Source organism: Pyrgilauda ruficollis, unplaced genomic scaffold, assembly GCF_017590135.1.
Source record: "Pyrgilauda ruficollis isolate IOZ18807 unplaced genomic scaffold, ASM1759013v1 scaffold16, whole genome shotgun sequence".
In the NCBI taxonomy this organism is placed as follows: Eukaryota; Metazoa; Chordata; class Aves; order Passeriformes; family Passeridae; genus Pyrgilauda; species Pyrgilauda ruficollis.
Window position 1 is genome coordinate 1527655 of NW_024514764.1, and position 55664 is coordinate 1583318.

The following is a 55664-nucleotide window of genomic DNA, read 5'->3' on the forward strand; positions in this document are numbered from 1 at the left end:
GTGAAGCCCGGGGTCCTTCCCAACACTTACCTGTGCCTCCCAACAGCCCCAGGATTTGTTCATGCCCTAAAGGTCAAGCAAACTTTAGAGGAACTGAATTAACCACAGAATGGTTTGGGTTGGAAGGAATCCCAAAGATCATCTCATTCCCAAGGGCAGGGGCACCTTCCACTGTCCCAGGCTGCTCCAAGCCCTGTCCAACCTGGCCTTGAACACATCTTCACAGTCCACCCATTTTTCAGCCTTGTTGGTTTTAACCAGCCATAGTTTGGCCTTGGAGCTGTGAACCTGCAGATCCTGGTCCTGGAGCAGCTCAGGAATGGGTAGGGAGAAGCATTTGTCCAAAAACCTCACGTGTCACCTCACAGCTTCATTCTAAAATAAAACTGAGGAGCACAAAGGTGTGTTAGAACACCAAACACCAAAGCTACACTGGAGCAAGCCCAGGCTGGATCAGTCCTGGATGAGAAAACCCTTTCACCTTCAGGAATGGCCACAGCAGAGCCCATCCTGCACAAAGGACTTGCTGCAGCCTCCTCTCCTCGCCAGCTGTGGCCAAGAGGAGGCTGCATGTGCCAAGGGGTGGATCTGCTGCAGCCTCCCGTCCACTCCCTGCCCGCCTTGCCTCACTGGGAACATGTCTTTCCAGGTGAGCATGGCAAGGTGTTTCCTGTGCAGCCACTAACCAGTGGTTGAGCAAGCGTTGCTGGCTTGGAGGCAGGTTCTCCTCCTTCCCCAGCCCTTTCCCTGCTCTGGGTTCATCTGTAGGGAACGTTCTCTCTGAGCTGCCGAGGTTCCCCAGCTCCTCAGCCTTGGCCACGGCAGGAATGGAGGTGTGGTGGTCTCCTCTGGGCTCCTGCAGCAGAAGAGGGTGGTGAGGGCTGGCTCCAAAGAGGTGAGACCTTCCTCCACCAGTGCTTGGGAGGTGGGAGCAAGAGGAGAGCTCCAGGAGCCATCTCAGGAGCTGAGTGTGGGATGGGATGGGATGGGATGGGATGGGATGGGATGGGATGGGATGGGATGGGCCAGCCTATGCAGCTGCTCCAGCCTTGTTTCACCTCCCACTGAGGTCCAGAAGGCTCCTTGATTGCCAGGACGAGTCATTTGGAGGTTCAAAGCAGTGATCTACAGCAGTCCAGCTCTGCTGGAAGTGTTCTAGAGGCTCAGGGGATGAAGCAGCCATCTCCCTTGGGACCTGGAAGGGTTAGGTGGAAATCTGGGAGTTTTTCTCCATGCCTGGGCTCCTCATCTGCCCCCAGCAGTGAAGGGAAGAGTGGATGTGGTGGCCTGGGGGTCACCTCAGTGCTTGAAGGGACTCAGGGTGCTTTCCTGGTCTAGCTCAGGGTGCAGCAATGTGCTCCAGCCCCAAGCAGGGCTTTTCTTCCCAGCTGGGCAGCAGGGCCAGAGCAGGAGTCTGTTTTTGTAGGAACTGTTTCTGCAAAGGGATTTCCTTGCTCTGTCCTTCCCCCTCTCACCACAGGCTTTTCCATGGCTGTTCCTGGGGGCTGTTGCTGGGCTGTCTCTGACAGGGCTCCCTGCACCTTTGGACACTGACAGGGATTTTTTTCTCCGTGTATGGACAGCTCATTTTGTGTCCCTGTAACCTGCAGGGCAGGTTGTCCTGGGGCTGGTGGCTCTCTGGGGATGCCACCCCCTGTGTCTGTGCCAGCGAGGTGCTCACGGTGTCTGGGGTTCAAGGGGTGCTGCCATGGGGATCTGACTCTGGGTGGGACCCAGAGGCTGCGTTCCATCTCCAGGACACCGTGCTCCGTTCTCCCTTCTCCATCCTGTTTAAACTTCCATCAGCCAATCAGCTCCTGCAACAGAGCAAACATCGCCTGGTAATTAATCTGCACAGATGGGCTTTGTTTGAGCAAGCTGCTGTGCACTGGCCTCAGAGGAGGGTGCAGCAGGGGGCTGGGCTGGGGGCACCTCGCCACACCCTGCTCCAGGCTCTCCCCGTGTCCAGCAGATTCCTGGGATCACCAGACCTTTTGTCCAGTGCTTGGAGCTGGAGGTGGTCCAGGACATTTGGTTTTGTCAAGGGAGAGAGATGTGAGAAAATAGGTTTTGTGGTTGTGAAACCCTGATGGAGCCAGAGAAGGAGGGAGGGAGGAGACCCCCACTCCTCTCTCAGGTGCTTCTTGCCTCCTCTTGAGCTGCTCCATGTCCTGTGATCAGAGCAGCTGGGTTTGGACATGGGAAAGGTTAAAATGGAAAGTGTTAAAATGCTGCCAAAGATCTCACCTGGAAAACCTCAAAGTAAATGGGAATCTGCATCTCCCAAGGGGGGGAAAAAAAGCCTTTTGGAAGCCCTCAAGTGCTTCAATACCCTTGAATTATTTTTGCTCCCCTGGTAATTATCGCCTCAGTTTGTGCTGCATTGGCAAAGTGCTCCTGTCGCCCCAGAACCTCATTTTTCAGGTGAATCACTGTTAGCTGATGGTTTTAGCTGCAGTGTGGCCACAGGGGCTCACAGCACCATGGCCACAGCTCAGGGAAGAGGAGGCAACTTCCCAACCCCATGAGCACCAAGTCCAGTTCACTGGGCACTCAGGGCCCTGCCTGCCCCTGCCCTGTTCAAGGAGTGCATTTTTGGGGACAAACTGGAAACACGGAGCTGTGTCCTGAGCCTTTTAGTGATTGGACCCAGGGAGGGACACATCTCCCCACCTACAGGTGCTGGCTGCAGGTGACAGATGCCACGGGCAGCTCCATAAACCACGGGAGAGCAGAGCAGCACTTCCAGCCTTGGAGGCTTCCCCTCCCTGGCAGCCAGACCCCAACCCGAGCTGCCCTCCTCCCTGGCCTCCATTCTGTGTCACTGCCGGCAGCTGGGGCTGCTCTTGTTTTTAATGGAGCATTTCTAGATTACAGCAAGTGACAGCAGAGTGATTTGTGATGGCTCAGGTTTCCTGCCCTTTCTCTTATAGCCCTGGCTTATAAAAATATACTCCCTCTGGGATTGCTTCAGGTCCATCTTTGTTGGCTGGTTCAAATCCCTCTCTTTTATTTGTGTTAGGAGGGCTTGGGAAAGCTTGATGCCTCCTGGTACCAGTGCCCAGCAAAGCCCAGCCCTTGCCAGGGCTGCAGGATGGGGAAGGCTGGTTTCCATCTCTGTGGAGATGAAGGGAGGTGCCCTGGGATCCCGAGGCAGGGAAGGATTCACCCTGACACCCCTTGGCCATCTCACGGGCCAGTTTCACAAAGACTCACCTCGTGTGCCCTGTGTGTGGTCCTGCTCTCACTGCCTTCATAAAAATCCCCGGCTCAAGAGGGAATCTGTTGGTTTTGGTGTGTGCACGAGGGTTGAGGAGGCCAGGAGCTCCTGCAGATCCTAGAGACATCAAATGAACAATTAACTGAGGCTGATTAAAGGATCTGGGGCAAGAGTTTGATGCAGGAAGCAGCACAGATCACATCTATGGTTCCCCACCACCCCACTGTGCCCCACTCTGCCTCCCTATGGCTTCTCCCTGCTTTGGGAGGTCTCAAAGGCCCTCACAACCACCACTAAATGGAGATTTTTTCTGGGCAGTCAAGGCTGTCCCTGCTTCCCAGACAGGGAAATGGGATGGGATGAGATGAAGCTGTTCACCCAAGCCCATGCAAAGCCTCAGCAGCAGATCTGAGTCCCAGCCTCCAGCATGGCTGCAAATCCTCCTGCTAATCTCTGCTTTGCTGAAGAGCTCCAGGGGATTTTTAGTGGTCCCACTGAGATTACTGTCATTTTTCTCTCCTTACTTCCACTCCACCTTGGCAGAATCTATTTCCTTTACTTGCTTTAGGCTTTCACTGTGGCAACAAAGCTGTGAGAAGATCCCTTTCTTCTGCAGGACCCCTCTTAAAAAACCTAGGAATCCTCCTTAGCACTTAGGAGTGGGTGCAGCTCTGTTTCCCAGTGCTAGAGGCACCAGTTCTTCCCTCTGAGAGCACTTCAAGCACTTCCACTCCAGCTTGTAAAAGTACAGCACAGATCCCACCGGGAGCAGAACATTTCCAGGACCTTCAGGAGGACAGAAGCACGGCAGGACAGGCAGAGGAGACCACCAGGGACACACAGGGGAAGGAGAAGGCACCTTGCAGGAGGAGGTGGCTGGGCTGAGCCAGTGCTGCGTCCATCCCAAGCAGGTTGGATGTGCTGGCTGCATCCCTGTGCCGTGCTGGGGCTGGGCTGCCGAGCTGGAAGGAGCCCAGGGAGAGAGAATTGGCTGGCAGAGGATCCAGTGAGCAGCACAGAGCTTGTTGCTCAGGCAGGAAATTGCTGTGTCCCAGAGCCTCTGCTGCAAGTCCTCCTTGTCTGGGGATGGTGTGGGCAGAGCTGTGGTGCCCAGGACCTGCAGACCCACAGCTAAAAACCAGCTGGGAGTCGTGGAAATGCAAGGGCTGGCTGTTGTCACCTGCAAGGGGACTGTGCTGCAGTGTCCCAGCACGGCACAGTCCTGAGCTCAGCTGCTGCTGCTGCCTCTGCCCGGGCTCCAGGGCAGGGAATCATCCTCTCTTGCAGCACTTTGGGTGGCTGAGACATTTCTGCAAGAGCAGTAACTGGCTTTGAGTCTGATTCTGACCCGACAGAGCCCTGCTAATGCAGCTCCTGGATCAGAGCCAGCAAAGCCAGGGTGGAATTTCACCTTTCTCCACAGAGGGAGGTGCTCAGACTTGGATATGTGCAGGTAACATCTCTCTCCTGCTCAGACATCGCTCCCACTCCACGCCAGCAGTGGTGGGAGCTGCTCTCTGGGGTGGGATTGGCTTGTGGCACAAACATGGGCTCAGCCTCCCAAAATCTCTCAGGAGTGCAAATCTTTGCATGCTGCAGGCGTGGCATGGATGGATATGATGAGTTGTTAGCTGGGGTGGAGGAAATGTCTAAGCCATGGCAGGGTGGGCAGGCAGAGGAAAATGTTCAGGGTCTGGTTTGAGAGCCAGCTGTAAGCAGCCTCCCCTCTCCCCCTGAGCTGTTCCCAGCCCTGTGAGCATCTGCTGCCAAAGACAGGTAGGGAAACCTCCACTGCCTTTGGAGGATTTTATAGAGAAATGGGGAAACTGAGACAGGGAGATGTGCTGAAACTCATGCCAGGAATTAATCTGAAGTGCTTGGGCTCCCTTGGCTTACATGTCCCTCTGTCTGGGCCCTCCTTCTCTGGACTAAAAGGGTCAGGGAAAAGGTACAGTCCCATCTTCATGAGGAAAATTGAGAGCTCCACATCCACAGCCTGGATATGCAGCAAAAACATTTGCAAGATGGGAAGGGTCTGGAGAGGCTGGTATTCAGGAGGGGCTCTTGGATGCTGAAAAACCCAGAAATGCAAAAAAACCCAACGGCTGTAGCAAATCTAGAGATCCAGAAGGTTTGAAGATGCAGAGGTGAACCCTTTTCCAAAGGGAGGGAAGGGAATTTGGGGTCTGGGAAATCTCCCTGGCAGTTATGCCCTCCCTTTAGGAAACAGGGTGCCAGTCTGAAAGAAGGGACCCCAAACCACTTCCACCCCCTGGATTAAGCGCAGTTATGCCCTCCCTTTAGGAAACAGGGTGCCAGTCTGAAAGAAGGGGCCCCACTTCCACCCCCTGGATTAAGAAGGAGGAGACAATAATATAAGCACAGTGTCCCGACAAATATAATTAACAGGTAAAAAAGGAGAGATTTTTCAAAGTTTGGGTCCTCAGCAGCGATGTTTTATTCATGGCCCGGCAGGGAAGTGCTGGCGGTGCCATTAATTATGGGAGCTGCGCCTGCTCCGGGAGCTGGGCTTGGCTTTATCATCCTGACACCTGGAACAGGGAACTGGGGCAGCTGGGCAGCCTGTGGGTCCACCACGCTCAGGGACATGAGCCTTGCTTCTCCTCCCTGCAGCCATCCCTGCTGCTGGATGTCCTCAGCCTTCCGGAGGGTCCTGCCACCCCTGCCGTGCTTGGAGCACCACATTCCCAAAAAAACAGAGGGTGGACAAGGAGCCACAGGGATCACCACCCTCCCTATGGCTGGGAAGATCTTGGCAGTGCCACTGAAGCAGCACAAGTCATGGCTTGGTCAAAGAACCTAATCAAAAGGGATAATGATGATGATATAAAAAAGCACAGTCAAAGCACAATTGAAGAGCTGGTTGGAACCATCCCCGGGCTTGGTGCACCCCCCAGGAGCAGCTCACAGCTCTGTTAATTTCCTATTCTGGGAAATCTCCCCAGTAACTTTCCAGAGAGGTAATAAATAAAATATTTAGTGTTCAGCAAACTAAAGCAGGTGCAAGAACAACACAAGTGGGAGAAGGGACCTGGGAAGGGTCCCTGTGGGAGTTGGCTGCAGCTTCCAGAGATGTGAAGGAGAGGGACCAGCACAAATGGGGCCAGTCTGGGAGAAAGGTGACCTTGCAGCAGGACATCCCTGTGCATCACATTTATACCCCTGGAAGTGTCCATGACCTCGCTGGATGGGGCTTGGAGCACCCTGGGATAGTGTCCTGGGAAGCACCTGGGAAGGTGTCCCTGCCCATGGCAGGGGTTGGAACTAGGGGAGCTTTAAGGTCCCTTCCAACCCAAACCATTCTGGGATTCTATGAAAACATTGCCCTGAAAGAAACTTCTCCAAAGATCTCTTTGAAATACAAAAGTGGCGAAACAAAGCTGGAAACTGGGACAACAACCTGGGGGTAGGAGAAGAGGGTGACCAGTGGCATTGTTAGATCCAGGCCAGGGCTGTACCCAGGGGTGCTGGTGCACCTGGTTGGTGGCACTGCACAAAGGACAGGGCCTTTTGTGTCTGCAGTGCCTGAAAAGGCAGGGGACAAACCAGGAGAAGCTTTGAAACTGCAGGAGCATCCTCAGAGGAGCAGATGCTGGATTAATGAGTGGAACAACCTCTGGCTGCCTGGCAAGCAGGGATGATCCCTGGGAGTGCTGGATGGCAGGTGGGACCCGCCAGGCTCCTGCTGTCACCTGTGATTGCAGGAGCTGATGGTGGGGGACAGTCCTGCCTGGCTCTCCTGGGAGGCTGCTGGGACCCAGTGCTGCATTCACCCATCTCTTTTAATCAAGGTAATGCTCAGTTGTGCCCGGGCCCGGGCGGTGTCACCGGAGGATTGATGGCCTGGCACACCCAACCCCGGTGTCAGCCCCGCTCATCTGCACTTCCAAATGCAAACTGCATTTCATTTCTGCAGGAGAGGCAGGAAGGGAAGGGGCTGTCTGAGCACTCCTGCCTGCATTCTCAGCCCCAAATCTCTCCTGGCTCTGCTACCCCATGGGCAAGGCTCCACCAACCCCAAATCTCTGCTGCTCCATGGAGGGATGAGCTCTATTCCCGACCTTATGTGGTGCTGGTTGGATTCAGTGGAGCTCCACCAACCCCAAATCTCTGCTGCTCCATGGAGGGATGAGCTCTATTCCCGACCTTGTGGTGCTGGTTGGATTCAGTGTTTTTTTTAGGAGCAAATAATGTGTCTAAAGAGTTTCACCTGGGGGTTTCCATCCTACACTCAAGGGGCTCATATCCCCCAAAACAGAGGGACCCAGAACCTCTGGGCTGTGTGATCAGGGAACCAGCATCAGCTACTCAGGGGGATGCAATTAGCTTAACTGCTGTGAGTATTAGAGGGAAGATGGTGTACTCTCACCCAGCTCAACCTAATGAGAGGAGAGGCATCCTCCTCCCCAGCCTGCTGGGTATAAATAGGAGCAAACGAGCGGGATGGGCTGGATGCTGGGCAAGGCTTGCCTGGTGTGGGGTCTGGTGGTGGTGGGATGAGCTGTGCCTGTGCTCAGCCCCTCGCTGCCTCCCCCAATTCCCGCAAGGGGGTCTCAGTGCAGCATCTTCGGGGGAGGTGGCGTGGGACAGTCTGTCACTGCAGCAGGGCTGGGCTGGCTCCCAGGCATGGCAGCTCCATCTGCTCCTGCAGAAAGCCCTCCTGTTCCGCCCCCACAGCCAGCCAAAGGTACCTGGTAACCCTTGCTCGGAGCTGGCTCCGCGCAAAGCCGTGTGCTCTATAAAAAGCCAGGCTCCCTGGGAAGAGCCCCCCCTCTATTAGGATTATTTTAGAGACACCCGATGATGAGCAAATGTCCCCTACAGTCTGGAGTGGATGCTCTTGAAAAGCAGATCTGGGAAGAAAGGATTTGTGAGGAGAAAAGGACACGTCCGTGGGGGCAGAGGGGCAGGGACCTGCTCCTCATGGACTGAGCTGCTCAGGGGTAATCAGCAGCAGCACTTGCCTTATCCCTGAGCCCTTCATCTTGCTCTGAACGTGTCAGTCCCTGAAACTTTAATGCTTTTACACTGATGCTTTAATTATTAAATGTGGAGGTAATGGAGAAGCCAAGCTGGAAGAGGTGGCTGCTATGCAGGGGTGCAATCCTGCATCCCGGGTGTGCAGGAGGCTGCAGCATGGATCTGAGCATCTCAGGGCTGCTGCGCTGAGCAGCACAGATCAGACACTGCTCTGTCTTCATTTTTAGTGCTTTTTGGAATTTCCCACATTATATTCCTGCCCTGCAGGGACCACAGAGGGTCTTGGTATCTCCTGCTTTCTGCCCGTGGCGTGTTTGTCTGGTTAAGTTTGCCAGAGGGGATGGATGTTCTCAAAGGACTGACAGAGGAGATGTTTGCGATCCCTCTGAATGAATGTCTGTGCCTTGGTTGTCTGTAATTTGGGAGAGAAACTATGAGCTGTGTGGCTGCGTCCAAGGTTCTTTCCCAAAGGGAGCTGTGTCAGATTGAAGTGGAGAGGAATGAGCTCGTCTGCAGCCACGATCGGAGCCTGATGGTGCTGGGGAAGAGCCTCCCTCTAGCTACAAAACTGCACCGTGCTTGCCAAAAAATGTAAAGCTCTTGTGCTAACAGGGTAATTAATTAATTACAGCTCATTAGAAGAATTACAATCCCATTAGTTCCTTTGGATCATGATGGGGGGGAGCTGATCCTCAGAGGATGAGGCTGAGGGCACTCCAGGCTGCTGAGAGCTGCACTGGGGAAACTGGGGGTGCTCTGAGGCTGATTTGTGGGGATGGGGTCCTGCTCAGACCGCCTCCAAATGATGGCCCTCTGCTTCCAGGAAAGCAGACGTTGAAATTTCTCCTGCCTTCCCAAAACAGGAATGCCAGCACTGCTGTGTCCCAGTCTGCTCCCAGGAGCTCGTCCTGGCTGTCAAACTCTGCTCTGTCCCGCCGTGCTCTGCCTACATCCCCATTTAGAGACTGCCTGAGGAGGGATGGATCAGGATAAGTACCTGATCCCATGTGGGACAGGTCATGGGGTCCTGGCACCAGAGCTCTCTGCTCTCTCTGGAGCAAATCCTCCCTCCTGCCCTCTTTCTCCCCTTGAAATCCCATTAACGCTTCCTTTATTCTTTGCTTCACGCTGCTGTCACTCGCCCGCTCGGTTCTTTGATCCCTTTAATTTATTACTTTTATTTCACAGAATCTTTTATTATAAATTTTTTTTGGTATATCTATAAGAAAAAGGCTCTATCATCCAGGCTGGGTGAGTGGGGACCTCTCTGATTAAATATAGCAACAAGACGTGCTGCTCACTGCGTGCCAGCCCTGGGGTGTAGTGCTTGTCCTCCCAGAACTTGGGCTGTTTCCCTCCTCCTCCTCCTCCCTGCTGGGACATGGAGGAGTTCTAGGGCCTGCCAGGAGTCCAGACAAATTGCTCCAGTCCTTAAGCCCTGACTGGAGCAAACACCAAGTTTCCTCAATTTCCGTTCCCCGAGCCTGATGCTCAGAATCTGGGTGTTTCCATAATGCAGTAACACACCTCATGAATAAAGATTAAGTTGATTAAAAAGGAATACCCAGAGCAAGGCTGAATAAAAGTGATTTGCAGAGATTAGATGCTCTAGCACATCAGGAGTTCCCTAAAGGGCTGAGCTAACATGTTCAAACATAAGAGCTTTAAGCCCTCTTCCCTGTTTTGTAACTAATGCCTTTGGGTTGGGAAGACTGACTCTCCCACTTGATAATTGTCCCTGTGGGACAGACTGAAGTTTTATGCACTGCTCCAGAGGCCAGCATCCCCTGTAACCTGTTCCCTGTTTCCCACGGGATGTGCTTTGGGCAGTAGTTGCACAAACAATTCCCTTCCCAGTGGCCAGATGTGGGGGAATGGAGCAAAGAAGGGGGATGAGCCTTGCACCCCAGCAGCCACAGCTTCTTCCATGCTCCTGGGTCCCCAAACTGGGGATAACTCCTGTGTGACTGAGTCTAAGGAAGAGAAATAGTGAAAATCAAAGTTTCCTTCTTATTTCCTTCAAAGTTTCCTTCTTATGAAAGTGAGACTGAATATGAAGTGTGTCCATGTGATGCCCCAGCAGACAGTGTCGTGTTTGAAGTACCTGGAGCAGCCAAGGAAAAACACCCACCCCCTTTTGCTGTGCATCAAATCCAATGGGCTGCTGCTGTCACACCCTGAGCTTTCCCTCTGCCACATAAAAATAAAGGTACATCCTCTCTGGAAAATAGGGAAAATGGGGGTTAAAAAGCCCCACAGTCTTTTCTTTCTCCAGAGAATCTCCTTCCCTGGATAGCCCTGGGCCCCAAAGCTTTGAACCTGCCTCTGGCATGCCTGGGGTGATGCTCTGGGAAAGGGGCACTGTGTGTTCTTTAATGGGACAGCAGGGAAAGGAATGTGCATACGTAATCTGGAAAATCTTTTGTCTGGGATTTGCAGGAGTAGATATACAGGCAGAATCCAACTCGCTCCATTTTAATGATGCAACCTCTGTCTTCATCAGAATTTCCCATTTGTGCTCAGGGCTGCAGCAACGTTGCTGCTCTGGGCCAGGGCAGTGTCTTGCAAAGCCCTGTTTGAGTGAGTGAGACCATTCCTGTAACTGGGAGATCATGATGTAATTGGCCTTTTTAATTCTGACCTGAAAATGTGAGGTTTTCCACGCCACATATCCCACTCCCCTGTCCCCATTTCTTTTCCTCTCTGGAGATGCTGTCACTGAGGTGATGCTGGTTGTGCCTGACTGGGAACCAGCCCCAAGGTGAGGCTTTGTGTGTCCCAACACGTGGGGAAGCCCACCCTGAGGTGAGCACACCTGGAGCGGAGCATCCTCAGGAGGCAGCTCCAGAGCAGGCTGCCAGCAGCAGCCAGGGGTAGAAAATGCAGCTAATTTAAAGATTTCTGAATCTTTCTGAATCAGCCATGACAGATTTCTGAACTTGATTATGCAGCATGGTAGCTAGTGATGGCAGGGTCTGAACTTGGCAGTTCAGGGTCCTCCTCCTTGTCCCTGCACGACCCAGGAGCTGCGATTCCTGCCGGAGTATTATTTTTTGTGTGTGAGTCGAATTCCATCACGGGTAATTACTCTCAGTCTCTTCGAGCTCCTTGGGGAGCACGGGGGCATTTGCTGGTGCTGTGCCTGCCGAGGGAGTCTCAGGTGTCGGCGAGCTGCAGCCTGGAGGTGGCTGCATTGCAGGCGCTCGCGCCGCCGCGGCTGCTTCATTCTCTGACTTCTTACCAAAATAAAACGCCTGTCTTCCTCCGAGCTCCCCAACAGCAACGGGAGGGGGGAGGCTCGAAGGGTGTATTCATGTGCTGCCCGTGCAGTTGGGACAGTTGTGCTCCGGTGCTGAGGGATGCTGCCTTGGGAAGGTGGGAAGAGCTTTGAATCCAACTGGAAATGCAGCTGGTGGAGCAGCAACTCCCCCCTGCTCCTCTCCCTTCTCCCTGCAGTCAGAGCCATTCATCCCATGCAGTTGTATCCAGCGCTGTGCTTCAGCAGGAATTGCTTCCCCATCAATCCAGCTGCTATTTCTTTCCCCCTCGAGGCTTCCAAAGGCTGCAAGTCCGCAGCAATGTGCAAATATTGGAGAGCTGCGTGTGGGGGATTAGTGACTTGGCAATTAAAATATTTGACCTACATCTTGTTGAGTACCAGCAAGGTCAGATGGAGCCGTGCTTCTTCCCAAAACTTCTTCCCAAAGGAATTTTAGTGTTGCAGTTACTTTTGTTGGAACAGGCTGCTACTGAATATAAAGGGAAGGGCTCAGGGTCTGGATCCGTGGGGCTGTGCGAGGGCTGGACCCCTCAGCAGGGATTTTGGGGGTGCTGGGAGATTCTGGGGGTGGGTTGGAGATCATCTCTACAGCACAAACACCCCATAATATTTACAGGACTCTTCCCACAAACACGGCAGAGAACAAGCATCTCCTTTTGTTCCTGAGATTGTACGTGCTGAGAATCCCTGTCCAAACAAATGAGTGGGTTTTTCCTTCCAGCAAACATCACAGATCTCGCCTTTCTTTTTTTTTTTTTTTTTTTTTTTTTTTTTTTTTTTTTTTTTTCTTTCTTTTTTTCCTTTTCACGTGTTGTTCGCTCTGTTCTGCAAACAATGTTCTTTTTAAGCCAGGGCAGAAAACTCTGTGTGTGTCCAGAGCACGATGTGACGGCAGGAGCCGGCGATGGCCGCTTGGCAGGGAGATTAAGAGGAAGTCTCTTATAAAGCTCCTCTCATCCCAAAGCAAGGGGAGGGGGAGCAAAAACAAAGCCCCCCCAGTAGTGCTGGATTTGGATGCTTTGCTCACAGCTGGGGCTACAGGGACAGCAGTCAGAGGGTTCCTGGACACCCTCAGGCTGAGGTCAGGCACAAACCCTCCTTGGGTTTGGATGGTGATGAGTGGCTGTAGCAGGGCTGGAGGAAAACTGGGAATGCACTGCTTTGGACTGTGGGCTGTTGATTGTTTCTCCAAAATCCACGTGTATAGCTGCCATTCCCCAACAACCTGGGGAGGATGTTTTGGACTGTAGTTTGAGTTGTAACAGGGATGCCTTGTTGTTACTGGGTCCAGAAACTCTGTGTGTTACTCCTGCCCTTGGAAAAGTGTCTGCTCAGAGCCTACCTGCTCCAGGCAGGGCTGCTAAGACACCAACTTGCTGCCAGTCTAAGGGAGCTTGGAGTTCCTGCCTCCTGAAGCTGAGCAGAGGAGGCTGTTGGCATATGCTGAATAAGCCTTGCAGCCCCTTGGGTGTGATCAAGGGAAGGGCTGTGCAAAATCCCTGTGGCTGCTCTGGGAGTTGCTGCTGGCTCTAACACTGGGAAATCCCAATGCTCCTTCCCCTGCCTGCCAAGCAGGTGCTCCAGGGTGCTGAATCAGACAGGAGAAGCCCAGGCCGTTGTTGGTCCCAGCTGATGCTCAAACCAGAGCCCAAAAACCGGGTGGATCCTCAACCCCCAGTGAAACCCTGACCCTGAGGTTTTACCTGTTGGACCCAGGAGTGGGAACCTTTACCAAGAGACTCAAGTAACAGGTTTATCCAACAGGAGCAATGCCAGATTTTGGCAGAAGAACAGCTAGAAAATTGAAACCAATAGGTTTGCAGAAGCTTCCATGGTCTGTCATTCTGTATGGAAGTCACTCACCCATTTTTTCCATGCTGAGGGGTGCCCCATCCTTTCTTTTTCTTCAGTGGGGTGATGCTCCTCAAGAGGTGTGGGGCTGGGGTGAGAAATTCCCAATTGTTGCTGGGGATTCACCTTAGTGAAGGTCATTGATGCTGTTTGCAGTTACACTGCCTGCCCTGGTCCTGCCTGGCTTCCCTTGCCTCCCCAGGATCACTCCAGGTGGGATTTGATAGCTTGTCTTTATTGAGTTGTGCTGTCCTTGGAGTCTGATAGCAAGAATTTCTTGCACAGCCATAAATGTCTTCAGGGCTACCAGTCTGTGAGCCAGCAGGGAGCAGGGAATTGCTGAGTTTGGGTAAACTTGTCATTAGAGAGAAAATAGTTCTTCAGGTTCCTCCCTGAGCAATACACGACTTAAAATAAACCCTCAAAACAACAACAACAAAAAAACAAAAAAGAAAAAAAACCCACAAAAAAACCAACGTCTTCAACAACATTCACCTCAGCATGGCTCAAAAGAAAAAGAACATTTTTTTTCATTCAACAAATTTTTCTGCAACCTCTCCCTGATTTTCTTTGGGAAATGAACTTCTGGCTAAACCTATTCAATCTCACAAAACATTTCAATTTTGACAAGAGTGCATATTCTGAAGGAACGTGGTTTCATCAGAGTTTCTCCAGCCAGCTCTAATCCCAAATGCCTCGCTGTGACTAAACCTCATTTCTATGTTAAGTACTTGAGCTTGCCTGTAAGGACCAGGTAAAAACTCAATCAGTCGAGTAGCCTCCCTGCAGCTGCCTTGTTAAACAGTGGGCTTTTAAAACTTTTCTCCTTTTTATCTTAATGGAGAAGAAGTGGAAGATCCCCTGGGGAGAGGCACAGTTTGATCCCTGATAAACCAACCCAAAAATTTACACTGGAACCTTGCTGACATCCAGGGAGATTGGGGGTCGCTGGGGACTGGGCTCTGGGAAGGTTTTGCTGCTTTGTCTTTTATCATCCAGCATCCAGAATGGAGGGGAAGAGAGGAAGAAAAAAAAGGAATTCTTAAGAAGCATCTTTGTTGGGAAGCACAAAGTGCTGGCCTGGTAGGCAGTGCCCTCCTGCTGGCTGCAGTCCTTAGGGAAGGACATAAATAATTTCTGCCCTGCCATGGGCATTTACAGCTGGTGACAGCCAATTTCCATCCCAGGGGCACTGGGTTTGAGGCATGGGCTGCTGTAGCAGCAGGAGGAGTTTCCTGCCCTCCCAGAGACCTGGATCACACCTTCCCTGGGTGTTCCAGAGACCTCACCTCGCGAGGTGCATGTGCCACCTCAGCATTGCAGAGGGGCGAGCTCCCTTCTGAAAAGGAGGGGTCTAGGAGGTTCCACAGCTGTTGTATTGCACTAAATAGTTATTTATTTATTTGCACGGGGTGTTTGCTAACAGCTCCATGTGGGACTCAGCCCTTCTGTGTCATCTCTGTAAGAGCTGCGCTGGAGCATCCCAGAGCAGCAGGTTCCACCTGACGGGATCTGCTGTGCCACCCCTGCCTCCCAGATGGAATTGATCCCTGGCTCACCCCACAGGGATAAACACCCCAGAAAAAGGGAAAGGATATTTCCTCAGCCCTTTAGGAGCTCCCTGCCCTGGGCTTTGCTGGGTGCTGGGCTCTGGCAGCTGTGTGTGCTCGGCACTGGCACTGCAGAGCCTGGCACCCATCCCAAGCTCATGCAGAGCTCAGGAATTACATGTGATTGCACAAAATGGGGGAGAAAACAACTGGGAAGACTACCGTGCTTTACCTTGGCTTTTTGGAAATGTGAAGTTTTCAGGAACAGTCAGAATGCTCTGTTTGGAGATTAATTAATTTTTTTTTCAATTGCCTCTTCTGCTTTGTAAAATGTATTTTAAACGATCTGGAAGAGAACTGTGATTTACAAATGAGTGCAACAACCTGGTGGGGAGTTGGTGCCTTTTGGATTGAGCAAACTGCTTTGAGGTTCATGATAAAAAACCTTTATAATTCAGCCTTTCACTTAAAAATAATTTGTTTTCATATGAATGTACAGTTTTATTTTGCTCCACAACCCAAAGAATAGCTCAGCCTTTCATCTACCTGGCCCTGGGCACTACTGAACCTCTGTTTTCTAGGACTCCACCCTCCAGAAACCCATCACAGGCAGGTGATCCCAAAATGCAGCTCTGTTTCAGACTGGCCTCTTGGCTTCCCTGGCACAGTCCTGGTGTTTGGTGCTCGAGGCTTTGGGCAGAGGGTGCAAACTGGGGGGTTTGTGCCAGTTTGGAGTGTTTCTTCACTCTATAAATTCCAAGCACTTGGCTCTGGCACCTGCAGCTGCCCAGTGTCACTTAGTGCTGCGTGCTTGGGGACAGGACTTGAGCAATCCTTAAGGTTTTACCTTTATTGCCATACCCAGATCCGAGGGCTGCCACAGGCAGCTGCTGCCTGCACCCCTCTGCCCTTTCCCAAACCCTGAGAGCTGCCAGCAACAGGCAAAGAGGCCTTGCCAAGACCAGGAGAGCACAAATATTTGGCATATGTTCCCCTCTACCAGCTACAGAGACCCAAATTTTCTGTCTGCCTCCCTTTTCCTCTCCAGCCCGGGGCTGCTGGTGGCACGGCAGGCTCAGCCTGGAGCTCCAGTGCTGATGGAGAAGCTGCTGGTGCTGATTCTGCAGGGATGAATTTAACCTTGCTCCGTGGCCAGGACCGCCCCGGGAGGCGCAGCAGCGCTGGGGCTGCTTTATTTAGCAGCGGGGCCGGGTGTGAAATGCCTCTTGTGAGAGACAGGGAGGGTTTTCAGTGGCTGCGATGTCAGAGAGGAGCAGGAGGCTGGGGCAGGTTGGGTCCTGTCTGCTCCCTCGGCCTCCCGCTGTCTGTGCCTCCGAGCATCCTCCAGCTGATGTCTGAACCCACCGAGCTCGGGTGTGACCTGGTTTGGCACATGAGGGGATGTCCCATGCATGGGCCAGTCCCCCAAGGCTGGTGCTGACAGGTAAAGGCAAAATCCCACTCATTTGGGATTTTCTTTGGCCAAAACCACTGTGGGTGTATCCTTTGAAGATATGAGCCCGGAGAGAGGGATCAAATAGTATCTGCCAGCACAGCCTTTACTGTAGTTTTCACCTCACTGAGCAGCCTGGAAGATGCTTTGGTGCTGAAAATGCTCACAGGTTATCCATCCTCTGCATCCTGCCAATGCCCCAGCCCAGCTGGTTTTACCCCAGCTGTGTCCATCCATGGGCTCTCTCCAGCCTCCCAACTCCACTTGTCTCCAGAAGGCTGCTCAGGACAAAGAGGAATATCCCTCTCTCTCTCTCACTCTCTGGCAGTGCTGAGAAATTTGGGGACTAACCTGCCCCAGGGGAGACTGAGATGAGAAATTTCCCCCATGGTGGGAGCTGAGCACTGGCAGAGTCTTCTGGCTTGCTGTGATGTCTCCATCACTGCAGGGATTTATGGTCCAGCCAGCTGTGGCTGGGCTGGAAGTGCTGGCCTTGTGGAAGGGCTGTTGGGCTCTTCCCAGCTCTGCACTCAGCTACCAAATCCTGGAGGACAAACAGCTTGGGAGCAGAAGTGATTTGTCATTTTGACCCCTTCTGGTGTTTTTTTTTTTTGCCTCTGGGGATAGGCAATTCTCCTCCACACACCAGAGTTTTCCCTGGAGCCTGCTCTGGCCCAGCTGAGATGGGTCACACCCAGGGAGTCTGACAGATCCATGCTGGGAAAAACCCCTTCAGACCCCCCAGGCCTCCTCTGTGCCTCTGTCCCGGAGGGAATGGCTGTGTGGCATGGCTGAGCTGGCTCCAGCCAGGCCGGGGGTGCTTACATAAGATATTTACTGTGTCCCCAGGAGTGCCCTGGGAGGAAGCCAGCGTGCTGATTAGGTGACGTCTGCCCGCGCCGGGTGGATTTGCCCTCGGAGCATCTGCTGCCTGTGCTGGTGGTCCCGGAGGCTCTGCCCTCAGCTCCTTTATGTAAGAAGCCAGTTGGGCTCTCTGGCTGCAGCCAAACCTCTGGGTTGTGTGAGGTGCCTGTCTGACCGCCGGGGTGTCCAGCCTGGGCTCTGCTGTCAGCAATTCATCACTGCTGCTTTTTCCTCCTCCCGTCCTGAAATAATTCATTCACCCTTTGGATGAGGGGAAGGGCAGCTGGGCATTGGTTGTGGAGTGAGGAGAGCTGAAAGGGCTCCATGGTTTCTCCTGGGTGTTGTGAGCCCCCAGGGGAGCTGCTCTTTGCTGTTCTTTTGGAGCGCCCCGTGGTAAAAAGCCAAAGCTGTGCTCATCACAACTGGCCCGGGCCACGGAGCTGGCACTGGGATTGTGCACAAAGTCTAGGAATTCCCATCTGCTGCCCCAAATCCTCCCCCCAAACACTGCAGGCCATGACAGCAGCAGATAAGCTTCTTTCCTCCTGCTTTATCATGTTTTTTCCAGTCAGGATCCCAAAGTGATGGAGTCTCTGGCCTGATCTTGGAGCGGTGGCATGCTGAGGGTGCACAGTTTTCCTAAACTGGCTCTGGTTTTGCTCTTCAGTTGTGGATAAGGAGCAGGCTCCCACCTCTGGCCATGATGAAATGCACTGGCCAAGGTCTCCTCAAGTGTTTGTCCGTGGGCTGGACCTCTCTGTACAGCAGGGTGGGGTCAGCACCTTTCAACTCCTAAAAAATATATCATGACCAGCTGGGAAATCCTCTGGGACTGTGCAGGGAGGGGTATATTTTATGGAGAATGTGGTTGTTTGGACCAGCACTGCTCATGGTGAGCAAGGCTGAGCCATCCTGAGGTGAGCTGTGTGCACACAGAGAAGAGAAGCAGAGGAAGAGTCAGAGGAGGATGCTGGGGAGTGACATTCCCCCGGGACCCTGCTGAAACAAGCTCTAATGGGTGAAATTAAGCTGAGTAGAATGGGAAAATTTCCTAAGATATGTTAGAGCCTCCCAAGGGACACGGTGCCATCCTAGCAGCACGGTCCCCAGGGCAAACACAGGGGAGCAAACGTGGCAGTGGGATCTGTGTCCCTGCCGTGGGGCAGGGCTTGGCTTTGCAGGGAGCCTGAGCCCGAGCTGTGGCACCGGTGCTGGGATGCGACGGGGGATGCTGCCAGTGTCCGTGTTGTGGCTGGGGCTGGGATCCAGCTGGAAGCTGCATGGAGCAGTCCTTCATTAGCAAAATCTGCAGAGTTTCACTGGCTACAAGTGGCATTTCATTTTGTCAACTGGCAGAAATACAAATGTCTTTTTTTTTCCCCCCCTGTGCTAGCCATTCTGGGGAGAAATGGCTCACCTGCTCCATAGCTTTTCATGGAGCAGATTATTGCTCCTGGCTGATGGTTCCTCAGGCCCAATCCTGCTTTTGCTGTTCTTTCCTGGGTGAGTGGATACAAAGGTGCTGAGCCAAGAGAGCAAGACCTGCTGGGCATGGTGCAACCAACCTATGGAGAGCTGCTCCACATCCCTGCATGGCAATGGCCAATTCTTGTCCCCATCAGCAGTTTCTGGTCCCCAAGACCTCACTCATAGTGCCAAAAATGCACCACAATCAACAGACCTCATCTGCTCTGCTCCTCCTGCCACCAGCTGGGCTCCTTCCCTGCCCTCCCTCCCTCCTGGTCTCGCTGAAGCACAGCCAGAAACCAGAGGTGCACAGGGATGTGCATTCCTCTATTTCCAGATAAATCCATGGCAGTGCCACATCTCACTGCTCCTCATGCCCTGGGCTCAACCTCCCTGAGCTCTTTTGGTCGTGTTCCCTCTGTGCCAGCACAGCCCTCAAGATGCTCTGGATGTGGAGGACAGGTCTGAGCATCCCCTTCTCCATCATCCAACTGCTCCTGGACATCCTTGCCTGCTCTCCCAGGCTGAGCTCCCCTGGTAACACAAACACCTTTTATTCTGCTCTGGGCTATCACCCCTGCTTTCTCCCCTGCCACAACCTCCGTGCGCGCTCTGAGAGCGGTGCCCACAAACCCGTGCCATGCTCCCCTCCCTCTGCCGCATCCCCTGGCACCCCGCTGTCCTCCCAAATCCCACCAGCACTTGGCCCTCTGCTTCCCTTTGCTGGCCAACAGCGTGGCCTGGCAGAGCGGGCATCCCGTGCTGGCGAGCAGATGGCAGAGCCGGCCGGACCCCTGCCCAGGGCTGGGAGCTCGGGGGGCTGGCTGGGCAGGGGAGAGGGGAGCCAGCTCAGATGGGGCTGGAGCGTCAGGGCGAGGCGTGGCCGTGGCAAAGCTCACGGCTATTTTTAACCTGGATGGATGAGGGTTTATTTCCTGAGCTGGCACGTGTGGCTCTCACTGCCCAGTGGATGGGGGGACATGTTTTGGGTCGTCAGATGGCAACTCTGAGGCTGAAAATGGCCTTTTCTAGGAGCAGAACTGGGAAGGGAGTGGGGTGCCAGGAGAAAGGAGCTGGTATTCCTTAGGGATGTCCTGCAGTGGTGTCGTGGTCTGGTATGGATTGGGTTCTGCATGCTTTGCTGGGCTCTGGGGTGGGTGCTGCATCCATCAGCCTTGGGGCTTTCTCAGCTTGTATTTTCAAGTCCCAGCCTTCGATGGGGCTCCAATCCTCTTTCCCCCAGCACCACACCTTCCTCCTGCTGCAAAACCCATTGGAGCAAGTGGGTGAGATGCCCATGGGAGCACACCCCTGCCCTGCAGGATTTGTGAACAACCCTGCACCCTTTGGGGCTCAGCAAACCCAGTTTGCTTGCAATCCAGCTGCTAGGTTTTCAGAAGGGCTGGAGGACAGTGGGCTGTGTCCCCAGGGTGTGCAGGACGGGTGGGTGGCAGCTGATCTGAGTGGCCCGGTGCCACCAGGAGGATGGGTGACTTAGCACGTTTCCCCATCCCCGCCTCCCCCTCGGCCTTTTCCTCTGGGAGCCCTGACATTAATGCAGCGGGAGTGGGGGATTTATGGACGGCAGCCCTCCAATCGGGCCATCCGTCTTGATTAAATTAGCCCTAATGGCTCGGAGCTGACTCGCGCACGGCCCCGCGCAGCCGCGCTGCGGGCGCTCGACCCCGCCGGCTGCACCCCTCCTTTCAGCCCCTCGTCCTCCTTCCCTCACTTGGACAATTCCTAAAAGAGTGGGTGGTTTGGGGCAGGGGGAGGTTGGATTCTGGCTGGAGCTGTTCCCTGGCTGGGAGCCCACGGGACACCGGGGTCCCCAGGGCTGTGGCCCTGCGCTGACAGAAGGGGACAATGAGCTTCTCCCCAGCCCTGGTGGGAAAACATGAGGAACTTCTCCCCAAAAGCAGAGGGAATCTGGGGCTTACTGGGATGGAACTCCCAGGCTATTCATTTGCATTTCCTGTAGCAAACATGGGAGAGAGGGACAAGCCACCAGCATGGGCAGGTGATGGGAGCACCAGCCTGGCCAGCTGTGGCTGCCCAGCTCCACCCAGCCCTCCCAGCCAGCCCCAGTTTTGGACTGGGGACCTTGAAGCTGCTCCCCTCACCCCAGTGGGTGCTCCTGGCTCATGGCCAGTCTCCCAGCCCAGCTCTGCAGCCAATCTTTTAATCTATTTTTGAAGGGAGTGTCAGGAAGTTTGGTCTGGCACCTCTGGCTGTGCATTGGGGCAGGGAGGTATTTGGGAACCTTTCCATGAGCATGGTGGGGTGACAGGAGAGGAGGAGCAAGCTGGCATGTGAGGGACTGCCTGACAGACAGAAAGGAGCAGTGTTTTGGGGCCAGGATGTCCCTGGGTGGTCTTGCACAAGACCACCATGCCCAGTGTGTGAGCTGGTGGTCCCTCTGACCCGCAAATCCCAAATCCCTGCTGTTAACTGAATATCCACCAGGGCTGGGGCAAGGCCCTGCAGTGCTTTTCATCCTGGGATTTTGGTGTTGGTTAAAACTCAGTGTTTCTGAGGTTTGTGGAATGAGGAGAGAAGGGACAAGCCAAGGTGGAGAGGGGAGTGGAGGCAGCACTGGGAGCATTGCCCTGAGGTGCTCTGGGGTGCTTGGGAGCAGTGAGGGAACAATGCTCCATCTCAGGAGAGGATGGGAGCCGGGCACCAGGAGAGTCACTGCTCCAGGATGCTGTCGAAGGGGAGAAGGAGGAATTGCTGGTCCCAAACTTGTGGTGGGAGCCACGGAAAAGTGAGGGAGAGGCTGCCAAAGGGCAGGAGGGGAGGCAGCCTCTTCACGCACCGTGTTCTGTGGGGTTTCATGTTTTCTCTGTGACCTACCAGCTCGTGACAGCCACGCTGAGCAGCGCCGAGCATCGCTGGCGAGGCTGGAGGTCTCCTGGCTGTGATTTTTTTTTTTTTTTTGAACAAAGCCTGTGAATCCCCAAAAAAGGAGCAGGCAGCAGCCCTGGGATCTCGCGGGTGACCGAGTGTGGAGGAAGTGTAGCAAAAATTACAGACGGTGGCTGGTTTGCATCTCCTTCTGGCTGGGAGCCAGCCGAGGTTGTGAGCCCACTGCAGCATCCCTGTGCCTCCCGCTCCCCTCCGCGGGGGAACGACACTGCCGGAGCAAGGTTTTGCTTTGACCCTCTCCAAAAAGGCCTCGCTATTATAAGGATAGTGTGACCTGGAGACACCCAAAGCCTCCCAAACGGCTTAAAATAATGCTCACCACCAAAGAAACAAACTTGGACTCCAGTCAACCTTTCAAAAATAATAATAATAATCCCCGCCTGCAATAAAAAGAAGCGGCTCCAATTCTCAGCCCTCCCTCTGCCCCCATCTCCCCTCCACACACGCAGCCCCCTGCCCCTTAAACCAGCCCACAGTGAAGCCTTCAGGGACGCTGTCCCACCATTGATTTTTCATGGAAGGTGTCCAGGAAGGACGATGATGGACTGTGGGGCCGCTGCCCCCCAAGAGGAGCTGCTGGCGCGGGGAAGCTGAGATGGATCCATCAGGAAAGGGCTGTTGCTTCCCTGTTCTGTGCCTGCCGGAGCCTGGCTAGAAAATCAAGCGGAAGCCATCAAGGTAGAGGAGAGGAAGCGAGGAAGAAGAAAAAGAAGAAGCAGAAGGGCCGAAGGGCTGGGGCGAAGCAGCCATTAGGAAAGTGCTGATGCAGAGGTTCCCTCGTGTCTACGGGCAGAGTTGGAGGAGTTGCTGTTCGCGGACAAAGGCAGCAGGAGGGAGTGGAGCTTTGTAGAAGCCGGAGCCTGTCTCACTGGGTGTCTGTGTTTCATTCCCTGTCAAAAGCCTGGGAGCTGGGGGGGGAAAAGCAGGGAAGCGGCGAGCTGCAGCGCTCGCTCAGGATCAGATAGCAAGGAAACCAATAGCGGCGAGAAAAAAAAAAAAGAAAACAAAAACGGGGGGAAAAAAAAAAAAAAAAAAAAAAAAAAAAAAAAAAGAAAACCAACCCACATCAACCAACCAACCCACCCACCCTCCACGCTGAGGCTGGAACAGGCAGGTCCCTGCCAACTCCACAGCACGCAGCAAGCAGGGAAGAAGGGAAGAAGTCCACCCTCCCCGGGCAGGAGCGGAGTTGAGCCCGAAGGATATTTGATGACACTTTGGCAACGATGGGTCCCCCAGCATCTTCCAGAGCCCATTTGAGGGTGAAGGCTCCGAAAGCGCAGAGGGAGTTTGAAGCTAAATTCACCTGAGTCTGGATCTCTTGGTCGCTGGGATTTATCTATTTTTCTTTTTTTCTCCACGGGGAAACCAAACCAAGAAAAAAAACCGTGTTTGCTTTTTTTTTTTTTTTTTTTTTAATTCTTTTTTTCTTTTCTTTTGGAAGAAGATTTTTTTTTTTTTTCCTCCCTGTGGTCGGAATGGAGGGGTTGGGTCTGTGCCTAAGAAGCAGCAGCCGAACGTCGGTCCTGGGAGAAACCCGAGTGGATGTGGGGTCCCCTGCCAGCTAACTCTCCAGGAGCTGCAGCCCCACGGCCGGAGGGGCTGGATGCAGTGAGAGGTAAGTGCCGGCTCCGGTGCCTGCCGACGACAGCTCCTCCAGCTCCGTCTTAATCCCAAGTCAGAGGCAAAAACAGCAGTCTCATAGTGAGTCAATCACTTCCACCTATTGCAGCCCTAATGGAGAAATAAGACGGGGAACTTTCACAGCGGCGGCTCCACGGGGAAAGTTCCCCCTCACCCCTGTGCCATAAATGCCAGGTTTTGGGGGGGAGATGTTTTGCCAAGCGGCGTCACCGTGCCAGTGCCATGGGCCCCCTCCCTGCCCAGCCAGCACTGAGGGTATTGCTGCTGCTTTTTGGGTTCCTCTCCGCGCTCCTGCTCCCCTCTGCTCGCTTCCCCCAGCCAGCTCGCTTCCTCACCCAAAACTTTTGCACAGCGGTTGTTTTGGGCGATGCCCACGCGGGGTTATGCCCCGCGGTGCCCACGCAGGGATATTCACATGTCGGTGTGACACACACACAGCTCCTGACCCTCTCATCCCCAAATCCCCGGCTGCTGCCGGTGGGGACACGCTTGGGGTGAGCCCGGGAGCTGCGAGGCTGGGGGGGCTTGGGAGGCAAACTGCAAAGCACAGGGAAAAATCCGAGCAAGCCGAGCACGGCAGCAGCAGCAGCAGCAGCAGCAGCATAATTGCATCACTGTAATAGTATCGGCGCTGAGCACGAGCCAGGCGAGTAAAATTGTCCAGAAAATGAGCTGTACTAAAGTGCCTCCAGTTAGCAGCACCTGCACGCCTTCACTGGGTGCTCGAGGCCGTTTGTATTTTTAGAAGTCTCTCTTAATTATAGAGCAAAGAGTGTGAGAGGGAAAATGGTGTGTATTTAGCAGCATTCCCGGACAGTTTTGCAGTGAATATGAGCACAAAATCATCAAATAGCGTTTATTTTCTCCCCCCCATTGCACTTGTGATTTTGAACCACCTGTTTTGCTGTGGTGTCAGCAAACGAGGGCTGGGTTCTTTTCTTTCCTGTTCTTAGAAAGCGTGGCGTGACTTTTCCCGTGAAAAAGATGGGAAGCAGTCCTGCTGCCTTCCCTCTGCACCCCAAATCAACCCCAATTTCTGAGACCTTCCCATTCCCATCCCAGGGGTGACACTGCTGGGGACAGGGTGCTCACACGTCGGCGCCAGGTCTTCTGCAAGCAGCAAAGAGCTGGGGATGTTTTACAGGTCACTGTGAAAAAAAAATCCACAACAAACCCTGCAACAACTCGTTTTGCTTCTACAAACCTTCTTCCCCTCGTCCCCTTCTCCGCAAAAGTTTCCAGGGCCTTTTGTTTGGAACAGCAGGTGAAATTCCCTTTGTGTGAGCACAAAGCAATGAAGCCACCAGAAAATAACGAAAACAAGACTAAAAAAAAAAAAAATTAAAGAAAAAAAAAAAAAAAGAAAATCCTTGCCTGCTCTTTTCAGGCCTGGAATAACAGCGAGCGTTCCCATCCATGCCAGATAAGCTTAATAAAGCTCTGGCTTTGCTGGGGAAGGCACCGTAAAGGCCACTTTACTTCTTGCCTCTGATCCAAAACACACTTTGAAATCCTGTGTTGCCTCTGCTGCTCTTTACCCAGAAGAGTTGCTTTGCCTGCGAAGTCAAAGCAGTTTTTTTCCTTAGCGCTGGAATGACCCAGGGGGGCTGTGGCAATTCCCGTGGGACCAGCTGGGGTGGGATTTTGGTGTAGCCCTGACTCTGGTGCTCTGTAGTTTTTGGTGGTGCTCACAGCGGGGTTTTCCCCTGTCCCTGCTGGCTGGGGTGGCTTCACCAGCAGCGCAGCAGAAATGCTCCTGCTGCGGATAAACTTCGGAGGAGCTGTCGGGGGAGCTGCACCGCCAGCTGAAACCTGGCATTTCCACCCAATTCCCGTCAGCTTTAGGGGCTCTTAGGGTGGGAATGTGCTTCAGAGACACGGGAGCCTCACCCAACCTCTGTGCAGGGGGAAGGGGCTGGGTTGGCACTTTTGGGGGTGCTGTCTCCAGAAGGAGCGGGAGCGCTGTCCCTGTGAGGGGCTGCAGGAGGCACAGCTCTGTCCTGCTCTCCTGTCACACTCGGGTGTGTGGCACTTGCAGGGGACACCTTATGTAAGCAGCGATGGCAGCGCCGTGCCCCGGCCGTGCCACCCCGCTCTGGCGCTGCCAGGCCCCGCGTGGCCTCGGCCACGTCCCCGTTCTGAGGGTCCCCTCTGGTGCAGGAGCTGCTGGATCACTGTGGAAGGAGCATAACCCCCTGGCAGGGAAACAGCTCCAAGCCCAGGGCTTTGCCTGTGGGTTTTGCAGAGTTCCTGGCTGCACCCTTCCCGGCGCTGGCTCTGGCATCCCCAGCCCTGGGCAGGTGGCACCGGGCTCAAGCCCCTTTCTGGGCTCTTTTGCACCCCTTGGCTGAAGTCCAGCCCCGTTTGGGTTTGGCAGTGCAGGGCAAGGCTGGCCCACATGGATGAGGAGGGAGAAATTGTCCTCTGAGTGTGGGGACACCGGTTGGCAAAGTGTCCCTGTCCCAGATCGTGAGGCTGTCCCTCCATCCCCCTGAGTGCCCAGTGCATACCTGGCCACCTGCCCTGACCCTGCTGTGCCCGAAATGGAGGAAAGGAGAGGAAAATGTGAGCATTAAGGGTCTTGGGAAGCCCCTGTGCCCCAGGGAGCGGAGCTCAGCGGGTGTCTTGTCACTCCAGCTCCACTCCAGCTTCTGAGTTGGGGTTCAAGGGAGAAAGGTGGGAGTGTGGTGGCAGGGAGGGTCCCAGTGCTGCTCTGCACAGCTCTGGGTGACTGTGGGCTTGTCACCTCACAGGGATGTGCCCCTCTTTCACCATGCCTGGCTCATTCCTAGCTTCTTTCCTGGTTCCAGCTTGGTCCTGCAGTCCCAGCTTGATCCCAGTTCCCAGCTCACTCCCTCGTTCCCAGCTTGCAGTGAGGCAGGACTGCCGGTGGGCAATGGATTTCTTGCAAAGCTCTCTCAGATTCCCCCGTTGGACTTTTGAAGCATCTGGTATCACTACCTCAGCGTCATTACGAATTAATTAACATTAATTTCCTGCTCTGGCATCTCCCATTGCTGGGACCTTTAGCCTGGGCTTTTTTCTCCTCCCCGACATCCCCAGACAGAAATGGCCAGATCCAGACCGTGCCTGACAGAAAGCCAGGGAGAAATCACCAAACGGTGGGGCCGTGGTGTCCCCATCCCTGTCCCCATCCCACACCAAGGCAGGGCATGCTGCCGGGATCCCGATGGTTTGGTAGGCAGGATAAGGCTGATCCCGGGGGAGCCCCGGTGCTGCCAGCCCTGCCTGTCCCCTCTCCGTGCCCCCGGCACGGGGGATGGGTGTTTTGGGGATGGCTGAGCCGGGAGATGCCGGCTGTGCCATCCCTCCCCTCCGTTTCCCCTCAGGGATGCAGGGCAGGTGAGGCCGGGGCTGTCCCGCAGGGGAAGGATCTCCCCTTCAGCTCCGGGAAACCCTGATGGTGGCTCCCCAGCTTGTGCTGGAGGCACAGGGATGCTCCTCTCCGGGATGCTGTTCCAGGGACGCTGATCCCCAGGAGGTTGATGGCAGGGATGCTGTCGCAGGGATGCTGGCCCCAGGAAGGCTGTCCTTAGGGATGCTGACCCTAGAGATCTGTGAGGATGGGGATAGAGATGCAGCAGGCTGGGATCGGGGCTGGATCCTTTGCATCCTGCTCCGTGGGTCACTCCGAGGGAGGCACAGCCCGGGAGTCACAGCCTGACCGCCTGGCTCCTTCCCTGAGCTCTCACCGGCACGGCTGAGCCCTGGAGAGCCCGGCAGGACTCAGTGGGATGTGGGTGCAGCACCCGCTGCCTCCCAGCCCCATCCCACCCCACCCCTTGCCCCATTCCCTGCCCCACAGCGGCACAACCCTCCCGTCCCCCCACTGCCACCCCCGTGCCACCCCCGTGTGCCCCTGACAGGGCCACAGCAACCCAAGGGCCACCCCAGCCCCTCCTGCAGCCCTTGCGGACTGGGCTGAGCTGATGGGGCTTTTCCCCCAAACTCCCAAGCCCCGTGGCTGGGGCGGGGTGGGGGTGGCAGCCCCGGGGGGGGGCCGGGGGACAACCCTGGTGTCCTACATCCCCAGAGCTGGCTCGGGCTTACGTAACGGCCGTGCTGCAGTGTCTGCTCTGCTCAGCGCCAGTGCCACCGGCGGAGCTGCAGCGCGAGCCCATCTCCCTGGATATTTGCTTTTTGGGGACAGGGAGGAGGGAGGGGAACACCTGCAGGGTAGCTGAGCTTCAGAGAGTGGCCAGGATCTGGAGGGGGTGGTTGGTAGGGCTGGCTGGGTGTGAGGCTGAGGTGTTTGCTCCCAGATCCTTCTGGCAGTGACCTTGGGGGCCAGAGTTGCCCCTGGGTGCAGCACCCTGTGGAAGGAGGGGTTAGGGATGGTGACAGCAGAGAGAGCCCTGCCCTAGTCCTAAGGAAGAGGTCAGGTTGGAGTCCCTGCTGCACCCCCTGCCACCCACAGTGCTGTCTCTACCCTCTCGGAGAGCATGGTGCAGGTGGGGAAACTGAGGCAGGAGGCTGTGACATCCTGTGGGAGGAGGTACCCTCTGGGTGGGGAGGGGATGGGGAATTACCAGCTCCTCGGAGAACTCTGGGTTGGAGATGCCCCAGCTCGGCCCAAGCTCTGTCCCCAGAGCTGGTGTCCCCACTCAGGGTTGGCACAGGGCGCAGGGACGTGCTGGCACTCGGAGCAGCCTGGCAGGGAGGTGCAGCTCTGGAGTGTGTGTGACATGGCACGGGCCATGGGGGGACACCAGGCTGGCTGCAGCACCCTTCGTGTCCCAGCTTGAGTGCCCAGGAAGCCACAGGGTGCTGGAGCTGGGAGCTCCCTGCCAGGCTGTGCCAAGGCCATGGTCTGGCAGAGGACCAGCGTGTCACCAGCGTGTCACCAGTGTGTCACCAGTGTGTCACCGTGCCTGACCACTACCAAGTGCTGGGGTGCACCTGGGATCTGACCCAGCCCTGGGAGCCCCAGGGGCTGTGGGTGGGCCCAGGGGCTCAGGGTGGTACCTGCTGGAGGTCCTTCCCCAGCTGAAATGTCACCACAGTCCCACTCTGTGACAGCTCTGCTCCGGCTGGAAGCAGGAGGAGGGTCGGTGTCCCAAAGGTCACCCGGTGCTGTGGGGACATGGTGAGTCCCTGGCCCATCCTGCTCGTGCAGGACCATCCAGTGCCACCAGCAGCTGGGCTGTGCCTCTGTGGTGCCTCATGGCAATGCCTCCAGCTGTGAGTGCCACCTGCCCTCAGGGGTGCCCGGCAGGGCAGCAAGGATGTCCCTGCAGAGCTGTGGGAAATCCCAGAGTGATCCCAGTGTGAAATACGTGGTGTCATCCGTCAGTGACAGCCAGGGTGACCCCAGGGACCGAGGCAGTGAGACCACCCTTTTGTCTCCCCCTTTGCCCCTCGTTCCCAGGCTCAGCTGGCATTTCTGCCAGGGCTTGGAGGGATGGAGCCCCAGCACCCCCAGCATTCTGCTGAGTCCCCTGCCCTCCTGGGCATCCCTGCTCGGCACAGGGACCCTGCACCCCAAAGCCAGGGGGAACCAAGGACACCAGTGAGCTCATCCCTCCTGCCTGGGCTGGGAAAATCATTGCATTGTGCTCCCTGCAAGAGGCTCAAAGGCCTTTGGTTCCCTTTTAGGATGTGGCTGGAAAGGAGCCACCAAAACAAATGCCAGGAAAAATCAGCCTTCAGCAGTGGCTACTTTCTTCCTGGGATCTGAATGTGGATCCCTCACCTTAGGGAGCCTTTGGGGAGCCCCCAGTGCTTGGGCTGTAGGGACAAAACTCACCCCAACACAGGCCCTTCATTTCTGCCAAATTCCAACCTGTTGGATGATTCAAATGTTGGGGAGGAGTCTCTGGATCGTGCTGCCCTTTGTGTCTGCAGCAGCACAGGGCAGCCCTGGCACAATCCCCTGGAGGCTTGGGGCACCTGGCATGGGGGGATCTGGCAGTGGGATCTCTCAGCTGGGCTGAGAACACCCTCCAACTCGTTACACACATGGGCCAGCTAATCTCCATCTGACAGCGAGTCATCCTTCCCACCGTGCTGAGGGCTGCGCTGACAGTGCGCTTAAAGGGGCTGATGAATTAAGTGCATCTTATAAATACATCAGATATTAAAATCCCCGTGTAATTACGGTGCAATGGATGGTGTGTGGTGCTGAAGGGGAAGCAATTCAGCAGAGCAAAGGAGTTGCAGTGAGAGAGGAGAGGCAGTGAAGCATAATTGCACCCAGCTCCGCTCTGCTGGGGTAGAGCAGGGGCTGCTTTGGGGCTGCAGCGTCCCAGGGCTTGTCTGGGACACTGCAGGGACTGGGGAAATTGAGTTGGACCTGCAGGGTTTCGTGGAGGGGAGTGAGAGAGGGCTGTGCTCTGCTTCATCCCTTGCTCTCCCAGGGAGGAAGGCACCCTGCTCCCAGTCTGCCTCTGGCCACACAGATCCACAAGCTTTGGCCATTGCTCACTCCAGCATCCCAGCACTGCTCCCATGTGTGACCAGCAGTCAGTGCTTGAGCAAATCTAAGACAAGAGAACCTCCCTTCCCTTCCCTTCCCTTCCCATTGCCCTTTTCTTTCCTCTTTGCTATCTTCATTCCTTTCCTTTCTTTTTTTTCTGTCTCCCCCCTCTCTTTTCCCCTTCTGGTTTTTTTCTTTTTTTATTTTTTTCTTTTTTTTTTTTTTTTTTTTTTTTTCCTGCTTTTCCCTTTCTCTCTCCTTTCCCCCTTTCCTGCTCCATGTTCCCAGCCCCAGGCAGCTGCAGGTGTGTGAGCTGCCCGCAGGGGCAGCTCCAGCTGGTCAAACAGCCCCCCATCATTCACATACTCACATTCCAGCACTGCTGGCACAGGGGGAGTTTTTTTGTGCTTTCAGCCCCCCCTGCCCCAGGGAGGGGGTGCCACCTGCAAGGGACCCTGTGGTCAGAGTGTCCCCAGCACGATTTGGCTGTGGATCTGCCGGAGCAAAGGCTTTGCCTTGATGAGCCGGTGCTGCTCTGCTCCTTAATGATGTGGAGCGGCGCCATCGCCAGACAATGAGGGAGTGATGTCCCAGGCTCTAAAGGGGCACAGAGCCAGCGGGTGTGGGGTGCTGGGGGTGCTGGGGGTGCTGTGGGGTGTTGTGGGATGCTGTGAGGTGATGTGAGATGCTTTAGGATGCTGTGGGACACTGGGGGATGCTGTGGGATTCTGTGGGACACTGTGGAGTGCTGTGAGATGCTTTAGGATGCTGTGGGATGCTGTGGGGATGCTGTGGGGTGCTGTGAGGTGCTGTGGGATCCTGTGGGATGCTGTGGGACACTGTGGGACGCTGTGGGGTGCTGTGGGATTTTGTGGGACACTGTGGGATGCTGTGGGACACTGTGGGATGCTGTGGGGTGCTGAGGTGAGACACCCACCTGGGAGCATCAGTGACCCACCCCACCACCACCCACAGTGCTGCCTCCTCCTCCTCCTCTTCCTCCTTCCTCCTGCTCTTCCTCCTCCCTGGAAGGGCTGAGAGTCACACAGGACATTGTCCCCATCGTGTCCCCACGCTTGGTGAGGACACAGGGCCGTGTGATGCCTGCCTCTGCTTGTGCAACAGTGTTTGTTCACTAATCAGCACAATCTGGCAGCCCACACCGTTCTCCCAGTCATTAATTATTATTAATTATTTGTTATGCAAATAGGGTTGAGGAGCACAGCGCTGAAGGCAGCACAAACACAAACAGTCCTGGGCCTGGTGTTTATGTAATGGTGGCAGGGCAGCACCGTGGAGGGCCTGGAGCCACCCCAGCTCTGTGTGCTGGCCCCTGCCTGGGGTCCCCTGGGAGCTGGGGACATGCTGGTGGCATCAAGGACAATCGGTGCTGGTGCTGGAGGGGTCTGCAGGAGTGCTGGATGTGGGCTGGTACAGGGAAAATGGTGCTTTTCAGGGTCCTGGGGGAGAAAGTTGGTGACCCAAGGGAGGTGTGTTGGTGGTGGGTGGCTGAGGTGGGAAAGGAGATCTCTGTGTTTTGTGGGTGCTGAGGATGTCCTGCCCCACTCTTTTCCCTGTGGTCCATCCCTAGGAATGGTGTCTGGGGAGGAGCTGGGATGTTTCACCAAAGCTGGTCAATAAGTGGCAGTTTCCTGCCTCCACCCCCCACTGGATGGTGGATGGGGCTGGGATCCTGTGCATCCCTCCCAGCCCACTGCCTGGTGCTGGTGGGGCATTATTTTGGTGCTCCCCATCTTCCCCTTCCCCTCCATCTGGGGCTCTCTGCTCCATCCATGGCTTTGCATGCCTCTGATCTCACCACCGACCCCAAATGCAGCCACCCATCACATCCCTGTGCCACAGAGCAGCAGCACCAGTGGCACCGTGCCACAGGGACACAGGCTGGCAGCAGCAGGGCCCTACCCAATCCCTGCTTGAGCAGTGGGGAAGGGAACTGAGAAAAAAAAAAAAAAAGGAAATTAAAGAGAGGAAAGGATTAATAAGGATCCTGCCTCAACCACAATGGCTTTGTTTCAGGAGAGCTGATACCACACGCTGGCTAACGCTGCTCCTCAGAGGGTTTTGGGAAGCAGAGAGGTTTTGGCCATGCCCAGGTACAGATTTGGTGTGCTGTCAGTGTGGTCCCTGCCCAGCCACTGATATTCCCTCGTGTCTGCTGCTGTCCCCAGCCAAGTGCTGCACCATGAGGCCACCGTTGACATAAAGCAGAACCCTGGCAGAGTGGAGATTTGGGGGAAGAAATGTGTTCTCACAAGGCAGTGCCTGTCCTGGGTGCTGCTGTGGAGCCATGCCCTAGGACATGGGCCAGCCTGGAATCTGGAGGGCTGCTGCTCCTGCTGCACAGGGCATCACCCCACAGTCCGTGTACAGTCCACCCTGACTGCCCTGGGCACAGAACCACCCGTGTGTTTCTAACAACTCCCTCTGTCAGACACCAAGCTCCGTGTGGATCACCTGTACATCCGTGTATGTGCCTGTATATCCCTCCCCAGGGTGGTATTTGCTTTTTGCACTTCCCAGATCCCTCAGCCGCTGCCCCATAAGGCTGCTTCCCGTATTTCCTCCATCCCGGGGTATTTGCCCTTTAGAGGAACATTTCTTTAGAGGTATTCCCAGCAGGGATGGGAGAGGAGCGGCACTTTGCACAAGCTATGCTCAGAGCTGCAGCGATGTCCCGACAAAGCTCTCCCATTTATTCCTGTGCCTGATGTCCGTGGGGAGCTCAGCCTCTTTTCTTCCTTCTCCGCTACAGGAATCAGCTCTGGCTGCTGCCAGGGTTATCTCCATCCTCCAGCTTGCAGCACGCTCTGCTGGCTCCCCGTCCCTCCGAGGGCTGGGGCTCGACCCCGGCAGGGCAGCGAGGGCTCCTGCAGCGGAGCACCAGCGCTTTGTTCTCCCATCGCCAGCAATAAGCTCGGAGATAAAATCAGGAGAAGAACTGGGGACTTGTGGAAGTTCCCTGCCTGCCGCCTGGGCACTCGTGCGTGCTCTCTGCCCCATCCTGATGCCAAGGCTGAGCCGGGGGCTGCAGGGAGGGCTGGAGCCAGATGCCTGTTTCTAATAAAGCTCGGCCCCCGCCGAGAGCCGCGCTCAGCCGCGCCCGCTCCAGATGATCCCGGCGGGGAAGCCGCCGCCGGACGGACCTCGTGGTACACGTGAAAAGCAGCTGAAGGTGAAAGCATCTTGCATCTGTGCGCTGGCCGTGATTTGTGGCATAAGGATGCTCTAAGGAGCATCTTGGCCCGGGGCTGTGCCCCGTGGGGGGCTCGGGGGGCAGCGGAGGCCGGGGCGCTGCGTGGAGCGCAGCAGGAAGGAAGCGCTCGGCGAGGACACAGCCAGCACTGCGTGCACGTCCTTACATGTGTGCTATTTTCAGCTTGACGGGGAGCAGGCCAAGTTCTCCAACAGATTGAGTTGGGAGCTGAAATCCTCCTCTCCTCCTCCCCGCTGCCCAGCACCCACTTGCTGCAGGCGCGGCGGGTCCGAGCGCGCCGCGGGCAGCTCGCTGTGCTCCGCGCAGTCCGTGCTCCCAGCCCGCTCCCGCTCCCACTGCTGCCGCTGCCCCACCTCGTAGCAAGGCCACAGGGTCTGACCCTGCTCAGGAACCGGCGGCTGCAGCTTCTCCCTTCCCCACTTTGGGCTGGTCCAGACACTGCCACCAGCATCCTCCCAAACCCAAACCTAACCCCATCCCATCATGGATCTTCAGCATCACCTGCCTTTGGCTTCACTCATGCACATTCCCACCTGCTCCATCCTTGCTTTTTTCCCTCCTCCCCTCCTTCCTCCTCTTCCCAAATTCCCCCTTACCCCCATCACTTTGACCCCTCCAGAAGTGCAGCCGTGTCCCCGCCCTGTTTGAAATGTGGGAAAGAAACTCATGTGCAACTTACTGTCTCGGCACCCTGTAATTATTTTGTCAGCCAAAAAACACTTTTGTCAACCCCCCACAGGCAAACTGGGAAGGGATGGATGGGGGAGAAGTACCTGACACCACTCCCTGCTTTTTTCCCCCTTTTCCTATCCAGGCTTTTGTTTTACATGCGGGACAAGCTTTGGGTTTTTTGTCCTTTCCCTCTCCACATGTTTCAACAACTGTCTAGAGAGAATGAAAGGAATAAGGGAAATGTTGCAGGAGAGCAGCAAGGCTGGAGAAAATGTATTGCCAGAGGCTGGGTCTGCTCAACAAAGTGCAATTACACAATGGGAGGAGAAAGCTGTTTGGGTCCAGAGAGGGGTTTCCAACCAGGACTAATGGAGCTTCAGGCGTGGTCACCTGGGATGGCCCCAAAATGTTCAGGTGCTGGGGGGGACATTAAATGGCTCCTTCTGTCCAGCACATGAGATGCTCTGAGGGGTTTTACAGTGGGAGGTCAATGGCATTGGTTTGCTCCATCCTCAAAGCAACAAACTCAGTGACAGTGGCTGCCTGGCCCAATCCTGGGGGCCCAAACCCTTCTCCAGGGCCAAGCCCCTAAAGGAGCCAGGGTTGTCCTCGATGTCATCTCTCCCGCTGCAGCTTCAGGAGGGGTGTCCCTTTCTCAGCCCCTTTATCTTCTCTGATGAGTGTCTGGGATCACAGCAGCAGCTGACAACAGCCCTTTCCTCCAGGAAAAGGGTGGAGGCGCTTGGATTCAGCATTTCGTATGGCCTTGAGGACAGATGGGCTTCCCGGGGACAGGCAGACGGTGTGGGGGGGACAGGCTCTACGCCAAGTATGGGGACCTCTGATTTGGGTTCTGCAGCCTGGGAATGTGGCTCTCCTTTTCTTCCCTGCTTTTCTTTTGGCTGGCACTTGCCCGAGCACAGGGGCGAGCTGCCTTTGCCAGCCTCTGTCACATGAGCACCACGGGGAGTTTGCACAGAGCTGATCCCCTCTCCCTAACCTTTCCACTAATGAGGAAGCAAATTCTTGGGATGGCTGCAGCGCTGGAAGGTCGGAGCCATCACAGCCTGGCAGCCCCATGGCTCTGCCAACGGTCCCATCCTCCTTTCCCACATCCTTGGTGGTTTAGGGTGTAAAGAGGAGCTGGGAACGGGATGTGCTGGAAGGTCAGAGCCATCACAGCCTGGCAGTCCCATGGCTCAGCCCATGGTCCCATCCTCCTTTCCCTTAGTGGTTTAGGGTGTAAAGAGGAGCTGGGAACGGGATGCTCCAAGGAAATCTCATGTCCAGGATGGCACCATTGACTGGAAAAATTATGCGCACAAAGCAAAGGCGAGCCCTGCCTAACGAACAGGCGGTCGTTAACTCTGTGTTGAAGTGTTTGCAGGTCTCCAACACAGAGAAAAAAAAAAAATCCCCAGAACCCACTTGCAAATGCTGCTCATCTAATTAGGGTACCAGAAAGGCTCATCCATCCTTATGTGTCCGGCGTGTCCTCAAACACGCACGTGAAATCCGGGCCATCAAACACTCGGAGCCGGCATCGCAGCGAGACGCTCCCGTCCGGAGACAGGTCTTTAAATCATCCCCGAGCTCTGGGAAAACTGCAGACAGCTCGAGAGCGGAAAATGAAAAGGCAAAACGTTGCTCCTGGAGCTCTTGCCCTGAATTATTTGCTCAGCTTTAATAATAAGTTACACACAAGCCGAACTGAAGCTGCTCAGATGGTTTTATGGGGAAAACCAGCCCGGTGGATGCTGCCGAGCAGTGCCTGGGCCCTTGGTCCTCCAGCACCTTTGGGAACTGATGGGGTCTGGGAACATAAGCTGGGAAAAGAGGGAAAAAAATCCCTCTTTAATGGGCTTTTGTGCAGTATGTGGGTGTGGGAGCTGGGATTGAAGCTTTTCATTGATGGTCCTGGAGCTGGAGGGGACAGCGGTGCTGGGGATGATGTTGCTCTGTCTCCTCTTTACTGTCCCTGTTGCTCCCATGGGTGAATAACTGGCAGGTACCAGCAGGGAAAACTCTGGGCTGTTTCCCTGCCTTATTCTAGGCTAGTTTGACTAAATCTGGCTCGTTTAGGATGAATCACTCTAGCACTGCTGGTTGTGACCTGCTGGCCACTGTGCTTGCTGAGCTTCTGCAATTTCTCTTTTATTGGTGAAAATGAGAAGTTGCTTTTTCTGCCCTTTTCTCTGGGATCACAGATTGCAAATAATGATTGCCTTAAACACAGGCTATTTCCCAGCTTGCTGGGGATGGGATTGCTGGGTGTTCAGTGCTCCTGGCACCAGGAGCCAGGCCAGCTCTGTGTTAACACAGTCCAACAAGCATCTTAATTTAACTCTCTGTAATTTAACTCTCCTTTATTTAACTCTCCCCCTTCTCAACTTTATCTTTTTTAATGGAGCAGAGTGGATGAGGTCTTGCCATGAGCCATGTGTTGCATCCTGCACACCAGGCTCTCTGGGATGGTTTCCATGTGTTTCTCATGGAAAGGTGATGTCTGGGCTGGATCCTGCTCAGTTGAGCTGCAATGGATCCCATTTTCTCTTGTGCCTGATTCTATGGGATCACATAGAGCACAAGGAACTGTTCACAATGAGTGCCTGTAGCTGAACACATCTCCCTGGATTTATTGGTTTCTGTTTGCTGCTTTTTCTCCTGTTTCTTTCCATGGGATTATTTATAGCCAGGCCAACTCTTCTCCCACCCTTCTCTCCCTCTGACATCCCCAGGTGTTGCCTTGAGGAGGCAGGTAGCTTGTTCCCAGTGAAAGATGCTGTCAAGGCTTAGCCCAAGGGCACAGGTATAAAACTTCCTGCAGGAACAATTTGCTGCAGGAATTGTGCTGAACCAGCCAAACTGGGTGGTTTCAGGGGATCAACCAGGACTGCACTCAGATGATCTCACCCGCTTGCTTCCAGCCTGATCCCATTGCTTGTGTAACTCAAACATGTTTTGTAAGGAAAATATAACCTGATGATCCTTCCCCCTGTGGACTAAGCCAGGATCTGATTTTGGTGTTTCTGGCAATAGCAAAATATAAATTTTTCCCCACATCTTCTTCTCTTTGTGACTCCCATAAGAGCCCTGAGGATTCTGCTGAAGCCCGAAGACAGCAGCAGGTCTGGGCACATGGTTAAAGGTGTAGATGAGACACTTGGGGACATGGATTAGTGGTGGCCATGGCAGTGCTTGGTTAACTGGGTGATCTTAGAGACCTTTTCAAACCCTAATGATTCTGTGTGGTGCAGAAAGACAGGGAGATCTCCAGGGACCCAAAGAGTGGCTCCACATTCGCCTTGGGTCTGACAGGACCCAGCAACCTTTCCCTCAAATGGAAAATGTGCTTTTGGGGTAAAAAACCCCAACAAAACACATGAAAAAAAATCAGTAGCTGTGATGCCATCTGTGTCTGCAGTGTGGCACAGCGGGGACAAGCTGTGCCCAGACTGCTGAGCACCTATGCCAGGGAGCTGAAAGAGGTGGCACGAGCCTTCCTCCTCATTTTCTCCCCTTGGGAGAGGAATGTCCTGTTTCTCTTGGGAACAACATATCTCCTTGGCATCTCTCTCTTTAGAAGCTTTGATTTCTTTTCCAACTGCAGCTCTCTAGCCTCAACAGCATGTCTTGGATATTTTTTTCCCACCGGTCCCCCTCCTGTTGATCCCAGGGGGAAGGCTGGTTGGAAACCTCTCCAGCAGCCCAGGCAAGAGGCAATGGAGGGCTGGGGGCAGCAAGTTGCCAGTTCATTTGTTTTCCTCGATGGGGTTTCAAAAAAAAGTGATGGGCTGATGAGTTTGGAGTCTCAGGGGGGCAATTTCCCTGGCAGCATCCAAGTTGTGTCACCTCTCTGCTTGGCTCTGTGACGACAGTGTTGATTTGAATTCTTCCAACTTAAGACTGATTTAAATGATGGTGAAGTTGGGGGGTGGCGTGTGGGAGTAGAGCACTGAGCACTATTCTTTTTCGGTTGTCATATGCCTCCATAAAGACTTCTGCCTTGGGGATTTGCATAGATCCGTGGTCCAGATTGTGCTGCAAAACCCACCGGTGGTCCTCAAAGCTATGGCAACGCTTCTGTGCTGGCTCCTGAGGCAGATGAAGCTGGGAAGTTTAGGTGTGTTTGCGAGTCCTATGCCATGATTGTTCCTTTTCGGGTTTGGGGGATGCAGGCGGGGCTGGGAGTGCAGCTGGGAGACCCCACTCCCCTCCTGACCAACAGCTTTCCCCTTCCTCTTCAGCCCCACGCCCTGGGGAATGTCTGGCTGCATCTCTATTCTATTCTATTCTATTCTATTCTATTCTATTCTATTCTATTCTATTCTATTCTATTCTATTCTATTCTGTTAATTTTCTATTCTATTCATTTTCTATTCTATTCTATTCTCCTCAGCATGTTCTTCTTCGCTGAGCTCTCCCAGCCTTGCACTCCAAACCACTCTAATTTGATGGCAGGATGGTGAGGTCAGGAAAAAAAACCCAACATTCTCAATGTTTTTGTGAAAAATAGGTGTTTGGGTAATGACCTCATGGGGAGGGAGGCTGCAGAGTGAGCCAGTCTCCTACCAGTGAAACCGCAGGAGGCGAACGAGTGGGATTGTGCAAATGTCCCAGCCACAGGGAAAGCTTAATTCCGTGGTTGTAATAGCTGAGGACACGCACATCTGTAGGGAAGCAGGCTCCCTTCCTCGCGCTGCTCCCAGAAGGGCTTGTTTGTTTAATTTTATCTCGCCGAGAAAATTATAAAAGGAAAAAAAAAAAAATACAACCACCACTCTGTGGTTTCACTCAGCTGCAGCACAAAACCACCCCAGCGGAGCCTGGAGAGCGCCGGGAGCGAAGCCCTCGCCTGAGCCCAGGTATTTCCGTGGGGAAGAGGGGCAGCGAGGGGCCGTGCGACAGCGGCAGCCCCCGCGCTCTGCCAGGACCCCGCTGCCTGCTGGCACAGGGCCAGGCAGGATGGAGCCGGCTGTAGGAATCGTCGGAGCTGGAGAAATCCCCACATCGCACTCGCTAGTCTGCCCTCCCACCTCCACACCGTGCTGATAAACCCCACTGCCCAGGGCAGCGGCACCCTGGAAGGAGGGAGATATTTGCCCTTTGAGAGGATGGAGGAGGATGGGGGTCTCTGGGGTCCCCAGAACAACAGCCTGGCTTGCCCAGGTGCCACCAATGCACCCTCTGGCCGAGCAGAGTGGGCGAGGCTGGATTTTGGGGCAGAAAGTTGAGATCTTTGTGGTGGTTGGTGCTGTGCAAGCTGCCATGTAAACCCCGGCACAGAGATGGCTGGTGCGGCTGGGAGCGCCTGTGCTCTGGTTTCAGCTCGTTTTCCTCGCTGTCATTAGTTTAAATTTCCGAGGGAGCCTGGGCTTGGCATCAGACGCTGACATCCTTTAATTTAACAAATGCAAAAACGGGAGCGTTTCCAAGCGGAGCGATTAGAAACGTCCCGCAGCCGCGGTGTCGGGCGCTGGCCGGGCCGTCGCCCCGCGCTGTCACCGCCACCCCGCTCCCCCCGCCGGCTGAGACCTCCCACACTCGTCACACGGGTGTGACATGCCATCATCACCATCCCTGCCCGCTGCTCCGCGCTGCCGGGAGCTGCCGAGGGGCCCGGCTGGCAGGGAGCAACAGGGGGGCTGGATGCAGGAGCGCGGCTCGCCGAGGGCAGGGACGGGGCCGTGCCCCCCGTGCCACCCCCACAGCACCCACTGAGATCCCGTCACCCCTTCGCCCTGGCAAGGCCTTCTCCCCCTCCGGGCTTGCGTAGGATGGCGCGTGTCCCCCCTAAGCTGCTTAATGAGGGTTAAGAAGCTAACGGGCTTATTTCCAGCAATGGTTTCCACAGCTCTGCAGGTGTCCCTGGAAGCGGAGTGGCCCTGCTCCCACCCGCGAGCATCCTGCTGGTGTTCCCACCAGCCAGCCTGTGCTGCCACGAGCTTGTCAGTGCTCAGCCAGCTGCCTGAGTCAAATCAGTGGCAGTTTTCAGGGCGTTTTAACACCCTGTGACAAAGATCCAGGCTGTGGTTTGGGTAGGGAAGGGGAGTAGGGGGGTGGCATCCCTATGGATACATCCCCCACCGCCCTGGTCCCTCTCGCTCTGCCTCCAGAGCATCTCTGCAGCATCCCTGGGCGGTCGCCTGGCGACGGCCGCCGCGGGTTGCCACAGCGACGGAGCCTTCGCTCAGCATCCCTCCAACTCTGCAGCCTTGGCCGAAGTTGGCGAGAGAAAAATATCCCGGGGAAGATACTCTGTCTTCCCCTGGGGTAGCAAGCGCAGGGCTGGGGAAACTGAGGCACAGCTGGTGGAGTTGGAGGCAGCTGTGAGGCGATGGAGAAGGGTTTGGAAGTCGCCTGTGAGGTGCAATGGGATAAAGAGTGGTGGGAATGGGGCTGGTAGAGGGCAGGGGGTGACTGCAGTGTCTGAGGTGGGGGTCAGCACTTTGGGGGGCAGGTGCTGGTGCAGCACCTCCACACTAGTGCTCCCAGCAGCAGCCATCGATTGTCACCATGGCAATGCCAGCTGTGCTCAGGTTGTCACCTGCCGCGACATCCAGCACGTGCTGGGGTGGGCTGCAGCGGTGTGCACACCCTGGGGGGCTCAGCCACCCAGAACCCAGACTAAAACCTGGGGTCCCCTACACAGGATGGGGAGATGGCCACAAAACCATCAGGGTCCCTCAGGAATGGGGTTCCACAGGGTGACTGCTGGCACAGGCTGGTGCCTGGCTCTGGGGACTCTCTGTGGTGAGAGAGAGGAGGGTGAGACCCTTTGGGGTGACCATGCAATGGTGGCCCCCACCAGCCCCAGCATGGAGGGCTCCCCCCCAAACCAAGCCTATAATTAAAGGCGATGTCCATGGAGGGCGAGGAGAGCTTACGTAACTTCAGCGTTTGGAAAATTCTTTCTGCTCCCTTATCGGCTTTATAAATATCTTGACCTGGGGCCAGGCCAGGCAGAGGGGAAGGCGATGACAAAGGCTGCTGCCAGTCCCCACGCTCAGGCCTCTCCAGCCACCGTGCCTCAGTTTCCCCACCTCTATGGACAAAAGCATCCCTCCTTCTCCCGCTGCTGTGCTCAGGCAGCTCCTTGCTGCCTGTGGGAGCAGAGAGTGTTTTTCCCCTCCAGAAGAAACAGAGGGGGATTTTTCTTCCTCTCCTGAAATAGGCTTGGTGGTGGTTTTGGTTCAGAGACCTCCTTAAGTGGCAAGACCAAAGAACCAAGGTCCTGCCTGCAGCACCTACTGCCTTGCCCTAATCTGGTATCACAACCCCCAGGTTTGAATTTGTTGCGTCCTTCTTGCTGGTCTTTGATGTCCTGAAAGTCCCTGGGCGGGGGTCATGCAGTGCCTTAGCCACTGTGTTTTCCCAGCAGGATGCTGGGGGTGGGTGCCTGTCCTGTCCCCCCTGCTCCACACAGCCCCCCGACCCCCTGCCACGGCACATCCGAGCCAGGGCACAGTGGGATGCTGCTGCACGGCTGCTGACCACTGCAGGAGCTCCAGGCTTTGAGGGGGGGCTGCAGCAGGTCCCCTGCTCACGTGCACTCGCATTTACGCCACTTGCAGAGTTCTGTGCCCGCGGGGATGTCGGAGGGCGGCCGGGGCCGTGTCGATAGCAGCACGCACGGCACACACGGCCAAGGGCGGCGGGGCCGGCGTTGTGTAACTCTCCGTGAGGCTCTTCACCAGGGGCATGTCACCCTGTCCCAATGCCACCAGACTTGTCATCCTCCCCAGTGCCACCAGACTTGGCCCCTGCCCCAGCCACGGGGTCCTTTTGCTCTGTGCCCTCCCATTGCCATCACGGCCCCCCAGCCATGTCAGGATGCTGTGTGATGTCTATTTTTACTGCTCAAGGGATGCTGGTGGGCAGGACCAGGACCCCAGGTGTTCTGCAGGCTGTTGTGGCTGGCAGCAGCATGACACCACCATTACCTCCCCAAATCTTCCTGTGGCAGCATTTTGGGTTTTCCTGCTGGTGCTCTTCTCCTTGTCAGCCCGTGTGTGCACACAGCAGTGCCCGGGCTCGCCAACGCCAGGCTTTGCACTCGCCTTGTTCGTTGTAGGGTTGCACAAGGACACACGTGGGGGTTGTTATTTTAGGGCTGGCCAAAAAAAAGTAGGGATCCCTTCATTGCTGTTGTGATCCTGCAGTGTGTGCCTGAGCAAGCCACCCACCAGTGACCTGCTCTGTGCAAAGGAGCAGAGGGGAAACACGGGCAGATGTGCACCAAACCTTGATGGTTTAAAAATGACCTTTTAGATGCCTTAAATGCCCAGATCTCTGCCACAGGCTCTGTCTCTGCAGAGCCCCTAACAACGGAACCCGAGGCTGGGATAATGAAATAATGAATCAGAAATAATGAATCCTTTTAGGGATGTCTGTCTGGTTCCTTCATGGCCACCTCAATTTGAACAGAGCTTTCCAAGCAAGGTGGGTGGCTTGGGAGGAACAATGGTAGCCCTGGGTGGTGGCAATGGGTGCCCTGGGATGTGGCAGTGGAGTGTCCCACAGCACGTCACCCCCAGGCTGTGGGCTACCAACATCAGTGGATGCTGATGTCGGGCAGAGATTTGACTTCTTGCTGCCAGGGCCAGGCTGAGAGGGCACCCATGGCTGGTCCCCGTGGGCAGGGAATGAGGGAGGATTAATTGAGTCTCTGATCTCTGACGGCGAGAGGGGACGAGAGCAGTGACCCCCCCAGCGTTATGCAACGCCTGTGCTAAATCTTCATGCAGCAGATAAAGACGGTCCCCAAAATACCCTGCCCTGCCTTTGCTGCCCTTCAGCTATTTGGGTTTGGGGTCATGTCTGAAGTTTGGGGTTGTCCAGCTCTCTGGTGACAGCAAAGAAGTGTTGAAAAGGCAGAAACATTGGGACAGAAACCTGTTACCCACTGGGAAGATTATTTCCTCCAAACGGGCTTTGCTTGAGGAATGAGAGCTTTAAAGGGAGCCCTTTCAGGATTTCGAAGACACTGAAACTCATGAACTGCTGCGGGCAGAGCCATGAGCTGGAGGAAAACCAATAGCTGCAAAAACAGTGCAAGGCCCTTTTTTGTCTTGAAGATGCTGGACAGCATCACGAGCATGCCAGGGGAGCTGGACATCCCCAGCAGAAAAGGAGGGTGATTTTTCATCCTCTCCCGAGAAGATGGGGTTTGTGTCACGGCCATCATTAAACAGCAAGAACAAAGTGGTCTTGCCTTGGAACACCGACTGCCTGACACCACTGTCTGATCCACCAGTTTGGAATGTGTCTCATCCTTCTGGCTGCTCCTTCACTTCCCAAAAATCTCTGAAATCTCCTCCAAGCTGCTTCTCTTCCAACGCCCCTGGGACCGCCAAGGCATCGTGGGCTCCCCACCATTGCCACAGGGCGATTCCCCTCCGTGCCCCTTGGAAATGCCGCTGAAGGTGCACATCCCCCTCGCTGGCGGTGGCTCCCGGGGCCGCGGCCGAGGTGCCATCTCCTGTACATGTAGGGAAGAAGCGAGGCTGTAATCTGAGCTCGGGAGCAATTAGGCAGGACATCGGCAAAGTCCCCGCTCCGCTCCCCCGGCCGCCGGCACCGGGCTCAGCATCTGCGGCTCTCGCTGCGACCGCGGGGTAAGTAGAGCCAGGAGGGCGGCTCTCCCTGAGCTTGGCATGTCCTTCCTCCCCGTTTCCTTCCTCCTGGGGTAAACAGTCACGTTTAGGGCTCTGCTGACACCTTAATCCAGGCAGTGCCAAAGAGCACTGGAAACACGGCACTTCAGAAATGACAGCTTTAGCCTGGCACTGCCATGGAGCCAGGAAAACTGTCTGGGATAGCAGGACACGGGCTGCATTTCTCACCGAGAGCTGAGCAGTTGTTAATGTTTTGGTGGAGCAGGAATGACAGTGGGTTTAAGGTCCGAAAAAGGGTGGAGGGTGCTGATGAGCAGTTGATGGCTCAGCCTTGCTTACATCCCGACTCTCCTGGCTGGAAGGGATGTGTCTATCCTAAGCTGGTTTTCATGGTGATCCCGCTCCTTTCCATGCAGATTCCCAGCTGGAATGTCACCGTGGGGAGATGCCATTGCTCTCCCCACAGCCCCTGGCTCTGGCTGGCAGCTCCATGGCTCCCAACCTGCCTGTGTTTGTGCCTTCAGGATAAACATTTCCTGGGCGCGGGCTCTGCCCACACTCGCGATTTCCCTGGAGCAGAGACACGGCTCGTGGAGTGGGGGGGTTGTGTTAGGTGAGAACAAGTGAAACCTGCCTTGGGAGTAATGGGATTTGGGAAAGAGGCCTCCACTGGAACCGGGCAAGCAGGAGGTACAGGGTTAGTCTCGTTGAACAAGGATGAATGGATCCAGATCCATCATCTCCTGCCTCTGACCCTGAGGTGTGAGAGGGCCCTCGAAATAATCCGTGCCTGTGATATCCCAGGGATGCTTCCAATCACTGGTGTTACCTTCAGGATAGGAAGCCCTCAGCACTGTGGCCCTCAGCTCGTTTCCGTCTGGTTGGTGACAAAATCCACTTGGAGACATTTGCCCTTTCTGCCTCGCTTTTCCCTTTCTTCCCACGGTGGTTTTTAGCAGCTGGATGCTCCCCCCTTGGTCAGGGCCAGGGCTGGGGCAGGGGTGTTGCCTCTCCCCTGAGCCTCTTGGCATGTGCTGGATGGGAACCTGCCATTCCCAGCGGAAATCCGTGTCCCTGCAGAGGCCCCAGCTACGGGAGGCAGGAGCGTGGCCGACTGATTCCAGCCCTGCCATCGTCTGCCTCAGCCCCATCCCTGGGAGGTTTGGGGCTGGGGCTGGAGCCCAGCAGGTATCCGGATTTGGGAGCATGCAGGAGGGACCAGGGATGTGTGATGGAGACACCCCAAGGTCACCAACCCTTCCAAGCACATCCTCTGGCCCACACGATCCAAGGATGGTTTTTTTGGGAGGGAGGCACCCACCACAGCCTGGGCAGGGAACAGGATTTGCTTGGGGACTTGCACAACCCTCTGGCACCTTGGGCATGGCTGGGCTGGGTGGTATTTCAGTTCTAAGCCCTGGACAACTCCCAGCCATGAGTCCCACCCAGGATGGCTCCTCTTCACCCTCCAAAGACCCCACTGATCCGGCTCTGGCCATCTCCATCACCAGAGTCCCAACCCCACCAGCTCCTGAGGCTCCTGGGACACTGTCACCATGGCAGGACACAGGGACAGGGGACAGGGCATTGCTGCTGCAGAACTTTAATTTGCAGGGCCCTAGGGCTGCTGGGAGCAGATCTCTGACGTCCTGTGGATCAAATCCTGCTGGGTGCAGGGTCTGGAGCATCAGCAGGCTGGGAAACCTCCCCTCCCCCTCGCTAAATCCCTTCCCCGGCGCAGGACAGTAGGTTACGGGACTCGACCAGAGGTTGGATTTAAGGAGATTACAATTTCTCCTCCAGGATAATCTAGAAATTCAATTAAAACTCTCTGTCTCCTGCCTGGGCTGCAGCAGGGCCCTGGGGCACCCTGTGCCCTGCAGCCATGTCTGGGGAGAGCTGGGGTCGCCCTGGGCACACACCAGGTAAGGGCTGACCCCTCCCCGGGTTCTGGCTGAGCCCTCCCTGTCTGGGGAGTAGCTGGGGCTCTGCCCCTTCCCAGGCCGATTTCCTGGAATATTTACATCCACCCTCCGAGCCAGCGCAGCTGGGGGGCTGTGGGGGTCGGCAGGGGGCTGTGGGGAGGGGTAAGGGGGTACTCCAGAGGTTTGGGTGGGTGTCATGTGGACAAGGCAGTCTGGATGGGTTTTGGGGCACCCTTTGGCAGCCCCTGGTGCAGGTGGTCCCTGCCAAGGCCTGCAAGCCCCTTGCCCTCATCCTTCCCCCCAGCCATGTCCCACTCTCTGGGTGTATGGATGTGAGGGGATGGAAAAAAACATCCATCCATCCTGAATTTTCCAGGAGAACAAGATGGGATTTCAAGCCCTGGGGGATGGCAGGGCTGGCTGTGGGTTGGGGTGACTGTGGGTGTTGTGGAATTCCCAGATCCCCATGGCACTGCCCTGCAGCCGGGCAAGGGGACACAGCAGGAGCAGTGGGAAGCAGCAGGGGTGGATGTAGAGCCCCAGAACTCTGCCAGTGCAGGGATGGGTGCTGGAGCAGGGATGGGTGCTGGAGAAGGGATGGGTGCTGGAGCAGGGGAGGGTGCTGGAGCAGGGCAGGGTGCTGGAGCAAGGGAGGGTGCTGGAGCAGGGATGGGTGCTGGAGAAGGGATGGGTGCTGGAGCAAGGGAGGGTGCTGGAGCAGGGATGGGTGTTGGAGCAGGGTGGGTGCTGGAGCAGGGCAGGGTGCTGGAGCTGGAGCTGGAACAGACACGGAGGCAGCTGGACGGGGGTGCTCAGTCCCCCCATCACACCACAGAGTCTGGGGCCAAAGGAATGCTCAGTGCAGCCTCTGAAAGGCTCTTTCCCAGGATCTCTCTGATCCAGGGTGCATTTAGCAGGAGTTTTAGGGTGCTTAAGCACAAGCCCATCACCCCACAGAGGCCACCTGGCCCCAGTGGTGACAAAGGCTGCAAGTGGCCCTTTTTTCTGCTCCCGTACCCGTGGCACCCACGCATGGCTCAGGGGGACAGGGATGAGCCAGCATCTCTCCAGGCGCCCTGTCACCTCCACTCCTGCCACCAAGGGACTTCCTTGTCCCACGTGCCTCAGTTTCCCTTCTGTATGTGCCACCAAGTCTTGCAGACATCAATTTCTCGACTGCTTGCTGGAAATAGGGGGGTATGTGGCTGTCTTGGGGAGGGGTGTGTGCCTGTGGCTGTTTTTCTCCTGTGTCCTTACCAAAATGAAGCAGTTTTTTCTCATTAGGGATGCACTGTGGTGGGAACCTCTTTCCTGTCCTCCCTGGCAGTGGAGGGGAAACAAGGGGCCATTTGTTCTCATTTATTCTTTATATGTCCTGACCTGGCCTGCCTTGTGCTGACCCTTAATTTTTTGGCAGTGCTCAAGGACAGGGCATTGTAGGAGGGAGTTATTCAGGCGTTGCTGCTGTCTCGGCATGGCTCGGGGAGCCTGCAGCCCCTGAGCTGCCTCCCCTCGGTTTGGGGTGCCTGGTGAGGGGTGGCTTTGTCGGGACGGGGCGAGCAGGGGATATTTGGGCTCCCTGGGCTGTGCCGCACACAGAGCTCCCTCCTCGCCGCTGACATTGCTGTCCTGCTGCCGGGCCATGAAGGGCATCTCCGCGGGAGATAGCGGCGTTATCTCCCGGCGCAGGGCAGCGCTATCTCCGGCTCGGGGCAGGCAGCAGCACCGAGTGTGACCCGCTCACGCCGTCCCCTCCCGGCCGGTCACCTCTCCTGCCCCGAGAACGGGGGACCGGCAAACTCATCATCCCCAAACCGAGCTCCTCCGAGCCCCCAGCTGAGCACAGCCCGGCTGTGTGCACTCTCCCAGGGGAAAATCCGCGCTAGGATGCGGGTGGCAGCCGAAACGCGTCCCGTCTAGAGGCGCAGGGAAAGGTGTGATGATAAATCGCATTGACACATTCAGCCGGCTCTAACTAGTGATATCTCCGGCACTCAGCACTTTTTCCCAGCGTGCTGGCTGCTCCGAATATTGTCGTAACATTTAACATCCCCTTTTATGAAAAAAAGTAAAATAAATAAAATTAAGCGTGCAGTTGGCGGATTGCTGGAGACACTCGGATTCTCGGCGGGGATCCGCTCCGCCGTGGGAGCTGGGTTGCTGCAGTTTCGTGGCAGGAGTTGTTGCCTCTCTTGTCAGCTCATTAGCTGGGGCAGTCCTGCCTTGCGAGCCGCGGGGAGCCGGGGCCGCTCATTCCCGAAACTGGAATTATGAGCCTGTTTTGTTTTCTACACGTTAAAGCTGTTAGCTCTGCGCGGGACGCGTGGCACCGACAGCAGGGGACGGTCCCGCTCCTGCCCCACACCCAGCGGGGTTTGCCTGCTCTGGAGCTGGGCTGGGAATGGGATTAACCGGCAGGGATTGCCAGGGAAGTTTTCATTTTGTTCCTGTGAGGGAAAATTGTGATAGGCAGGTTTGTGGGAAGCCGGCAAGAAGGGGGATGTAGCTCCAGGGACACCTCTGGGGATGTAGCTCCAGGAATAGGGGGATGTAGCTCCAGGAACAGGGGGATGCAACTCCAGGAACACCTCTGGAGATGTTGCTCCAGGAACACCTCTGGCAGCCCCTGGAGCAGTTCTGGCTGTGGAGAGGTGCCAGGGTGGTGCTGGAGGATGCACTCCGGAGCCAAGGAGATGCAGAGTGACCACGGGGATGTTGTCCCCGGCCGCTCCCCTGTCAGAGCCCGTCCAGCCACGAGTTTCCGTGTGTTTGCATGAGCCGGCTCCCAGCCTGAGCCTCCCGCAGCGGCAGCGTGGGGCTCCAGCCTTCAAATTTAAACCAAACCAGAAATTCAGCTTTCAGCGAACTCGAGAAAGTGTATTTCCAAACAAAACTGTGCTAAATAAAGGACGAGCCGCAGGCGGCCGCCTGCTCCGGCACATCCACTTTGCTGCCTTTATTTAGCTGCCGTCTCCCCAGGCTGCCGCTGCCGGCCTGGGACGGGGGGGTCTGTCCCCCAGGAGCTCCGGGAAGGGCCCGGTCCGGGAATGTGGGGTCCCAGATGGGAAAGGGGCTGTGCCACAAGAACGTCCCTGTACCCAAAACAGAGTCGGCTCCTGGGGTCTGTCCTGGCATCACCTCACAGCAGAGGGGTCCCTGAAACTCTGTGTGACATGGAAAGGAAAAAAGGGAAAAGAGCGTGTCCCCGGGCACTGGAGCTGATTGCAGGGATCGAGCGCATCGATGGGGCCGGCGGATCCAGCACAGCACGTCCAGCCCGGCGGCTTCGCTGCGCTCCAGGCACCAGCTGGGCTCTCACGGGGGGCTCTGCGCCTGCTCCCCCGCCATGCTGGTGCCCTGGGCAGGTCTCACCACCAGCAAGGCGGTTCCATCCTCAGTGGCACGTCCCATGGCGCTAAATAATAGGGTGATCTGTGCCAGGGGGTGGTGTGTGGAGAGTTCCTGTGGTGCCATCTCTTTGAGGGGCTTGGGATGTGCCACGTGGCTTCTCCACAATCGTGTCCACTCCCTGATGCAGCCCCACGAGGGGCTGGGGGGGGTCCAGCAGCCTGGCAGAGTGGGTTCACCCACCATGTGCTCACCTCCACCAGGGAGCCCACCAGGCTTGGGCCACCTCTCCCATGTCCATGTCACCTCTCTCCCAAGCAAAGCTGAGTGTAGGTCCTTGACCCTGCAGCTGAGCCGTACAGAAGGGACCAAAACAGCTCCCCATTCCCCAGTGGCAGTTGTTCCTTCATGAGACTTGGCCAGCTAAACCCATCTGTGACCGTGGATGGCTCCATGTCCCAGTGGATACGTTGGGAAAGTTGCTCCTCAGGACATCTGCCCTGAGCAAGTACCTTCCTGGGAGCTTCTCCAACCAGATGCACGTTGGCTGTGTCCTCTCCCATCCCCGGGCAGGGGGACAGAGGTTAAATCCACATGTCCCTGTGCTTTCCCTGGAGCCCAGAAGAGCTGGTGCTCTGAGGTCGGCGCTGGGCTGGGCGCCAATCCATCTGGCACGGGCAATGTGAACTGATGGAGCTGCTTCCAGGAGTACCTTTATTGGTATCTGTGTCCCACGGAGAACAGCTCAGCCTCTCTGCTTTCCTCTCTAGTGGCAGAGCTCGTGGGAAAAGTGAAGTGGAGAAACTCCAGGTTTTTCATCTGCTGGAGATGTTGAGTGTCCCGCAAATGCAGTAAGATTTGTTCACTCACTTCGTATCATGAAAGAAGAAACTTTAACACCTTCTCCTTTCCTCTGTGTGGTTTTTGAGAGCAGCCCAGCCAAGGAAGGGAGAATTAGAGCAGTGTAGGAGGTTGTCACTCAACATGCAGCCCATCAGAACCATTGGCCAAGCAACCCCTTGGGTCCCTGTGCCATGAGTGGTAACGGCCCTGTCTTTGTTTTCTCATTGCAGAGCCTCTCACAGGATCCACGTGGTGACGTGGCAGCCAAGACGTGGAAGTTTGGGACTTCTCTTCCACCGCAGGAGAATTTGGGGGGTGGGCAGGGGTGGGTCAGGGGGACACTGGGAGTCGCAAGACTCTTCACCTTCACTGTGGGCTTGGCTCAGGGATGACAACAGGCAGAGTCAACCCTTACAGCATCGTGTCCTCCGAGGAAGACGGGCTGAGGTTGACCACCATGCCTGGTATCAACGGCTTTGGCAATGGGAAAATCCACACCAGGAGGAAATGCAGGAACAGGTTTGTAAAGAAGAATGGTCAGTGCAATGTGGAGTTCACTAACATGGATGACAAACCACAGAGGTACATTGCAGACATGTTCACCACGTGCGTTGACATCCGCTGGAGGTATATGCTCTTGCTATTTTCCCTGGCATTTCTGGTGTCCTGGTTATTGTTTGGGCTGATTTTCTGGCTAATTGCACTCATCCATGGAGACCTAGAAAACCCGGGTGGAGATGATACTTTCAAGCCTTGCGTTCTGCAGGTCAATGGCTTTGTGGCTGCTTTTCTGTTCTCCATCGAGACCCAAACGACGATTGGGTACGGCTTCCGCTGCGTGACCGAGGAGTGTCCGCTCGCCGTCTTCATGGTGGTGGTTCAGTCCATCGTGGGCTGCATAATCGACTCTTTCATGATTGGTGCAATAATGGCAAAAATGGCCAGGCCCAAAAAACGGGCTCAGACATTACTTTTCAGCCATAACGCAGTAGTGGCAATGAGAGATGGAAAACTCTGCCTGATGTGGAGGGTTGGGAACCTACGGAAAAGCCACATAGTAGAAGCCCACGTACGAGCTCAGCTAATTAAGCCCAGGATCACAGAGGAAGGGGAGTACATCCCGCTCGACCAAATAGACATTGACGTGGGGTTTGATAAAGGCTTGGACCGTATCTTCTTGGTGTCTCCCATCACCATTCTCCATGAGATCAACGAAGACAGCCCCTTGTTCGGGATCAGCCGCCAGGACTTGGAGACAGATGACTTTGAGATCGTTGTCATCCTGGAGGGCATGGTAGAGGCCACAGCCATGACGACGCAAGCTCGGAGCTCCTACCTGGCCAGTGAGATACTGTGGGGCCACCGCTTCGAGCCTGTCTTGTTTGAGGAGAAAAACCAGTACAAAGTAGACTATTCCCACTTCCACAAAACCTATGAGGTCCCGTCCACGCCCCGTTGCAGCGCCAAGGACCTGGTGGAGAACAAATTCCTGCTGCCCAGCACCAACTCCTTCTGCTACGAGAACGAGCTGGCCTTCATGAGCCGTGACGAGGAAGAGGAAGACGATGACAGTCGGGGTCTGGAGGACCTCAGCCCGGACAACAGGCACGAGTTTGACAGGCTTCAAGCCACAATAGCATTGGATCAGCGGTCGTACAGGAGAGAGTCAGAAATATGACTCTTGGTCCTTCCGTTGACTTTTCCAAGGGTATTTTTTTTCCTCCTCTAATCTCTTCCCCTACAACCCGCTCAAATTATGCAGAACAATGCAAGTGCCATAGGAATGCTTGAGAAATTAGTATCGTTCATAGTTTTCAGTTTCATCGCAATAACCACTGAGCGGTCTGCAGAGGGGACGGTGGCAGGCCACGGCGCGTCCCCCGCGCCCAGCGCCCGCGGCAGGGCCCACGGTTCTGGGGGATGGATGGATGGATGGACAGACGGATGGATGGACAGAAGGAAGGATGAGGAGAGGAGGGTCTGTGGGGCGTGGGCAGGTGCTCGCCCCGCACGGCCCCGTGGGGCTTTGCTCTCCCCACGGGGAAAACGCCAGCGTTTTCCTGGAGCCGAGCACTGCGAGATCCAAAAAGAGGAAATATCAGGAAACAAATCTTACTCTCTCTCTTTCTCTCTTTATTTTCTTTTCTTTTTATTTTTTAACTGAGCAGCAACAACAAAACAATTGCTCCTTCGGCAGGCGGTCTGGTTCAGTTGCACAAGAACAACACTTGAAATAACATGCAACATTAATGTACTTCTTTTTAATTTGGGAAAAAATGGGGGAGGGAGGTGAGAGGGTTTTTAATATTTTCACTGCACCGTTTGGGAGACTGTTTACCAAAATAATAATAATAATAATTATTATTATAATTATAACAATAATAATAATATTAAATCTGAAAGAAGTCATTCAGTATTTTTTAAAAAAGAACGAGGGAATGAAGAAGCCACCAAGGTCCTTTGAGGGGGTGACTTGTTGGGTAAATTCAAGAGCTAAAGGTTATGATTGCATCCAATTTTGGGGTGGGTTTTTGCCACTGGCATGGCTTCATGTGCAGAAAACAGATGTAAGTGACTGTAGGTCCGTGGCAGTGAAAGGAAGTAGTGGAATTATTGACAAAGGAGGTAATAAGAATAAGCAGGGCTGTGAGAGAAAAAAGCATTGTAAACATGGTAATTAGCCAATTTCTGGAAATGTTGTATTTCAGGGTGGAAATGGGGTCTGGAACATCAGCTGCTGAAGTGTTGGGTCTCCCCAACATCTCTGATGAGGAATTCATAAGGTTCACCGTAACTGGGACATAACAGTGAAAAGCACAAAAAATGAGAGTGGAGAGCTCTCAAAATTGGGTATTTCCCCACTTTTCTGACCAATTTGGTATTTTTCTTCCTTGAAGAATATTTTCAAACATGGAAATCAATGGGAAAGTCATCTTGTTGGGCTGCACTTCTAGTCCTGGAGCTGTGTCCGTGCCAGGCTGGGCTTTATGAATTCCCAACCCACCAGAGAGTCCTGCTTCAGAGGCAGATGTTCTCCCCAAAAGAACAGATGCCAGTTGAGAAAATCACCCCATCTTGCGCTTCAGCCCATCCCTGTGTCCCAGCCTCAAGGTGGATTGTGCCTTAGAGATGCGAACTCATCCCGTGTCCCAGCCCTTCTCCACAGCCCCCATCCTGCATCCCCCCTCTTGCTCTCAGCACCCACATCTCATCATCCACCGCCTTTCAGGCTGGCCTTGGTTTAAACCTGGTTTAGCTTTGGCTCCGGCACAAGGCAAAGCATCCCATGCACGGGAAGCCTCTGCTCCTGCCCTGCTCCCCACAGAGGGAAGAAGTCAGGCAGGTGCAGGTTTGGGGGTCCCTTCATCTGGCTGTGCTGCTCGTTGGTGCTCTGGGAGCCAAATTCTGGCTGCCTGCTCCCTGTGGCCATGGGAAAGGCTCTGCACCCATGGGCATCCCTCATCTGACCCTGGGCATGGAGCCCGTGGGGAGAGGGCTCAACAGTGGGGTCCTCCACAGCATTTTGGCTGTGATGGGCTCCCGGTGCTTTTCCCCCCACACCAGGGAAGCCGTGTCTTGGGGTCAGGACTTGCTGTGGCGTGTCCAAACGTGGGTGGCAGAAGCAGGATTTGTCCTGTGTCCCCATCCCCATCTTCGTCTTGCCAAGGGCTCTGGGGAAGGGCTGCCCCGAGTGTCCCACTGCCCTGTGCCACCGAGCACTGTGCTGGGGACAGGGACATCATCCCTGCAGAGCTTCTTCCCACCAGTGTCTGTCACCATCACCCCACACTGCTCTCCAAGGGGCTGCTCTGTTTTTTGGCTTCCTCTAAAAACCACTGGGAGAAAACCTTCTCCAGGGGCAGCACTGGGAGGCAGCTTTCTCAGCACTGAGTGCCCCAAACGCGTTGTCCCCAAAAGTGGGGACACGTAGGGACGTGCCATTGAGCTCCAGCCATGACATTTATGTTTCTAAGGCAGTGAAGGTGGATGCCATCCCATCACAAATCCCTTTGCTCCTGGGGGGATGCTTTCACCCCTTGCTTTTTGCACCACAGCATCTGGGGGGGGTGGGAAGGATGGATGGGGGGGGCAGAGAGATTTTGTGTGAGCACTACTTATTTATTTTTTTAAAACAAATGCTTTTAAGTGGTTTTAGGTTCTTTTGAATAAATAATAATTATTAAAAAAAATAAAAGGTGCACATCTTGCTGCTGTAGAGTTCTCAGAGGGTTAATTTCTTTATAAATATATATATATATATATCACAGTAAATATTTGTATAAAAACGAAAGAGAAATAGAGATGTCTTTAAGTAAATTATTGCTTTTAAAGAAACTTCTATGATTGTACAGTGTTACCTGGGAGAATAGAATAATATATACAGATGTATTTTTAAACTGCTGTGTAGGAGGATGTGAACTGGGACAGGGAGCACCTGTGGCTGGCACAGTGAGGGGATTTCGGACCTTCCCTGGCCCCTGTTCACACACCCCCTGCCCCAAACCCTGCTAGTGAGGGTCTAGCTCTGGTGAGATGTCCTATATCTACTGTATAGTCCTTGTCCTGACCATGGACCACGCCGGTACATAGTGTATAAATATTATTTTTGCCTACCTGTGAGAGCTCAGAGCTACTGGTCTTTTTTCCTGCCACCAGGGAGCATGGGCAAGGCTGCCCAGCCATAGCTGAAATCCCATCAATTGTCAAAGAAAGGGGTAAAAAAGAAAAAAAAATGAAACAGAAAAAAGGTGGGGAAAGCCCAAGTTCAGCACTTGGGTTTCCTTAGGGGGCTGGGAAGGCACAGGGATGCTTTGGGGGCGTGGGTTTTTGTGGAGTGGAATCCCTGTGGGAAGGGGCTTGGAGACGAGCAAGGTGAAATGTCCCCCCCACAAAAAAACAGCCACCGGCCATTTCCTCCAGCAAGCCAGCTCCACCCCTGGAGTTACACTTGATGCTTGGAGGATGGCAGGAGTCCGAGGAAGGAGAGAGCCGCCGATCCTCTTGGCAGCATCCCGCAGGGATTGCCCTGGGCAGGGGCTCACAGCAGCAGCTCCCCAGGCCGGGGGTCGGGGCTGCGCCTGCTGCTGCTCCACTGTGGCTCACCCTAAAAATCTCCCCAGTGAGGGCAGAAAGCATCCCCGTGCCCCAAATCCACCTCTGGGAAGAGCATCCTGTGCCCTGGGGGGTCCTCCCTCGGCCGGGGGGGCCATCGGGGACGAGCCTTAGCTTCTCATCACCGAATTTAGTGCACTTTGTCTTTTAGGGCTGAGACAATCACTTAGCGCTCAACCTTTCGCGATTCGGTGCCTGCTTGACCTTCAAACCTTTTGTAGGAGATGATTTCAGAGCCACCTTTTCTATCTTTAATAAGGCAGAACAAATACGTTTATTTTTAAACCCTCCTGCTCTTCCCTTTCCTCTCGTGCTGACAACCAAAAGAGTCCCCTGTGTGTGTGTGTGTGTGTGTGTGTCCCCCTCCCATTTCTTGCACACAGAAACAAGCGTGTGGCAGCTGTGGCCGTGTCCAGCACTCCGGCCACATCCTGCTCTCCCACCCCCCAATTCAGGAATGCTGCCACGGGGGGGTTGGCTCAGGGCAGGATCCAGATGCATCAGGAGCAGGGACAGGACGTGGGACAGCGCCCAACCCGATGCCACTCACCCCCTGGGCCACCAGCTGTGCACATCTGTCCTGCTGCCCACTCCCAGGGCACCTTCTCCCCTCCATCTCCCCCCAAACACGCCCCAGTGCTCCCCCAGGCCTGGCCCCACCTGGGTTTGGGGACAGAGACCTGGCACCAGTTCACAGGGCAGGTTGGCAACTGGGAGCACTGGTCTGGCAGGGATGAAATGCTGAGTCTGCTCACTGGGGCAGTGGTGGTAGAGAAGCTGAGGGATGCAATGAAGTATCTGTACCTTTTCCACCTCTGGTGTTTCTCTGTCTCATTGCACATATATTTGAGATATATGTGGCAATGTATATATATATTTGTAAAATGTATTTCAGATGACAAAACTGGCCAATTTTATGTTATTTTAAATATATTATATATATTATATATAAGAGTCTCCAAAAGATATAAATAGACTAGAGAAAATAATATAAATATGTAATAAATGTATTTTGATCTATTTAAAATATCTCGCGTCATGCTGTATATTTTAAAGATCATAGTGAAGTGTCTGCCTGTAGCCAACTTCCAACGTGTTTCCAAGTCTGTCAGTTGTCACACACACAGGATATGTGGAGCAAACTTTGAGCAAGACTGGGGCCAGCACGACAAAGAGAGATTATTTTTAAGAGCCTTTTAGCAAATATCCATCCTTCTG

At 55.0% G+C, this 55664-nt stretch overlaps 1 protein-coding gene and 1 long non-coding RNA gene across 4 annotated transcripts; one reads left to right on the top strand and one right to left on the bottom strand.

Moving 5' to 3' along the window:
- The first annotated feature begins 22676 nt into the window (after positions 1 to 22676).
- On the top strand, positions 22677 to 55442 carry LOC121350761 (ATP-sensitive inward rectifier potassium channel 12). 3 transcript variants are annotated; one of them, XM_041462395.1, is made up of 3 exons: positions 22677 to 23232; positions 32468 to 32887; positions 49565 to 55442. In XM_041462395.1, the coding sequence occupies exon 3, from the start codon at positions 49723 to 49725 to the stop codon at positions 51010 to 51012; it is 1290 nt and encodes a 429-aa protein (XP_041318329.1). In that variant the 5' UTR covers positions 22677 to 23232; positions 32468 to 32887; positions 49565 to 49722; the 3' UTR covers positions 51013 to 55442. The 3 variants fall into 3 exon arrangements, with proteins under 3 accessions (XP_041318329.1, XP_041318326.1, XP_041318327.1); XM_041462392.1 differs by lacking the exon at positions 32468 to 32887; XM_041462393.1 differs by lacking the exons at positions 22677 to 23232; positions 32468 to 32887 and adding an exon at positions 43121 to 43218.
- LOC121350762 lies at positions 23011 to 24858 on the bottom strand. The gene is made up of 2 exons (XR_005954712.1): positions 23594 to 24858; positions 23011 to 23348 (listed from the first exon to the last, which is right to left on the bottom strand). It is a non-coding gene; the product is annotated as an uncharacterized LOC121350762 (long non-coding RNA).
- Positions 55443 to 55664: the final 222 nt, after the last annotated feature.

Excerpts from the sequence above, each read along its gene's own strand:
- LOC121350761 (XM_041462395.1), top strand. The coding sequence starts at position 49,723 with ATGACAACAGGCAGAGTCAACCCTTACAGCATCGTGTCCTCCGAGGAA.